The following is a 72089-nucleotide window of genomic DNA, read 5'->3' as shown; positions in this document are numbered from 1 at the left end:
AGACCAGTGTTCGCAGCAGCACTATTCACAATAGCTCCAGTGAGGAAACAATCCAAGTGCTTATCTACAGATAAAAGGATAAGGGAAATGGTATATACATTAAATGGCATATTATTCGGCCATATAAAGAATGAAAATTTGATACATGCTACAACATGGTTGGACCTTGAAAACGTTTTGTTAAGTGAAATAAGTCAGACACAAAAGGCCAACTAGTGTATGATTCTACTTGTATGAGGTACCTAGAAGAGGCAAATTCACAGATATGGAAAATAGGATAGAGGTTACCACAGGTTGGGGAGAGATGAATGGGAGTTATTGTTTGATAGGTACAGGTTTCAATGTCCTCTGCTGACCAAAGCACATAAGCCATGTCTAGCTCCACAAGGGACTGTGAGGGGTCCTAAGAAGGAGAAAACAAGACATGAGATGACCCACAAACAGGAGAACACAGATCAATGGTCTGGCCTGCATAGCCCTATTCTTCCATTCATCCAAGCTGTGGGAGGAGCTGTGAAGGACCCAGATATGCTGAGTCTGGATATTACTCTGAGGATGTCCCTTCAGCTGTCATCAGCTCTAGGAACCCATCACGTGCAGAGTTTCCTTGCCCAAGGTCCCTCCCTTCCTCAGGTAGCCACCTGTGGTGACTGATGGCCTAATCATTTGGCCCAACTTGGGACCACCTTGAGGGTGCCTTTCAGCTCCAAAGCTCCTCCCAGGTCAGCAGAGCCTGTCAGGCCTGCCCTAAAGTGCCACTCAGTCCTCCTTCTGTCAGTCCCCTCGCACAGGTGTTGATGCCAAGGCCCTTCCTACTGAACATCCTGCCTCGCTCTGTTCCCGGCACTCTGCTTCTCTCCTCTTTGGCCAGCCCCTCTCCTTCCACGCTGCCCCACGTGTGGGTGCTCCTCTGGGTTCTGTCTCCTCCTTCTCCTCTCGGGCACACCCACCCTGGGCTCCTACTTGCCTTTCTCCAGCTGCCTGGGACCTCCTTGGACCCTTCTCTTTTTTACTCCAGCTGCTGCTTCCAGTCTTTCCTTTTCCTACCCATCCTCCCCAAGGCAGCCAAGGGGTCCTTCTGAAAATGCAGATCTGATCCATTTCTCCCCTGATAAAATGTGAAGAACACACCTCCTACGTGGGCCCAGGGCCACATCTTGGCCTGTGCCCCTCCTTTCTCCTTCTCCCCCATGCCCAACTTCTACACACCTGGATCTTCTGGGATCACCTGAGGGCCTCATTCCTCAGGCCTTTGCACAGGCCACTCCCTTAGCCTGCAGCTCCCTGGCCTTCATAGGCCACTGGCCAGTACTGTGGGCACATGGGAGGGTCTGTCATTTTCATCCAATTCAGCATAATGAAGGAACCAATGAATAAGGAATCTAATGAAGCAGCTGGGAGTGAACCACTCAAGACCTTCCTGCAGGTGAGACACTGCTTTTGCTTCTAACCACCCGGAGGGATTCTCAGGGACCCACCCAGTCTTGGAGTCTTTGGAATGGCTTTGGAATCAGATACTCGAGGGTTTTAATTCCAGCTCCATGTTTTCCTATCTGAGGATTTTGGTGGTTATTCCCAGGCCCTGAGCAGCTTCCCTTCCTCATCTGTAAAATAGTGGTAATAACATTTACACATAGTTGTTAAGAAGACGCAGTGATGAGGCTGATTTCCTACTCTACCCTTACCCTGAGTCTAGGGACACTCCTGGTCTCCGTCCATCCATTCTGTCTGGAATCCTGTGACCTCTACCTTCAAAAGCGCTCCATCATCGCCACCCATACCTACTGGTCCACACCACCATCAGCTCCTCCCTGGCTCCCTGCACGAGGCCCCTCATTGGTCTCCTGCCAGGATCTGCCCTTGTGCCCTTTAACGGTAACCCTTTTAGAAACAGTGCAATCACACACCTCCTCTGCTCAAACGACACCTACCCTCTCCCACCTCCTCACCTTCCAGTCTGTCAGCATAGCCTTTCCTGAACACATCTTTAGAACAGCCCCTCCCTCAGCACTTCCCATCCTCCTGTCCTGATTTTCCCCCTGGTGTTTATCCCCATCTAACACAATATTTCCTCTTGGATTTATTTATTTCTTGTCTCCTAATATGAAAGCTCTAAGGGCATGAGGACTTTTTCAAGTTTTGTTTGCTGCCTTATCCCCACTGCCCAAAACAGTGACGGCAGTATAGCAGTTTTCCAGTAATTATTTCAGGGAATGGATGAACAAGGAATGAGAGAATGAATAAGACTGCTCACCAATGAATGAAAGATCCAGAGAGCCTTGGGAGCGCCACCAGCAGAGGTGTCTGACGCACAACCCACCTCCCCACAAAGGGCACACGCAGAGAGAGTGAGCCACGGAGTCAGGGCTGGATCAGGGGCCCCTGCAGTGCCGGGGAGTTCCCAGGGTGTGTGACTCTGCCTTCCCTGGAAGTTTATTTTATGCTTATCCTCCACAGCTGCATCTGATACATGCTGGGCAAACCATATAAACTCCCCTTCATCCCCATCCCAACCTGGTCAGGTGGGTATGAAGGCCCCATTGTACAGATGGGGACACTGAGGCAGAGAGGTGAGGCGACTTGCCCTAGGCCGCATGACGGATGATGAGTGGAGTCTGCCTGACTGCAGAGCTGGGGCTGCCTCCTCAGTGGTCATTATTCCCCTCTCCAGCAAGAGTAGCAGGGGACATCAGGAGGAAGGCTGTCCTCACATTCTGGGAAAATCTTGTCAAGCCGGTTTTCTTCAACTAGACTAAAAGAGCATAGTTCCCAGGGAGTGCTGTTTCTTCCCTGGGGCTGAGGAGTGTACTGTGCTTTCAGACAAGCCTGGCCTGGCCCACTGTGGCCGAGCTGTAGGCCTACTCCTCCCTGATGGCCTGGGGCTGAGAAATGGGTGTGCAGGGCCTTCTTTGGGACATCCCCAGCTCCCCTTCTCATTTGCAGAATCCAGCAGGATTCAGACCTGGCCAGACTGCAAGGCAAGTGTCTTACTGACAGTAAGGGGCGGGGACTGTGGAGCAGCTTCAGTCCTGGAGCCTGACTGGACTGAGCTTGAGTTGCTCCCCTTTCTCTCCTGCCCTCCCAGCCTTCATGGGAAGACCCACACACTTCACGCTGAACTACAGCTACACCAGCTATGGTCAGAGGGATCAGTGCTGCCTCCCAGCACTTATGAAGACAAAGGAGGCAGGAGGTGGGGGAGGGGGGTGGGGGAGAGGGGTGGGAAGTGGGGACAACCTGGCTCAGGAAGCCATTTCTCTGGTGCCTTTCTAGTCCCCCCACCTCACACCCTTCTTGGAGGAGAGGAAAGGGGAGCATCCTTCCACTATTTAATGTTTTGCAGCAAACTAACTTTGATGGACATTGAGCAAATCATTTAGTACTCCCAGCCTCAGTTTCGTCACCTTAAAGTAGGGGTATAGAACCTACTTCCTCAAGTTCTTGCTTGTTCTTAGTGTTCGGCACATCCCTGAAACATAGGAAGTGACCCACCTGTGCCCAGAGCCCTTCCCCCATCCCTCCTGGGGCTGTGCTGTGCCCACACTGGGCTTGACTGCAGACAGCAGGGGTGTGGGCAGTGGCACTGTAACAGGATGGCAGCTGACAGGACCCTTTGGACTCACTGCCACTCTCTGGAAAGACTGACCCAAAGAGGCTGTCATCTCCCTACAATGCCCATCCATCCCCATCCCCAATGCCCAAGAGGGGAATCACTACCACCCTGGGCAACCAGACAAGATGTGCCCAGGGCATCTCAGAATTCCTGCCACTGGACCGTGAGGAGGGAATTTCTCTTCTAGCAAGCAGGGTGCTCCCACCTCTGCTGCCTCTGCTTAGAAGCTAGTGGGCTGGGGCACACATCCCCCCCACCCCCCAATCATCAGTCTCCACAGAGAATAAGAGGACTCAGAGGTAGTACAAACTGGGATGCTGGAATTAGGGAAACACAGGAAGCCTGGGTTCTGTCACCCCCACCAGCCTCTGGGCTACTTCACCCAAACTCGGGGAGCCTGCTCCCCTTTCCAGGAGATTGCATATGCAAATATTTTCCCTGCTGTATAGCCCAGTATTGTTTTGAGGATGGCAGATGCCCAGTAAAGGGCTTTGGGGACCATAAAGTGCTTCAGTGATATTGGGAGTCAAACCACTGTTATTACTGAATGAGTAAAATTTATCCTCAGTCCCACAGAGGAGTTGAAAATGGAACCAAGGCAATGTCTCCAGTCCGAAGACCAGCCCATCCCTTTCCTTCCTTGAGGGCCAGAAGGTACCTTATGCACAGCCCAGGTTTCCCAAGGCCACATGCAGAAAGACCAAAGTGTTCAGAAAGTGCACACAAACTGTAATGTGGATCTCTAAGCAGTCAAAGAAAGAAGCAAAACATTTAGAACCAGCAAAGCAAAGGACTTTCTAAGCAGTGACACTAGGAGAATGCCTAACAGATGACACGGCAATCTCTCTGGGGCCCAGGAAAACTAGAGGTCATTTGGTTAAAAACAAAACAAAACAAAAAACACAACCCCAAACGCAAAGTGAGCTTCTCCCAAGTGCTGAGAAGATAGCGCCTAGCAATCACCTGCCCCTGCAGCTGTTTAAGGGGCGTGCAGGCCACGGGTCCTCGTCAAGCTGAGAGCCATCCAGAAACCTATGGTGGCCTTTTTTCCTTTCCAAAAGAAAAAGGCCCAGGAAACGAATGCCCGGGTCACTCCCTCTGCCTCAGGACAAGGAGGGAGGCCACAGAGGTCTGACCAAGACGACTCCACCCTCTCCCCTCACGGAAGCTGGCACCTGTTTAAGCCAAGTCTTGCCCACACTGACATCAGAGACAGCACTACGGCTCCCAATGGCGCCATCAGGGGCAGGAGGGCCACTCACATGTCCAGGATGAAGTAGAGGTCAAAAGAGCTCTGGCAGGAATTCTCATCTTTTGCCCGGCTCTCCCGGGTCCAGGTGCTGGGGCTGCGGAGGTGCTGGGAGGTTCCCGTGTCCCGGATGAGGTGGCGGTAGAGGTTCCCCGAGTCCAGACTGAGGTCGTGGGGGTCCTTCCAGCCTGGGCCGTCGTGCTGGAAGCTCCGCGCGCTCAGCAGCGTGGGCAGCAGCACCAGCAGCAGGAAGAGCGTGGGCCCTGGCAGGCCAGGCCCGCCGCTGCCCATTGTTTTTGGCTGCCCCTGCGGCCCCACTGGACGCCGGCCTCCGCTGTGTCTGCGTGTTCCAAGGGTCCTCGACCCCTCTAGCCCTTTCCCCAAAGCTGTGAGCCTCCCCCGGTACCTGCACTGAGGGCGGAAGATGCAAAGATCGCTGGCCTTGGGCGATGGCCCACTACCTGCTCGGCCTGCCCCCAGCCCCAAGGAGGCGGAATTCCATTATGATGTCCCTTATGATGGACAGAAAGGTTGGCATGGTGACTTTGTGACCTGCAGCTCTGCTCAGTGTCCTGCCTGTTGACAATCCCAGGGGGAGTCAGGGGCTCTTTGGAGGGGCAGTAAGATGAGGCCTCCGTTTGTTCCTCATCCCAAACCCTCTCAGGTGGCCATTAAGATCCTGGAGAAATCCTGCCTTCTTGTCAGCTGAAAGAGGGCAGCTGAGGTGGCTTAGATGAGGCATCACTGTCGGGGAGGAGGTCCCGGAACTGGGAGTGGAGCGTGTTGCCGTGGTCATTCGTGTGACCCAGTGGATGGAAGGATCTAGAAGGGGAAGAAGGTCCTGCAAGGATGTCAAAGTCCCTTGTGACTGAAGGGCCTGCCAGTTATCTACTTTTTGTAAAAGCCATCACAAGCTGAGTGACAAAACAAAAACTATTTCGTTATGCTCACAGGGTCTGTGGACCAGAAATTCAGAGAGGGCCGAGTGACGATGGCTTGTCTCTGCTCCATGGAAAAACATGAAACAACTAAATGGGGTGGGGGGGTCGGGGACGGGGCGTGGCTCGCAGCTGTTAACTTGCGACCATTAGCTCGAGACCCTTAGGACGTGAACTTTAGTCATCCTCCCAGCGGCCCTCGGGCAGAGAGTGCGGTGAGGGGTGGATTGCGGCCTTCTCCCCGGGGCCCTCCAGGCCCTCCGGCCTCAGGCTGCCAGGTGAGCTGGGGGTTGGGGGACAGGCTGAGGGCTGTGAAGCCCTGGCCATGGCCGCCCATGGACTGGGCCCAGGCCTTGAAGCAGTGGCCGAACCTCTCCCCAAAACCCGCCTCCGGGACCTAATGGCGGCGGCGGCGGCCTCCATGGGTCACAGTCCGTGGGACCCGGCCCCCATTTAGGCCTCTTGAGGAGCCTGAGGGCTGGTCCTGGGCGCCTGGCTCCCTCAGGCTGGGCAGGGTCTGGAGACCTGGCCCTGAGGGCACCGCCAGCTGAGACCTGCCTCTTCAGCTGGACCTGGGCACTGGCGGGAGGACCCAGACTGGGTGCTGGACGAACGCTCCCGGGCAGGGTGACGGGCCTGCGCAGGGACCCCCTCGCTTAGCCGGCGCCTGGACCTCGGAGGACGAAAGTCCAGCCTTGGGACCTTGAACAAGTAAAATGAGGGGTAATGATGTCGCTTTGCTTATGGGATTGGTTAAGTGTTGAAAGTCGAAAGGAGGCGTGGAGACGATTAAATGCCTCCCCTTCCCTTTCTTGTCAGAACAGAGAATAACATTTGTTATTAACAAATGTGAAGAACATCGTGACCTGACTGTGACCTGACCTCATGAACGAAGGATCTGACACCAAGATGTCTGCAACAACTAACCACGCCCCTCCCTCACCTTTCCTATAAAAGGGTTTTGCTGAAAGCTTTCGGGGAGTTTGGGGTTTTTAAGGCATGAGCCATTGTCTCCTTGCGTGGCCCTGAAATAAACCTTTCTCTGCTCCAAACTCAGACGTTCCGGTATTTGGCCTCACAGTGCGTCGGGCACACGGACTTGCGTTTGGGTAAAAAATCCATTCGCTCTTTCATGTCAATTTTAGAAGTAGCACACTGTTTTCACTCCTCTCCCCCGCCAAACCTTCTAATATTCGACTACAATAACTGTAAGTATTTGGAAGGATTTGAATCTGTGATCTGGACTCCTCCTATCAGTGAGCACGGCCATGTCTTCATTTATTTGAGTTGTTTTCAGTGCCTTGCCTATAAATTTCCCTATGAATATCGTGACTTCTTTTGTCAAGTGCCTTCCCTAGATACTCTGTAGTTTGGATGCTATTGGAAAGGCATTTTTAATAGAGTTTTTAAATGATTGCTATCCTGAAGAAATGTATGTATTTGATACACTCACCCAACTTGCTAAACTCTGTTATTATAAAAATTTATCTGTAGAATTGTTTGCGTTTCTATAAAAAATGAACAAACCCCAAAAACATTATGCTGACTAGTTCTCCAATGAAATGTTGACTCGAAGTTGTGATGGAGGCATTCTTGATTGCGAAGAGAATAATTCTAACACATCACGTTTAAGAATGGTATTTATTGAAGGCTTCTGTTGGATATCTTTTATCCGATTAGGCAGTTTCCTTGTTATTCTCGGTTTGATACAAATCATGAAGGAGTGTTGAATTTTATCTAAATTCCCTTTCTGTATATTCTTTTGATGAATATGTGCATCTCACCAATAATCTGTTAGTGTGATTAATTACATTGGTGCATGGAAAGCTAATTTTAGTATTTTATTACTAAACCCAAATTGATCATGATATTTTTTTAAAACACTGCTGGATTGCGTTTACCATTAGTTTAGAAGTTTTTAACCTATGATCATGAGAGAGGCTGCCCTTTAATTCCTGTTTTTGTGCTATTCTTACCTGGTTTTGATATTAGGTATACTAGCCTCATAAAATGTGCTTGGGAATGTTTTCACCTTCTTTTGGAAAGACTTTGAACATGATCACAATATTCTCCTCCTTGAATATTTGATATGATATAATCTATGCCTGGTGTTTTCCTTGTGGGAACTTTTTAAACTACTGATAAAATTTACTCAGTATTTACTGAATGTTATGGACTGAATTGTTCACCCACCAATTTAGATTTTAAACCCTGACCTTTAATGTGACTGTATTTGGAGATTAGGGCCCTTAGGGAGGTGACTGAGGTTAAATGAGGTTATAAAGAGGAGTCCTAATCCCAGAAGACAGATATCCTCATAAGAAGAGAAAGAGACACCAGAACTCTCTTCCTACACAGGCACAGAGGAAAGGCCATGTGAGGACACAGTGAGAAGGTAGTCATTTGATATCCAGGAAGAGAAACCACATCAGAAACCAACCCTGTTGGCACTTTGATCTTGGACTTCCTGCCTCCAGATGGTGAGAAAATAAATTTCTGTTTTTAAGCCACCCAGCCTGTGGTACTTTGTTAAGGCAGCCTGAGCAGGCTACCACATTGGATTGTTTAGTGCTTCCATTCTTTTATCAGTCATTTCAGATATATTTTTCTAGGAATTTGAACATCTTTTTCCCTATATTTGGTATAAAGTTCAGAATATGTTTGATTTTTATATTTCTGCTCTATCTTGTTTTTAATTCCTATTATTACTTGTGTCTTTTCTTATTTTATGGATTCACAACAAGGAGGGTATTGCCTCCAAGAGGTTGAAAATTAGTTAAGAATCTTTTTAAGTAGGAAGCACAGTCATAAAGAGATATATAGTTTCTCTGTGATGTTACATTAAACAATTTTTTTTGTATCATAAATTTCCTGTAAGCTAGTGGTTAGAGCTAGAAACTTGGTGAGAGTCAAGGTTAATTGTGTTTGTTGTTGTTGTTGATCTTATTCTTCAGGGGATACATGATACTTGGTAGTTGTATTTTTACTGATGATAAGATTGGTAAATGGGATCAAGTTTGTCAGTCTGTTCCCACCATTAAATTTCTCCAGCAATGTTTTGACTCATGGTTAAATCCCCCAGCAACATTCCAACTAATGGCTTAAGCATCTATTAATGATAAATGTCTATATTATTTCATTAAGGGTCGCAAAATGGTGACTTTAAAAAAAATTTTTTTTTTTTTTTTTTTTTTTGCGGTACGCGGGCCTCTCACTGTTGCGGCCCCTCCCGCTGCGGAGCACAGGCTCCGGACGCCCAGGCTCAGCGACCATGGCTCACGGGACCAGTCGCTCCGCGGCATGTGGGATCTTCCCGGACCGGGGCACGAACCCGCGTCCCCTGCTTCGGCAGGCGGGTTCCCAAACACTGTGCCACCAGGGAAGCCCTAAAAAAAAAAAAATTGTTTTTATTGGAGTATAGTTGATTCACAATGTTGTGTTAGTTTCAGGTGTACAGCAAAGTGAATGAGCTATACATATACATATATCCACTCTTTTTTTTTTTTTTTTATTCTTTTCCCATATAGGCCATTACAGAGTCTTGAGTAGAGTTCCCTGTGCTATACAGCAGGTAAAATGGTGACTTCTAATTTTGTTATTTCTTCTGTATTTATTAGCTGAGTTCCTTTTTTCCCCATTTGATTGAGATATAATTAACATAGCATTGTATGTTTAATGTATGCAGCATAATAATTTGACTTACATATACTGTGAAATGGTCACCACAGTCAAGTTAGTTAACTTATATCATCTCATCTAGATACAAAAAAAGAAAAAGAAAAAAATGTTTTTTCCTATGAAGAGAATTCTTAAGATCTATTGTCTTAACAAATTTCAAATATACCATATAGCAGTGTTAACTGTAGTTATCATGTTGTAAATTACATCCCAAGTACTATTTTATCTTATAACTGAAAGTTTGCACCTTTTGAACAGCTTCATTCAATTCCTCCTCCCCCAACTCCCCACCTCTGGTAACCACAAATATGATCTCTTTTTCTATGAGGTTTTATTTTTTTTTAAGGTTCCACATATAAGTGAGATCACACAGTATTTATCTTTCTCTGACTTATTTCACTTAGCAAAATGCTATCAAGTTCTATCCATGTTGTCACAATGGCAGGATTTCCTTCCTTTTTATGGCCAAATAAAATTCCATTGTGTATATATATATATATAGAGAGAGAGAGAGAGATTGATAGATAGATAGATATACCACAACTTTTAATTCAAAAAAATTTTAGTGAGATATACTTTATTTACAGTATTATATTAGTTTTAGGTGTACAAAATGTTTAGAGATTATACTCCATTTATTGTTATTATGAAATGTTATATTGCCTGTGCTGCAGAATATTTCCTTGTAGCTTATTTATTTCATACATAGTAGTTTGTACCTCTTAATTCCCTACCCTTATCTTGCCCCTCCCCACTTCCATCTCCTCGCTGGTAACCACTAGTTTGTTCTCTATATCTGTGAATCTGTTTCTTTTTTGTTATATTAACTAGTTTGTTTCATTTTCTAGATTCCACATATAAGTGATAACATACAGTATTTGTCTTTCTCTGACTTATTTTACTGAGCATGGTACTCTCTAGGTCCATCCATGTTGTGGCAAATTACACAATTTCATTTTTTTAGGGCTGAGTAGTATTCCATTGTGTGTGTGTGTGTGTGTGTGTGTGTGTGTGTGTGTGTGTGTGTGTTTGCTGACAATGCGAGCAACAGCTATCGAGGGGGAGGCACTCCTGGCTGGGTCAAAGGCAGATCTTTGGTCTTCAGAGCATTTGTGCATAGTGGGGATACATTAAGGCAAAGTTGACACACCTCCCCTGTAAGGAAGAGAAGAGAGAGGTCACTGAGAAGCCACCAGAATTGGGAGCAGAAGGCTGTGGTTTCCTTGGTTCAAGGGGAGCAGGCTCAGGACCTGTTAGGATCCCCAGGGTGAGCCCTTGTTGATGCCCTTCCTCTCCCTGGGTGCTGGCCTCCAGTCTGTGCTCCTATTTCTAGACTCAGTTCAGGCATTGGACATCTGCCCTCCCTTCTCCAGGGAAGCCTGTTGTTCTGACTCTGGCCTGCCTTTGCTCTGGTGTTGAACTTGCCTGCTTCCTTCTGGACTGGGAGCCTATGGAGCAAAGACAAGGGCTGATTGCCACTGTAGCCCCAGCATTGCCCAGGCTCTCTTGATGAGTGTGTGCCAAAGGGCTGAGTCCCCACTACAATCCTCAGGCTGGGCTCTGGGCCCACAGGGCAAGGGCAGGTGGGGGCACCGTCAGATGGGTGATGGGCTATGGAGGCACATGGGCCCTTAGGTTTGGGTAAAGATTGATGCAGATCCTTTGGGACAGTGTAATCCGTCTGTAGCAAAAACTGCCCCTGGCTTTTCTGTCATTTCCTCCTTGTCCCCAGCTCCTGCTCAGCTTAGGACTCCCAGCTGAAGAGCCCAGATTGCCAGACAGGGTGGCCTAAGCACTCTGGAAGCTGGCAACAACTCTGAGCACTCAGCTCCAAGAGATGCAGACAGTGAGTAAGAAAGGGTCTCCATGCTCTGAGGCAGCATAAGGGAGAAGAGCGAGAACACCTTGGTCTTTCCCAGACTCCCAGCTCACTTCCAGTGGGCAGGTCCTCAAGGACCACGGGCTCTCTCTTTACCCCCCCAAATCTCATTGGCAACCAAGGCAGTCAGAACGTAGGAGCACAGTTTGAGCCATGGCCCCTGAGTGTGGACCCTTCTTAGCCTGATCTGTGCATCCCCACACCATGTACACTCACACCTTTGTGCCTTTGTGTCCCTCTGTTCTTTACATGAAGCATAGTATGCAAGGTGCCCTATAGAACAGTCCCTGCTCTCAAGGAAGCTTCTAGTTCAGTGGTTTGCTATGGTCGCTTGAATAAAGGCCCCGAATATATCCCAGTCCTAATCCTTGTCACCTGTGGATGTTGTAGGTCATATTGCAAAAGGGCCTTTGCAGGTGTGATTAAGGATCTTGAGATGGGGAGACTATTCTAGGTTACGTGGGGGGGCTCCTACACTTGATCAAAGGGTCCTGTGAAAGGGAAGCAGAGGGAGATTTGCCCAAAAAACAAGGCAATGTGACTGTGCAAGCAGAGCAGATTGAGGTGCTGCCCTGCTGCCTTGTAGATGGAGAAGGGCCAGGAGCCAAGGAACACACGGAATGTAGCTCTAGAAGCTGAAAAGACAGGAAAAGCATTCTCTCCTGGAACCTCAGGAAGGAGTGCGTTCTGGAAGGGCCAATATTAGAAAAATTCCTCTGGGGATTAGAAGGTGGTGGAGCAGAGAGAGACACTGTCATTTCACAGAAGGTAACGATAAAGAAGACCGACTGCCATAGTGTGTCGACTGTGATAAGGACACTCCTGGGTACTGTGTCCCCATAGCCTGTCTGGGTATCTCCTGCTGCACATTCAGGGCTGGGGTTGGTGGCCGACTCTGGTCTGCAGAGACTGTAGGTCCCAGCTGACACCCCGTCACTTAGACCAAGATTGACTTTAAGCCTGGGACCAGAGCACTGAGGGCTTCAAGAAAGGAATGAGGACTCACTCCTGCACCTACTGGAATACTGGAGTATCCACAGAAATCCTGCAACACTAGGTCTCCAGGACGAAGGTTGGGAGGGACAAGGTCAAATGGGATGGGGGCAGAGGAGGGGGAGGGGTCACGTCCACCAGGCAAGTTACTGGCTCCCAGCCCCTCTCAGGATGAGCAGGGCTGATTTCAGGCAGCTCTGGCTGCTGCCACTTACTCTCTGGGTGGTCCTGGCAAGTCCCCTGATGTGTCAGGCCTCAGTTTTGCCTCCAGCGAGCACACAGGTCACTGTGAGCCACAGACTGCTGGGCGGACTCGAGAGCTGGCATTGCAGGGGCCTGGCAGGGCCCTGGGCAGCTATAAGGCCCCCTAATCCGTCACTCTGCCACTTCCCCAACCTGAGCTTCGAAGAGTGGCCCTGGCAATGGGACCATTTCAGAGAGGCGCTCAGCGCCCCTGCCCTTACCTCGCTGGGCAGGAAGGCCATAGCTGGCACCTTCCCTTGGTCCACCCTCTTGTCTCTCGCCTCCCTCTGCTTCAGCCCTCTGTCTTGCTCTGTCCCTCCTGATCCTGAGTGAGCATCTCTGGGTGGCTGTCTCCACTGTTGAGGGCATAAGGCTGGGGTGGGGCTCTTATGACTAGAAAGGGGCTGGTTCTGGGAGAGGCTCCAGGAGAATCAGGTGGCAAATGGGGCTTCTGTGCAATCACGGCTGGGACTCAGAGCTCGATTCAGACCCAGAACTGGGAGCTCAGCGGCCAAAGGAGCCCTGACACCACTGTCACCAGGCAGTGTCTCTGCTGGGTGTGAGCATGCCTCAGGTATGTCACCAGCAGTGTCCAGAGGCTTCCAGGCCTGTCTACAGTTTCCAAATGCCCACCTGCCCAGCCACCAAGAGCCAGTGTTTTCCTGATTCAGTGAATGTGGTCAGTGCAGCCCTCAGTACAAACCCTGAGACCACAACTTCCTCTAAGTCTCTGACCCAGTCTGTACAAAATATCTGAGCATGGGGACACCCAGGAATATGATGCCCAAGCAGATGACTATAAGGGAAATCAGGAGCACCATTCTCTATGGGCTTGGGGCCTGAGTAGGGCCAGCTCTGGTGGCTTCGGGGTAACCATCATGAGACCATGAATGCTGAACCGAATGGGGGACAGAGCGGTGAGAAGGGTGGAGCCAGGCTCAGAACTGAAGTCTAGCTCCGCCCCTCCTGGCCTTTGTGACCTGGGGCAAGTCACTCAGTATTTCTGTGGGTCAGACCCCCCTTGGTAAAGATGGGATAATAAGAGCACCTAAAAATACAGTTACTGGGAGGATTAAAACAGTGAAAACATGTAAAGTTCTTAGTCTAGCAACTGACCCAGAGAAAGGACACAATAAAATTATCTATCATTTTTATTATTAAATAACAAGGATGACAAGTGGAGAAATTGGGCTTCTCCACATTGTCACAGGCACTGACACAAGGGTGGCATCTTTACTACCTGGTAAAACCAGTCAGTGTTGACCAGACAATATTGGGGAGGGGTGTCAACATGTCCTCCGCCACTCCTGCAGCTGAGTGAGCAGCCCAGGAGGGTCTCATGGATGGGGTGCAGCCAGCAGTCCCACAGGGTCGGGTAAGCAGTGGGGAGGGATGATGGATGGGAGTCCAATAGGCCTCTCCAGCCCTTTTCGCTTAAGATTGCAATTGCTGGGCATTGCTCCGGAGAAGAAAGGTCCTGACATCCTTGAGACGAGGATGCAGGGGAAATGCACGGGCACCATGTTGAGAATCGTCTGGAGGCTCATGAGCTCTAGGTCTCCACGCCTTGGGCGTTCCTCTTGGCCGATGCCCGGAGAGGGCTCTCTGACCCAAAGTCCCAGGGGCAACTGTCAAGGGCAAAAGCAAGACACCAGCCCACGGGGGGCATCCCTGTGCCCTGCTTACCATGTCCCTGGGTGGATACCACATCAGTGGCAGCTGGCTGCAGTGCTGGGCAACGTCACAAAAAGTATCCAGTTTTCCCTGAAAAGCAGATGTGGTTGTGAGGAAGCTACAGGCACAGACGCTGCCTCCAGATGGGTGGTGTCCCCTCTGTCTCCCATGGCTTCCCAGGGCTGTGTCCCCACAAAGTGGCTGAGACAGCACTGCAGCCGTCACCTGGGGCAGGGGGCTTAAAAGCCTTCTGTGATTGTTGGGAGCTCGTCACTGTGGGTCACAGAGAGTTTTGTTTTCTGGAACAAATCAGTACTTTTGGTGTAGGAGGAGACGTTGGGGCTACTTTTGAAAAAAGTGTCAAAGTTTGGTGAAGATATGCAGTAGCCAAGGAGAGGTCTTCGAGGAGAAAGGTGAGGGGGGCATGGGGACTGAGCAGCAGCTTGAAGAAGAGGGAAGAGGGACTGCTTTTGGGGGGCTCAGAGGGAGAAGGCAGGGAAGAGACCCAGTCCCTGCTCAGGGGGAAGGGTCCTGAAATGGGGGGGAAAGAGAGAAATGAGGAAACTAAAAAACCGGTGAAAACGTGGACGTGGTGTGGGCGGAAGGTGGGGCCGGGCCTGCGGCAGGAACGAGCCCATGGCAGGTGCTTCCTCCGTCTCTGGAAGGTGAGCTCTGGCTTCTCTGTGCCCTCACACTGACTCTCAGGGGAGATGCGGGGCCCGCCCTCCGGCTGCCATTTGAAGCTCCCAGGAGGACCAATGGATCCCACAGCGACAGAGGCAGGACCAGGGGGAGGAAGGCAAAGCTGAACCCAGAGATGGTGGGGTCTTTCTTCCTCACCTGCCACCTGGGGCCCTCTTCATCCCTTTCATCTCTTAGCCCCCTGCCAGCTGGGGTCTCAGTCACCTGGGGGAGGGAAGTGTCCTCAGGCCCCCTCCTCCATGTGGCCCTTGTCACCCCATCTCAGGGGCCTCAAGGACAATGCAGTGAGCTCTCTCCCTCCCTCACTGAGCAGACAGGAGCCATAGGCACTCCCGGGTAGTTTAATGCTGGTAAGATCTTGTCTCAGAAATATTTGTTACTGACCCGCATGAGGTTATTGGTAATTTGGTTTGTTCTCACTCATCCAGTCACTGGCCAGTGAAATCCAGGCCACTGCTGAAGCTGATGACAACCTCTGTGAGAACTAGGGACTGGCCGGCTGTGAGCCAGCCACCAACATCAAGAATCCTGGGCCCGTTCCAAGGGGGAGACCCTGGTGCTGGGACCCACATGGTCAAAGGCTAGCACCCATAAACTCATCTCCACCCAGCCAGGACTTTGAAGTCCAGGCCTCTGCTGCAGGAGGCCTGCAGGCTTCCTCCCACCCCCCCAGCTGGGAGGGCATTCTGTCTCCCTTCCTAAGGACACTTCTCACCTCCAGCAGCCTTATCCTGTCTTCTTGGCACCCACAGCAAGGGATAATCACTGCGGTATATATCGCTGCACAGGGCATGGCTTCTAGAGAGAAAATTATTGTCTGAGTCCTTGTCTGGAAGCTCCTGGGTGCAGACACATGACATCTGTTGCCTGGGCTCCTGTCAAGTACTGGCCAGTCAGCAAATGTTTGTTGGCGAATCAAGGACAAATGAGCAGCACCCAGCACAGTAAGAGAGTGGCCTCCATGTGAAAACCACACCAACTCCTTTTGGTTTACAAAGATGGCTCTTTTCCAAATATCAACAAACTCTATCCTGTCCCCTTGGTTCCAGGCAGCCACCCTTGTAGGAGAAGCTGGGCGTGAGGCTGTGCCATGTGACGGAGGCTGGCAGGGGTGCGGGCATTAGCAGGTGACAGGGCTGTATTCACCCGACTCTGGCAGATCCAGCCTCCCAAGGCCACACTGCAGCCGGTGTAGACGTCACCCTGGGCAGTGACCCTGTTTCCCACCAGATCTCAGGCCCAGGTCCCCCTGCCTCGGGACACGGCACCCCTTCTCTAACTACTTCTTATGGGCCCTGGCTTGGCCCCTACCCCGGGTCAGCCCCAGCCTTGTCACCTGACCCTTGGTCCCTGTGGTCAACTGCACTATGCCCCAACAGCTCAAATTCAGGTTAGGACTCCCTCCACCCTCCCCAGTCCCCAGTCCTTAAAGGCTAACCCTGCCACGACCCTCATCCTGACATGAGCCAGGGATGAAGACCAAGAAAATGGAGTCCAGCATACTTCAGAGCCCGGGGACGGGGACCAGGTCCCTGAAACCTGAGGATCCTTTTCCAAATGCTCACGCGAGTCCTGGGAAGGATCAGTCTACAAAGAGTCTTTTGGGAATTGAGCAAAGGCCCATTTATATCAGGAGGGACCATAGCTGTTTCTGAAATAGGCTACCCCACGTTGCTGATTCAGTGATAAAGGCCCTGGTGCAGGCTGTCTTCGGAGGTGGGGAACCGTGTTGTCTGGGTGACATTTTGTGAGTCTCAGGTCCTCTCTGGGGTCCCTCCCTGCCCTCTGTCACCCTCTCCTTTCTGCCACCTCTCTCTGCCCAGGTAGGTGGGAGCGGGAGGGGTGGGGGACGGCATCTCCCCATACACGTCCGAGGGCCTCTCTGTGCAGGTCAGTGTGGGCATCAAGTATGCTGACAATATCACTACGAAACACACCACTTACTTTTTCTGGTTTCTGGGCTGGTGGTGGCTCCTTGACGATCTAGGATGTTAAAGAGACATAAACACAGGCTGGAAGGGGCATGGAGGGCTCTGGCTCAGCTATGCAGACAGAAGGGGACCCCGCTCGGCAGCAGTAAGGGATCAAAACATGGGCTTTGGGGTGTCAACCTAGGTGCCCAGAGCCTGAGGGTCTGTGGCCAACAGGCTCCACCTCCCTGAGCCTCAGGCTCCTCAGTCATGAAAGGGGAATCGGTATCTCGGTGGAGGGTCAAGGGGGAGACAGGCAGACTAAGGCCCCTGGTCCCTGGTCGAGTTTTCAGCAGCAGCCCTGACATCCTATGAAGACAAGAGAACACTCGCCACACCCCTCCTCCTCCTCTCCCCTTCCCTCCCTCCCCCTGCAGCCCTCCCTGCCTCCCAGCCCTCAGGGATGACAGTCCACCTCCCTCTCCCCGACCCGGCTTTCTCTCCTCACTTCTCGCCCTTTGCAGAAATGTGACCTGCTGGCTTCTATGCTGCTTTGCTTGTCCTTTCTCAGCTCTGCTTGTTCCTCCTCTTCACCCACCTCTGGCCTGTGTCCTTGCAAACCCAGCCGGCCAGCGCCTCTGCCTTCCAACCCACCCGGGGCCAGTCCCTGTCCTTTATCATTATCAGGGCACCTGTCACACCCTCTGAAGTTGACATTTATCCTCAATGCCCCCCAGCTAACAATACCAGACCAGACACCAGATGGTGAGCTCCTGTGGGCAAGGGAGGCGGCTGCTTCATTTCTGCCCCTCTGTGCCCAGCACGGGGCCTTGCACATCCTGGTGACTTAGTGATGACTGATGAAGGAATGACGGAAGGCACCAGAGATGGGCAGGGATCCATGCTGTTTTCAAAGGCGCAGCTGCCCCCGGGGTTAGCATCCTCCCGGCCAGCATCCTTCTCCCTTTGTACCATGAGTGCCCTTGCAGACCCCTCTTTGTCCCCGAAGAGCCGAGAATCCCGGGGCCTTGGTCTACCTGAGTCCTTCAGAAGCCTGACTGCTGTGGGGCAGCCCTGGTCTCAGGAGGCCTGGGATCCTTTCTCCCCAGGGGCTGAGACAGTCCATAGGCCACCTCCCTGTGAAGGTGAAAGCATGAAGCAGGTGGCCCCCTAGAAGCCCAGGCTGTGTCTATGCCCGGGATGGGAGGACAGAGTCTGTGCCTTGTTTGCTTGTGTGTTGGCCCTGGGGCTGATGGAACCTGGCCACAGGCAGAATCATGGGGCAGGCATGGGGCTGGTCCCTCAGGGGCCGGTGAGGGCTGGATGCAGGCTGTGTGGGCAGGGGTCACTCAGCCTCTTGCAGCAGCAGATGCAGACAAGCAGCAGTGGTATCACGACCAGGGATGGGATGAGTGTCGGGTACAAGAGATGATTGTTGGGACCTGGGCTCTGGGTGACAATCATGGGCACTGTGGTCTCCTCCTCTGCGACAACGGTAGTCACTGTGGTTGTTGTCATGGTGACAGTGGTAGGCACCGTGGTCTTCGTTGTCATCGTTGGCGTCGTCCTTGTTGTCGTCCTCCTGGTCCTGACGGTGGTAGGCACTGTGGTCACTGTGGTTGTAGTTGGGACAGCTGGGCTCTCCACAGTCTCATGCTGTACAGGGCACACATGCCAAAGTCCTGGGGTTGGCCTGGGTGATCTCTTCCCGTGAACCCAATATCCACTTCCCACACCAGACCTCACAGTTCCCCTTCTCCTCAGGTTGCCTCATCCAGAGGGATCACAGAGGGGCGAGGAGATCATGGCTGGTACCCAGAGAGCCAGTGTGGAGCCCTGGGCCACAGACCCCACCACTGGCCCTGTTCCGAGACTCTCTTCAGGGCCCTGTCAAGGAAGCCCAGTCCTCTAAGGAGTGACAACACAGCCTTCACTGCCTCTCTTGGCTGAGAGCACAGGGGTTTTGTGAGGACCACAAAATGCTACGACACACAGATTGGTGAGGGAGGGGCTTCGGGGCCCCAGAGAGGTGTGGGTGCAAGAGCAGAGGCAGGACACCCTGCTCACCTCCCCATAGCCTCCCTCCCCTACTTCCCCACTCTGCATCCTCGGGCCGAGCTACTCCCTCTCTCGGAGCCTCCATGTGCACATCGGGAGTGAGGAAGAGAGCAGTTACTTGAGAGCATTAGAGAGCGGCCATAGAAAGCCCACGCACAGGCCAGGTCCACGTGGGGGATTAAGGAACGGGCTGTGTTCTCTTGTTTTGTGCATAACCAAGGGCACGTGTGCTGCATCTGTGGACCCGCGCTGCCCAGCCCTTCCCTACATCGAGCTTCTGCTTGTGAGAAGCAGGGGGTGAAGGGGGCAGAGAGAAGCTATGCCCAGGAAACAGGGAGGCCAAAAGGAGAGGCCGAGTGGGGCTGAGGGTGACCCTGTTCTGGGCCCGGAGCCATGGGTGGCTCTCGAGTTCTCAATGTGCCTGTGGACGGGGGCCATCCGGTGGCGGAACTCCTGCTGGGAAACGTGGAGGTGAATCTCAGGTCCGGAGGTGGATGTGCAGGGACCAGCGGAGACAGACACACAAGGGACCGTCACGCTGCGGGAACCCTCACCAGCTGGGACTGGACACAAGGGCAGTGGCATTAGGCACACGCGTCCCTCCTCCCAGGGGAACCTCACTCCAGGCTCACACGCTCTGTCCCCCATGGCGAGCTGCCCCAGGCTAAGGGGCCTGGAGGCTGTGGAGCTGGGAAAAGAGGGCCCCTGGGAGCAGCACTTTGTTCCCAGCTTCCTCTCCCTGAGCTGAGCCCTGCCCTTTCCACCGGCCCTGCCAGCTTCCCAGCAACAGAGGGGAGAGTCCCCGTGCAGAGGTCAGAGGCAGTTAGCAGACAGGGGTAACTGTGGAGCACGAGAAAGGAGGAGTGGCCTCAGTGAGGTTGATGACATCTGCAAAGTGACAGCCGGTGTTCCCCAAATGGGTGTGGGAGGCCAGGGCTGTGACGGTCATGAGAGGGTCCAGAACCCTGCCTGCTGCTACACCAGCGCAGTGCAAACACACCCTGATTATGCACGGCCACAGCTGCTTCCACCCTCCTGACCTCTGTGCCAGGGACCCCGACTTGGAAGGCCCAGGGTTCTTAGAGGCCCTGGACCCTGTCCCCTAGTACACAGTGCCCCAGCCTCTCCTGCTCACCCTGGCTGGAATCCAGGATGGAACCTTGAGCTCCCCACCACAAGGCTGGGGCCAGGGGAGGTGGCTAGGTGGGTCCAGGGTGGGCAGAGCCTCAGCACTGTTCCTGGACTCTGCTTAGGGCTCGAATTGGTCCCTTTCAAGTGCCTTCAGTGACACCTGGTTCACAGAGAGAGCAGAGATTCTGCAAGACCTGGACAGCTGCCTGCAACCTTGGTGCTCTTGTAGAAAAATTTGCAATGAATTTTACCAATGTGATGAAGGGCTAAGGGCACCTGTCTGTCTGTGAGGTGCTGCCCGAGATGCCTGTCTCATAAGCTACGTGCTCTGCCTTCCGCAGGGACTTTGCTCCCCTCGCCTCATCTCCCCAGGATGTCTCTGCCTCCATCCACTGAGGGAGGCTCAGGCTTACCCTGTCATTCACACAGTCTTTGCTGGCAATTTTCAGGTCTTCGCCTCGAAGGTGACACCATTGTCCAGGCTGTAATCAATGAAGACCTCCCTAAAGCACAGAAAGGCAGAGGGTAAACACCAGATCAAATAGACACAGTTCTTGCGCTTGGCTCAGTCCTTAGCACACAGCTCTCCTCATGGAAATGACTTTGAACATCAGCCATTCAGGGCTACCAGAGAGTAGACAGTAGGGGTAGGGGGCGTTCATCCCCAAGCACCATGAGATTGACCTCTGCAATGAGGGCTGACCAGGCAGTGAGGAACCCTGCATGGGGTCAGATGCCCTCAAGACCAGGAGCAAAGTGACCAGGGATGGCTTTTTGGTGGCACCATGCCAATTCCTCTGTATGTACACGGTATGTTGGCTTCACTCGGAAAAGCTGCCTGGAGCAAAGGTACCAGCCCTGGGGCACACCATCTCCCACATCCTGCCCTCCTCAGCAGAGCCTGGGCCACCGTGGATCCCTGAGCTCCTCGGGGGATTGTCAACCAGGGCAGGTGCGGAGGATGCCCTGAGCCCTCCCAGAGACAGACATGTGCTGCCCCAGCAGAGGTGGCTTCTGATGTTCTTGGCTCAGATGGCCCCCAAGCCTAATACTTACTGTCCAGCCTTGTCAAATATATGTCCTGGGCAAATTAACTTTTCTTGATTCATAAAAGTGGGTGTTTTATCTAGAAGAAAACCACATGAGAGGAATGTCAGTGGACTTGTCCACCCATCCACCCCTCCCCTTCTGCCTGGCTTGGAAGCAGACCTGCCACTTTGGCAGAAGCAGCTTCTCTTCTCTGCCTTCTTCTGACATGTACCATGTGTCAAGTGCTGTGCAGAGCTCTGATATTTTGGTTTTTTAAACTTTATTTATTTAAGTACAGTTGATATACAATATTCCCTAAATTACAAGTGTACAATACTGTGATTCACACTTTTTAAAAGTTGTACTCCATTTATAGTTGTTATAAAAGGCCCTGGTATTTAATGGGAACAAGGCACGCAGAGGCCCTGCTCTCAAGGACCTGACATTTGCAGGACTGGAGAAGGAGACAGACAATAAAGTAAGAAACAATGAACAAAATACGTGCCGGAGTGAAAAGTGCAGTGACATCAATAAGCAAGGGACAAGATAGAGAAGGGAGGGGAAGAGACAGCTGCTTAGGAGCAGGTGACCTGTCCTGTCCATTAGAGACTCAAGTTTTCTTTAAGAGAAAGTGAAATATTTATACAGGACATGATGGGATGTCTGGGATTTGCTTCACAATAATCAATGGTGAGAGTATCAGCACAACCAGATTGGCCAGGATTGGTAATTCCTGAAAGTAGGGGAAGGCTGCTTCAAGGGCATTATACGATTTTTGCTAGTTTTGTGTATTATTGAAAATTCCCACTAAAGATAAGGTCTCTCTGAGGCAGTGTTCCTGGAGCTGAAACCGGATGAGGGGAAAGGTAGGGAAAGGCAGGGAAAGGCAGGGAAAGGTCTGGGGAAGAGGGTCCAAGCTGTGGACACCTGTTCCGGGGCCTGAGGCATAACTCGCTGAGCTTGTTGTGGGAAAGAGGTGAGTGAGGAGAGGGGGCGGGGCCTCGTGGGCCCTGGGCAGGGATTTGGGCTTTATTCTGAGTTCAGTGAGCCTGTCGCGTGGCTCGCCAGGTTCGGGTAAGTTTGGACACAGAGGTAGCAGGGCCTGCAGGTGGAATGGATGTGGGATGAGAGCAAAGAGGAGTCAAGGACGACGTGCCCGTGAGTGAGCAGAGCGCCTGGGCGGGTGGTGGTGACATTTATGGACACAGGGAAGCCTGAGGGGAGCAGGGCTTCTGTGTTCGTGCTTGTTCTGTAATTTTATGGGATCTGGGAGGTGGCACTCCGGAGGCTAGGACAGTCTGTAACTAGTTGCTGTGGAACCTTCTCTCTCCTGAACCCTAAATCTTCTCACACCCTGACAGTGGCCACAGGTCAGGCCTGTTCCGCACAGATGGTCCTCTTCCAGGTGACCAGCTTTCGGCCATAACTGAGTTCTCAGATTAGCTAGGAACTTCTGAACTGTTTTCCCCTCATTGGTGCTGACATAGAAACTAATCACCAGTTAAGTTTAGGGGGAATGATTTGTGTCTGAGGGGTAGGGTGATTGGGATTAGTGTGAAAAAAAAATCACAAGGAAATGTGGTGTAATTTCCATAGTATTCACAGAGCAGAGAGATTGAGGTGATGTAGGCACCTCGTATACTGAGGGCCAAGGAAGGCATGGTTGGCTGCAGAGGAGCTTTCTTTTTTTTCTTTTAATTGAAGTATAGTTTTTTTTTATAATATTATACTAGTTTCAGGGGTATAGCATAGTGATTTAAAATTTTTAGTAGATTATACTGCATTTAAAGTTATTATAAAATATTGGCTCTATTCCTTGTGCTGTGCAATATAAACTGTAGCTTATTTATTTTATGCATAGCAGTTTTTAACCTCTTAATCCCCTACCCCTGGATCTTGCTCCTCCCTGCTTCCCTCTTCCTGCTGGCAAACACTGGTTTGTTCTCTACATCTATGAGTCTGTTTCTGTTTTGTGATATTCAATCACTTGTTTTATTTTTTAAATTCCATGTGTAAGTGATAACACAACAGTATTTTCTTTCTCTGTCTGACTTATTTCCCTTAGCATAAATACCCTGTAAGTCCATCCTTGTTGTTGCAAATTATGGAATTTCATTCTTTTTTATGGCTGAGTAATATTTCCTGAGCAATATATACCACATCTTTTGTACCTCTTCATCTGTGATGGACACTTATGTTGCTTCCATATCTTGTCTATTATAAATAATGCTGCTGTGAATGTTGGGGTTCATGTATCTTTTCAAATTAGTGGGTTTTTTTCTTCAGATATATATCCAGTAGTGGAATTGCTGGATCATATGGTAATTCTATTTTTACATTTTTGAGGAATCTCCATACTGTTTTCTCTAGTGGCTGCACCAATTTTTGGTGCAATACATTCCCACCAACAGTATACTGGGGTTCCCTTTTCTCCACATCCTGGCCAACATTTGATGAGAGCAATTTGACAAGTGTGAGATGATATCTTATTGTGGTTTTGACTTGCATGATTAGTGATGTTGAGCATTTTTTATATACCTGTTGGCTATCTGTATATCTTCTATGGAAAAATGTCTATTCAGGTCTTCTGCCCTTGTTTTAACCGTTTTTTTTGACACTGAAGTGTTTGAGCTATTTATATATTTTGGATATTGACTCATCAGTCATATCATTTGCAAATATTTTCTCCCATTCAGTAGGTTATCTTTTCATTTTGTCAATAGTTTCTTTTGGTGTTCAAAAGGTTATAAGGTTAATTTGGTCCCATTTGTTTATCTTTGATTTTGTTTCCTTTGTCTTAGGCAACAGGTCCAAAAAGGTATTGCTACAATTTGTGTCAAAGAATATTCTGCCTATGTTTTCTTCTAGGAGTTGTATGGTTTCAGGTCTTATATTTACATCTTCAATGCATTTCTTTAATTGGAGTATAGTTGCTTTACAGTGTTGTGTTAGTTTCTGCTGTATAGCAAGGTGAATCAGCTATCTGTATACATGCATCTGCCCTTTTCTATATTTCCTTCCCATTTAGGTCACCACAGAGCACTGAGTAAAGTTCCCGGTGCTATACAGTCAGTTCTCATGAGTTATCTATATTATACAGTGTAGTGTATATATGTCAATCCCAATCTCCCAATCCATCCCACCCTGCCCCTTCACCCCTTGGTACCCATACGTTTGTTCTCTACATCTGTGTCTCTATTTCTGCTTTGCAAATAAGTTCATCTATACCATTATTCTAGATTCCACATATATGTGTTAATATACAATATTTGGTTTTGTCTTTCTGACTTACCTCACTCTGTATGACAGTCTCTATGTCCATCCACGTCTCTGCAAATGGCACAATTCTGTTCCCTTTTATGGCTGAGTAATATTCCATTGTTTATATGTACCACATCTTCTTTATCCATTCCTCTGTTGATGGACATTTAGGTTGCTTCCTTCTCCTGTCTATTGTAAATAGTGCTGCAATGAACATTGGGGTGCATGTTGTTGTTTTTTTTTTTTTTTTGGCGGTACGCAGGCCTCTCACTGTTGTGGCCTCTCCCGTTGTGGAGCACAGGCTCTGGATGCGCAGGCCCAGCGGCCATGGCTCACGGGCCCAGCTGCTCCACGGCATGTGGGATCCTCCCAGACCGGGGCACGAACCCGTGTCCCCTGCATTGGCAGGTGGACTCTCAACCACTGCGCCACCAGGGAAGCCCATGCATGTATTTTCTGACTTATGGTTTTCTCCAGGTATATGCCCAGGAGTGGAATTGCTAGGTCATATGGTAGTTCTATTTTTAGTTTTTTAAGGAACCTCCATACTGTTCTCTATAGTGGCTGTATCAGTTTACATTCCCACCAACAGTGTAAGAGGGTTCTCTTTTCTCTACACCCTCTCCAGTATCTATTGTTTTAATGCAATTTTAGATTTTTTGGTATATGGTGTGAGGAAATGTTCTAATCTCATTCTTTTATGTGCAGGGTGTCCAATTTTCCCAGCACCACATATTGAAGAGACTGACTTTTCTCTATTGTATATTTTTGCCTTCTTTGTCATAGATTAATTGACCATATGTGCATGAGTTTATTTCTGGGATCTCTCTACTCTTCCATTGATGCTATATGTCAATTTTTGTGTCATTACTCTGCTGTTTTGATTACTGTAGCTTTGTGGTATTGTCTGAACACAAGGAACACAATACCTCTAGCTTTGTTCTTTTTTCTCAAGATTACATTGACTATTAGAGTTTTTTTGTAGTTACATACAAATTTTAGGATTACTTCTTCTATTTCTGTGAAAAATGTCAGGGATTTTTTTCCTAGGAATTGCATTAAATTTGTAGATTGCTTTCAGTAGTATGGACATTTTAACAATATCAATTCTTCCAATCCATGAACAAGACCTTTCTTTCCATTTATTTGTAGTTTCTTCACTTTGCTTCATCAATGTTTTATAGTTTTCAAGTATAGGTCTTTCACCTTCTAGGTTAAGTTTATTCTTAGGTATTTTATTCTTTCTGATGCAATTGTAAATGGGATTGTTTTATTAAATTCACTTTCTGATATTTTATTATTAGTGTACAGAAATGCAATTAAATCATTCAACTTATAAAGCAGGAAAGGGCATTGAGAGGAAATGCTGATAATTCTAAGCCATGGCTTTTCTAAATCATTTTAGAATGTCTTTTTTTTTTTTTTTTGCCATGCGCGAGCCTCTCACTCTTGTGGCCTCTCCCGTTGCGGAGCACAGGCTCCGGATGCGCTGGCCTAGCGGACCTATGGGCCCAGCCGCTCCGCGGCATGTGGGATCCTCCCGGCCCAGTGCACGAACCTGTGTCCCCTGAATCGGCAGGCGGACTCCCAACCACTGCGCCACCATGGAAGCCCTAGAATGTCTATTTGGAACTGTGTTTAGTTGAGAGCCTAATGACATGTTCAGACTACACATTTCATTCTCTTTGAAGCAGTCATCTTATTTATTTTATTTTTGTTACTGAAAAGGCAGTACCTAAAATGGACTGCTTTGTACTCTGAAGAACTATTACTGATTCTTTTATTTCCTTCAATATAAAAGTGTATATCCTCTATTTTATACACAAATGATAGCATGATAAATACACTTTTGCAACTTTCTTTTTTTAATATGGATATTCATCACAGTGGTCTTTATATGTCATTACATAAAGCTCATTCTTTTTGATTTTCTATTGTTTGTCTTTATCATAATTAGTCAATTATAAACAATGCTGTAGTGATTATACACATATATGAATATATGTATAGGTTAAATTCTTGAATCAAGGGTACATACATTTAAAATTTTGATAGAAATTATAAGTTGCTCTTTAATGTTAGACCTTCTAAACAACAATATCTTTGTGAACCTGATTACTCACACACACATTACCAAATTTTTGTATCCTTGCTAACCTGGTAGAAGAAAAATAGTATTTCATTCTAGTTTTAATTTGCATTTCATTTATCATGAATACTCTTGGACATCTTTTCATGTGTTTAAAAAAATCATTGAAAAACCCATTTTTTAGAGTGAATTATCTGTTTATGCCCATTAGCCATTTTTTTTGTGTTTTTATCTTTTTTTTTAATAAAAGCTCTTCATGTATATAAGAAATTAACAATTTTTTACCTCCCAATTTATTGTCCCCTTTTTGGCTTTGGTTATGAAATTTTTGCGATGCAGAAACTTAAAAGTTTTATATAGTTAAATATTTTAGTTTTTTATGGCTTCTGGGTTTTGTTGACTTGCTTAGAAAGGTCTTCTCTATTGTGAAATTACATATTTTAAATTCCTTCATGTTTTCTTCCAGTACTTTAAGTTTTCAAATTCTCTGGTCTCCGGATCTCCTTAGACTCTGAATAATTGAGAACCCTAGAGAGTTTTTGTTTATGTAGGGTATATCTGTTGATTATGGAATTAGAAATTAAAGTGAGAAATTTTAAAATATTTATTAATTCATTTAAAAGTAACAATAATAGATCTATTAGGTATAAACGTAAATGACATTTTAATTTAATTTTATTTGTTTTTTGGTTGCACCACACGGCTTGTAGGGTCTTAGTTCTCCGACCGGGGATCGAACCCAGACCCTGGGCAGTGGGAGCGCACAGCTCTAACCACTGGACTGCCAGGGAATTCCTGACATTTTTATAAAATAGCTGATTTTTCTAAAACAAACAAAGTTAGAGAATTGGAATTGTTTTACTTTTAACTTTATAAGTCTTTTCATTGTCTAGCTTAATAGACAGAAATTGAATTCTTAAATGTACTTCTGTGCTTAGCCTGTTTTGATATGTTTTGGTGGGAGTATATGAAGAAAACCCAGTCTCACACAGATACGTAGTTGGAAAAAGAAGGCATGTTTAGTGACTTTTTCAGATAATCGTGGGTATTCATCTTTGATACTATAACTTGACAAGTAGTGTAGTTTCTTATGGGTTAATTGGAATGTGGCATCTGAAACCGTATCAGTGAACATTTTGCACTCTATAATGTTAAAATCTTGGTCTGTCTTCAACGTTGATGGATCTTTTACCCATGTAAGATTTTGTACCATCATGTATTGGTTGTTTGGAAAATGTTGGTTTGCTGATTTATGCAGAGCTTCCAAATATTGATGTACTTTATTATCCAATATCCAATATCCAATGTATTACCACTGATCTCATCAGAAAAACCTTTAAGTATTGGGAGGTTGTCAGCCTCATAGTGGCAGATACAAGTTTTCAGAAATTTTAATTTTTTTCTTTAAAACTCAAATTTTATCAAGGGCAGCAAATGCTGTTGATTGGTGGTAACAGGCTCACTTTGCTCATTTTTAAGAAAATGTCTGCCAAATACCTAAGTCTGGAAACCATAATTTGTCAGTTGTTATTTTAAGTGAATGTGTTCCATGAAAAAGAGACTAGTTCAGCTTGCACTGATTCCTTGGGACAACCCTTATACTTTGGTTTATAGCAAAAGTGCTGTAAGTACATTTCCCATTTCGTCACACAAAATATAAAAAAGGTATGTTCTCAAGTGTCAAGATTTAATGAAAATAATGTTTTACTGCTGCTAGGACCTTCTTAAGTGAAACTATCTCTTTTGACTGTTGAGTGTGTGGCATGATATAGTTTGTTGCCAGCGCCACTGCCTTGATTTGTGCTCTGGTGCCAGTAGTCTTTGCCACCATTGCTTTTGCACCAGCCGTGCAAATGTCAACTCAGTGAACAAGGCACAGGATGTCTTTGTTATTCTAAATTGAGTGTCAACCGCTGATCCCTTGAAAAGGTCATGGGGACCGCCTTTGAGAATCGCTGCTTTAGGGTTTCATTTTTTACCTTCATGCTTCCTCCTAGTCACGATCTCTAACCCCTGCCCCCCAAGAGTAATCACTAGTATAGATGAGTTTCGCCTACTTAAATTTACCTATAAATCCTAATCCAGTTGGATTTATTTTAGTGTAAGAAATGAGATAGGAAATTAACGTTTATTTGTTTGTTTTTCTAAATGGCTAGTTATTTGACCTGGCATTCTTTATTGAATAATCCATCTTTTTTTCCCCTATTGATTTGAAGCACACTGTAGTAGATTTCTGGACATAGTATTCTGTTCTGTTAATTAGCCTGTCTATTTATGAATATACTTGTACTATGCTCTTCAAATTATTATAGCTTTATAGTGTTTTATTATCTTGCAGATCTACTTACCCTTCATTACTCTTTTTCTAAATTTTCCTGGCTTTTTGTCATATTTGCTTTCTCTCTCACTCTGTCTCTTACGCACACACACATATTTTTGGATGTGTCATTTTAAAGTAAGTTGTAGGCCATCATGACACTCCTTCTTTATATATCATCATATATCTCCGTAGAACAGGAACATTTTTCTGCATAACTGCAATACCATCATCATCCCTAAAAAAATTAACAGTGATTCCACTGTAGAATTTAGCAGCTGGTCCATATTATCACTGCCCCAGTTAGCTCAAGAATATCTTTTATACCTGCCTTTTTCCCCTTGAACAAGGAGCAACTTCATGTGTGGCATTTGGTGATTATGGCTCTTTAGTCTTTAGACTCTTTTAGTCTAGAGTAGTTTCCTTATTTTTCCTGCCAACTTTATTGTGATATAGTTGACATACAACACTGTATAGTTGCCTCACTTAAAAAAAGAAAAAATACTGACTTTGAAGTTGTTAGGTAAAATGTCCTTCATCCTAGATTTTTTGATATATATATATATATATTGTTTTTTTATTCCTTAATCCCCTATATTTCCTGTAGAATGGAAGTTAGCCAGAGGTGAGATTAGATTCAGGTTATTTTTTTTCTAGCAAGAATACCTTATAATGATGCTATGTACTTGCTGTTGAATCACGTCAGAGAGCACACACTGTCAGGTTGGTCCCACTGTTAGTGATGCTGAGTTTGTTCATTTGATGAAGGTAGAAATTCCATTGTAAAGGTACATTGTCCTCTTTGTATTTTGTAAATAATTCATGGGGTGCTGCTTTGACACTACAGAAATCCTGTTCTCCAAATTCCTTTCACATATTCCTTTCCATAATTTAAAATCTATTAATAATCCTTGCCTGGATCACTCATTATATGCGTAATATAAAATGAAAATGAAAAATGTTGATTTACTAATTCTTTTCTTCTGTATTTATTAGATAGTATTCTTCAGGAGCTTTCCTTTTTTCTCCTTTTTTTTTTTTCCCAAATATCACTGTGGATTTTTTCTTAGCTTATTTCTCTGCATGTATAATATACACACAGAAAACTGTACATATCAGAAGTGTACAATTTGATGAATTGTCACAAATAAACACCATCACGTAATCAATGTCCAGAACAAGAAACAAAATACTACCAGCACCCTGAAATATTCTGTCCTGCTTTCTCCTAACCACTGGCCCCAACCCCTATCCCCCAAGAGCAATTGTTAATATATATTAGCTTTGTCTGCTTCTTATATTTATATAAATGAAATCATATACTCTTGTCTTGCCTCTTTTGCTCAACTTTATGAAATTTATCCACATTGTTACATTCAGTTTCTTCATTTTCATTGTTATGTGGTATCCCATTATGTGAATATACCACAATTTGTTTATCCTATTGTCTTCTTATTAGCTATTAGTAATAGTACTGCTGTGAACGTTCTTGTATATTTGACTCTGTTTTTTATTTATTCAGTGTGTCACAATAAATTATAGTTGTTATTCTTTTTGATGCTCAACTTGTCCCAAATATGACCAAATTATGTCTTTTTGACACAGCCCCATTAGTCTTTGAGTACTTGCCTGAAATGTATCAATAGCGTAAAAAGATGCTTCAGGCCCCGTTTGTATTTTCCCTGTTGCAGACATGAAATCTGCTATTTTTTGAGGATCTCTAGTTCCTTTTAATGAAGATAGTGAGATCAGGTTACTAGATATGCTCATTGATGCTGGGTATCATTGTTATTAGGCTCTTTCACTATATAGAGCTAAAAATAAATTTAAAAAGAAAAGGTTTGTTCATAATATTATTTCCATTAGTTCAGTTCTTTTTTTAAACCCAAGATTTTATTTATTTATTTATTTATTTTAGTGATTTTTTTAAAATTAGTTTCTGCTTTATAACAAAGTGAATCAGTCATACATATACATCTGTTCCCATAGCCCTTCCCTCTTGCGTCTCCCTCCCTCCCACCCTCCCTATCCCACCCCTCCAGGCGGTCACAAAGCACCGAGCTGATCACCCTGTGCTATGCGGCTGCTTCCCACTATCTATCTACCTTACGTTTGGTACTGTATATATGTCCATGCCTCTCTCTCACTTTGTCACAGCTTACCCTTCCCCCTCCCCATATCCACAAGTCCATGCTCAAGTAGGTCTTTGTTCCTGTTTTACCCCTAGGTTCTTTTTTTTTTTTTTTTTTTTTTTGCTGTACGTGGGCCTCTCACTGTTGTGGCCTCTCCCGTTGCGGAGCACAGGCTCCGGACGCACAGGCTCAGCGGCCATGGCTCACGGGCCCAGCCGCTCCGCGGCATATGGGATCCTCCCAGACCGGGGCACGAACCCGTATCCCCTGCATCGGCAGGCGGACTCTCAACCACTGCGCCACCAGGGAGGCCCTACCCCTAGGTTCTTAATGACATTTTTTTCCTTAAATTCCATATATATGTGTTAGCATACGGTATTTGTCTTTCTGAACTAACTTCACTCTGTATGACAGACTCTAGGTCTATCCACCTCATTGCAAATAGCTCAATTTCGTTTCTTTTTATGGCTGAGTAATATTCCATTGTATATATGTGCCACATCTTCTTTATCCATTCATCCGATGATGGACACTTAGGTTGTTTCCATCTCCGGGCTATTGTGAATAGAGCTGCAATGAACATTTTGGTACATGTCTCTTTCTGAATTATGGTTTTCTCAGGGTATATGCCTATTAGTGGGATTGCTGGGTCATAGGGTAGTTCTAATTGTAGTTTTTTAAGGAACCTCCATACTGTTCTCCATAGAGGCTGTACCAATTCACATTCCCACCAGCAGTGCAAGAGTGTTCCCTTTTCTCCACACCCTCTCCAGCATTTATTGTTTCTAGATTTCTTGATGATGGCCATTCTGACTGGTGTGAGATGATATCTCATTGTAGTTTTGATTTGCATTTCTCTAATGATTAATGATGTTGAGCATTCTTTCATGTGTTTGTTGGCAGTCTGTATATCTTCTTTGGAGAAATGTCTATTTAGGTCTTCTGCCCATTTTTGGATTGGGTTGTTTGTTTTTTTGTTGTTGAGCTGCATGAGCTGCTTATAAATTTTGGAGGTTAATCCTTTGCCAGTTGATTCATTTGCAAATATTTTCTACCATTCTGAGGGTTCTCTTTTGGTCTTGTTTATGGTTTCCTTTGCTGTGCAAAAGCTTTGAAGTTTCATTAGGTCCCATTTGTTTATCTTTGCTTTTTTTTTCCATTTCCCTAGGAGGTGATCCAAAAGGATCTTGCTGTGATTTATGTCATAGAGTGTTCTGCCTATGTTTTCCTCTAAGAGTTTGATAGTTTCTGGCCTTACATTTAGGTCTTTAATCCATTTTGAGCTTATTTTTGTGTATGGTGTTAGGGAGTGATCTAATCTCATACTTTTACATGTCCCTGTCCAGTTTTCCCAGCACCACTTACTGAAGAGGCTATCCTTACTCCACTGTACATTCCTGCCTCCTTTATCAAAGATAAGTTGACCATATGTGCGTGGGTTTATCTCTGGGCTTTCTATCCTGTTCCATTGATCTATCTTTCTGTTTTTGTGCCAGTACCACACTGCCTTGATTACTGTAGCTTTGTAGTATACTCTGAAGTCAGGGAGCCTGATTCCTCCACCTCCGTTTTTCGTTCTCAAGACTGCTTTGGCTATTCGGGGTCTTTTGTTTTTCCAAACAAATTTTGAAATTTTTTGTTCTAGTTCTGGGAAAAATGCCAGTGGTAGTTTGATAGGGATTGCATTGAATCTGTAGATTGCTTTGGATAGTAGAGTCATTTTCACAATATTGATTCTTCAACTCCAGGAACATGGTATATCTCTCCATCTATTTGTATCATCTTTAATTTCTTTCATCAGTGTCTTATAATTTTCTGCATACAGGTCTTTTGTCTCCTTAGGTAGGTTTATTCCTAGATATTTTATTATTTTTGTTACAGTGGTAAATGGGAGTGTTTTTTTGATTTCACTTTCAGATTTTTCATCATTAGTGTACAGAAATGCCAGAGATTTCTGGGCATTAATTTTGTATCCTGCTACTTTACCAAATTCATTGATTAGCTCTAGTAGTTTCCTGGTAGCATCTTTAGGATTCTCTATGTATAGTATCGTGTCATCTGCAAACAGTGACAGCTTTACTTCTTCTTTTCCAATTTGGATTCCTTTTATTTCTTATTCTTCTCTGCTGTGGCTAAAACTTCCAAAACTATGTTGAATAAGAGTGGTGAGAGTGGGCAGCCTTGTCTTGTTCCTGATCTTAGTGGAAATGATTTCAGTTTTTCACCATTGAGGACGATGTTGGCTGTGGGTGTGTCATATATGGCCTTTATTATGTTGAGGAAAGTTCCCTCTATGCCTACTTTCTGCAGGGTTTTTATCATAAATGGGTGTTGAATTTTGTCAAAAGCTTTCTCTGCATCTATTGAGATGATCATATGGTTTTCCTCCTTCAATTTGTTAATATGGTGTATCACGTTGCTTGATTTGCATATATTGAAGAATCCTTGCATTCCTGGAATAAACCCCACTTGATCATGGTGTATGATCCTTTTAATGTGCTGTTGCATTCTGTTTGCTAGTATTTTGTTGAGGATTTTTGCATCTATGTTCATCAGTGATATTGGCCTGTAGTTTTCTTTCTTTGTGACATCCTTGCCTGGTTTTGGTATCAAGGTGATGGTGGCCTCGTAGAATGAGTTTGGGAGTGTTCCTCCCTCTGCTATATTTTGGAAGAGTTTGAGAAGGATAGGTGGTAACTCTACTCTAAATGTTTGATAGAATTCGCCTGTGAAGCCATCTGGTACTGGGCTTTTGTTTGTTGGAAGATTTTTAATCACAGTTTCAATTTCAGTACTTGTGATTGGTCTGTTCATATTTTCTATTTCTTCCTGATTCAGTCTTGTCAGGTTGTGCATTTCTATGAATTTGTCCATTTCTTCCAGATTGTCCATTTTATTGGCATAGAGTTGCTTGTAGTAATCTCTCATGATCTTTTGTATTTCTGCAGTGTCAGTTGTTACTTCTCCTTTTTCGTTTCTAATCCTATTGATTTGAGTCTTCTCCCTTTTTTTCTTGATGAGTCTGGCTAATGGTTTATCAATTTTGTTTATCTTATCAAAGAACCAGCTGTTAGTTTTATTGATCTTTGCTATCGTTTCCTTCATTTCTTTTCCATTTATTTCTGATCTGATCTTTATGATTTCTTTCCTTCTGCTAACTTTGGGGGATTTTTGTTCTTCTTTCTCTAATTGCTTTAGGTGCAAGGTTAGGTTGTTTATTTAAGATGTTTCCTGTTTCTTAAGGTGGGATTGTATTGCTATAAACTTCCCTATTAGAACTTCTTTTGCTGCATCCCATAGGTTTTGGGTCATCGTGTCTCCACTGTCATTTGTTTCTAGGTATTTTTTGATTTCCTCTTTGATTTCTTCAGTGATCACTTCGTTATTAAGTAGTGTATTGTTTAGCCTCCATGTGTTTGTATTTTTTACAGCTCTTTTCCTGTAATTGATGTCTAGTCTCATAGCATTGTGGTCGGAAAAGATAGTTGATACAATTTCAATTTTCTTAAATTTACCAAAGCTTGATTTGTGACCCAAGATATGATCTATCCTGGAGAATGTTCCATGAGCACTTGAGAACAATGTGTATTCTGTTGTTTTTGGATGGAATGTCCTATAAATATCAATTAAGTCCATCTTGTTTAATGTATTATTTAAAGCTTGTGTTTCCTTATTTATTATCATTTTGGATGATCTGTCCATTGGTGAAAGTGGGGTGTTGAAGTCCCCTACTACGAGTGTGTTACTGTCAATTTCCCCTTTTATGGCTGTATTTGCCTTATGTATTGAGGTGCTCCTATGTTGGGTGCATAAATATTTACAGTTGTTATATCTTCTTCTTGGATCGATCCCTTGATCATTATGTAGTGTCCTTCTTTGTCTCTTCTAATAGTCTTTATTTTAAAGTCTATTTTGTCTGATATAAGAATTGCTACTCCAGCTTTCTTTTGATTTCCATTTGCATGGAATATCTTTTTCCATCCCCTTACTTTCAATCTGTATGTGTCTCTAGGTCTGAAGTGGGTCTCTTGTAGACAGAATACATATGGGTCTTGTTTTTGTATCCATTCAGCCAATCTGTGTCTTTTGGTGGGAGCATTTAGTCCATTTACATTTAAGGTAATTATTGATATGTATGTTCCTATTCCCATTTTCTTAATTGTTTTGGGTTCACAATTGTAGGTCTTTTCCTTCTGTTGTGTTTCTTGCCTAGAGAAGTTCCTTTAGTATTTGTTGTAAAGCTGGTTTTGTGGTGCTGAACTCTCTCAGCTTTTGCTTGTCTGTAAAGGTTTTAATTTCTCCATCAAATCTGAATGAGATCCTTGCTGGGTAGAGTAATCTTGGTTGCAGGTTTCTGTCCTTCATCACTTTAAATATGCCCTGCCTCTCCCTTCTGGCTTGTAGAGTTTCTGCTGAGAGATCAGCTGTTAACCTGATGGGGATTCCCTTGTGTGTTATTTGTTGTTTTTCCCTTGCTGCTTTTAATATGTTTTCTTTGTGTTTTTGACAGTTTGATTAATATGTGTCTTGGCGTATTTCTCCTTGGATTTTTTCTGTATGGGACTCTCTGTGCCTCCTGGACTTGATTAACTATTTCCTTTCCCATATTAGGGAAGTTTTCAACTCTAATCTCTTCAAATATTTTGTCAGTCCCTTTCTTTTTCTCTTCTTCTTCTGGAACCCCTATAATTCGAATGTGGGTGCGTTTAATGTTGTCCCAGAGGTCTCTGAGACTGTCCTCTGTTCTTTTCATTCTTTTTTCTTTATTCTGCTCTGCAGCAGTTATTTCCACTATTTTATCTTCCATGTCACTTATCTGTTCTTCTGCCTCAGTTATTCCGCTATTGATCCCATCTAGAGTATTTTTAATTTCATTTATTGTGTTTTTAATCGTTGCTTGATTCATCTTTAGTTTTTCTAGGTCCTTGTTAACTGTTTCTTGCATTTTGTGTATTCTATTTCCAAGATTTTGGATCATCTTTACTATCATTATTCTGAATTCTTTTTCAGGTAGACTGCCTATTACCTATTCATTTGTTAGGTCTGGTGAGTTTTTATGTTGCTTCTTCACCTGCTGTGTGTTTTTTTGTCTTCTCATTTTGCTTATCTTACTGTGTTTGGGGTCTCCTTTTTGCAGGCTGCAGGTTCACAGTGCCCATTGTTTTTGGTGTCTGTTCAGTGGCTAATGTTGGTTCAGTGGGTTGTGTAGGCTTCCTGGTGGAGTGCCTGTGTTCTGGTGGATGAGGCTCGATCTTGTATTTCTGGTGGACAGGTCCACGTCTGGTGGTGTTTTTTGGGGTGTCTGTGGCCTTATTATGTTTTTAGGCAGCCTCTCTGCTAATGGGTGGGGTTGTGTTCCTGTCTTGCTAGTTGCTTGGCATAGGGTGGCCAGCACTGTAGCTTGCTGGTCGTTGAGTGAAGCTGGGTGCTGGTGTTGAGATGGAGATCTCTGGGAGATTTTTGGCATTAGATATTATGTGGAGCTGGGAGGTCTCTTGTGGACCAGTGTCCTGAAGTTGGCTCTCCCACCTCAGAGGCACATCACTGACTCCTGGCAGCAGCACCAAGAGCCTTTCATCCACCCGGCTCAGAATAAAGGGGAGAAAAAGTAGAAAGAAAGAATTAGTGAAAGAAAGAAAGAAAGAAAGAAAGAAAGAAAGAAAGAAAGAAAGAAAGAAAGAAAGAAAGAGAGAGAAAGGAGGGAGGGAGGAAAGAAAGAAAGAACGAAAGGAAGAAAGAAAGAAAGGAGGGAGGGGGAGGGAGGGACGAAGGAGGGAAGGTAGGAAAAAGAGAAGATAAAGTAAAATAGAATAAAGTATGATAAAATATAATAGCGTTATTAAAATTAAAAAGTAATTATTAAAAAAATTAAAAAAACAAAACAAATAAAAAGAAAAACGAAAAAAACAGACGGATAGAACCCTGGGACAAATGGTGGAAGCAAAGCTATATAGACAAACTCTCACACAGAAGCATACACATACACTTTCACAAAAAAGAGAACAAGGGGAAAAAAAATCGTAAATGTTGCTCTCAAAGTCCACTTCCTCAATTTGGGATAATTCGTTGTAGAAAGAGGAAAAGGGGAAAAAATCATAGATCTTGTTCTCAAAGTCCACCTCCTCAATTTGGGATGATTCGTTGTCTATTCATGTATTCCACAGATGCAGGGTACATCAAGTTGACTGTGGAGCTTTAATCCGCTGCTTCTGAGGCTGCTGGGAGAGATTTCCCTTTCTCTTCTTTATTCTCACAGCTCCCGGGTCTCAGCTTTGGATTTGGCCCCGCCTCTGCGTGTAGGTCGCCGGAGGGCGTCTGTTCTTTGCTCAGACTGGACGGGGTTAAAGGAGCAGCTGCTTCGGGGACTCTGGCTCACTCAGGCCGGGGGGAGGGAGGGGTACGGAGTGCGGGGTGAGCCTGCGGCGGTAGAGGCCGGGGTGACGTTGCACCAGCCCGAGGCGCGCCGTGCGTTCTCCCGGGGAAGCCGTCCCTGGACCCCGGGACCCCGGCAGTGGCGGGCTGCACAGGCTCCCTGGAAAGGGGGTGTGGACAGTGACCTCTACTCGCACACAGGCCTCTTGGCGGTGGCGGCAGCAGCCCCAGCGTCCCACGCCCGTCTCTGGGGTCTGCGCTTTTAGCCACGGCTCGCACCCGTCTCTGGAGCTCCTTAAAGCAGCGCTCTTAATCCCCTCTCCTCGCGCACCAGGAAACAAAGAGGGAAGAAAAAGTCTGTTGCCTCTTTGGCAGCTCCAGACTTTTTCCCGGACTCCCTCCCGGCTAGCCGTGGTGCACTGACCCCTTCAGGCTCTCTTCCCGCCGCCAACCCCAGTCATCTCCCCGAGCTCCGACTGAAACCCGAAACCCGAGCCTCAGCTCCCAGCCCCGCCCACCCCAGCGGCCGAGCAGACAAGCCTCTCGGGCTGGTGAGTGCCGGTCGACACCGATCCTCTGTGCGGGAATCTCTCCGCTTTGCCCTCCGCACCCGTGTTGCTGTGCTCTCCTCCGCGACTCCGAAGCTTTCCCCCTCCACCACCCGCAGTCTCCGCCCGTGAAGGGGCTTCTAGTGTGTGGAAACCTTTCCTCCTTCACGGCTCCCTCCCACTGGTGCAGGTCCCTTCCCTATTCTTCTGTCTCTGTTTTTTTCTTTTTTCTTTTGCCCTACCCAGGTACGTGGGGAGTTTCTTGCCTTTTGGGAGGTCTGAGGCCTTCTGTCAGCGTTCAGTAGGTGTTCTGTAGGAGTTGTTCCACGTGTAGACGAATTTCTGATGTATCTGTGGGGAGGAAGGTGATCTCCGCGTCTTACTCTTCCGCCACCTTCCCCCAGCTCCCTCTAGTTCAGTTTTTAATGTCATCAGTTGTCATGTATTTTTTCACCATTTAAAGGTCCTTGAAGGTATAAATGGAAACTATGAAAATCAAGTTTCCCATCTGAGAAATGTTTGTTCATCTTTTATAAATTTTTTTTATTAGAGGAAGAATGCATGTTCATTGTAGAAGTACAGATAAGCAAGAAGAAGAAAATAACAACTATAACTGGAATCACGTGTAACATTTTGGCCTATAGTTGGCTCTCCATATCCAGGGGTTCCTCATCCACAGATTCAACCAACTGTGGATTGAAAATATTTGGGGAAAAAAAATTCTAGGAAGTCCCAAAAGGAAAACTTGAATTTGCCATGTGCCAGCAATGATTTACATAGCATTTACATGGATAGATCATCTCTAGGTATTATACATAATATACAGATGATCTAAAGTATAGGGGAGGATGTATGAAGGTAATGCAAATACAACATCACTTTACATAAGTGACTTTTGCACCTGCAGATTTTGGTATTTATTGGGGGGGTGGTCTTGGAACCAATCCCCATTGGATACTGAGGGAATGATTGTATGTCATAGTCTTCACAAATGAATATACAGTTGATCCTCATTATTCACAGATTCCACATTAGTGACTTTGCCTACTTCCTAAAATTTGTCACCCCCAAATCAGTACTCCAAGTACGATGCTTTCACAGTCATTTGCAGACATGTGCAGAGCAGCAAAAAATTTGAGTCCCCCTGTTTATGTTTCTAGCTGGGATCGAACAAGGCAATGCTCTACCTTGTTTCAGCTCTCATACTATAAACAAGCGTCGTTTTTGTGGTCTATTTAATACCACATTCTCCACATTTTCATGCATTTTGTTGGTGGTTTTGCTGTCTAAAATGGCCCCTAGCATAGTGCTGAAGTACTATGTTGTGTACTTAAGTGTGAGAAGTCTGTGATGTGTCTTTTGGAGAAACTACGTGTGTTAATTTAGGTAAGCTTAATTCAGGCATGAGTCATAGTGTAAGCCATGAATTCAATGTTACTGAATCAACAACATGTATTGAATGTGGTGCCTTTAAACAGAAATACACAAAACAAGGTTACATATTGACCAGCTGACAAAAATATTGTGACCAGAGGCTCATGGAACCTAACCCCATATATCCCCTAGGAGCAGGAGTTGAGTATTCACTAATACACTGTTGGCAGCAAATTTATACAACATAGCTACCAGAAATAACGAGAATCAACCTGCATATTTTAGTAGGCAAAAATGGGGTCATAAAAAAGATTGCTTTTCATTGAAAAAACAGATTGTGAGAATATGTGATGCTCATTTGTTCCCCTTAGGACAGCAGCGTTCTCGGATGCTTGCTACTCTTTTTAAGGATGAAAGGTGCCAGCAACTTGCTGCTTATGGAATCCTCGAGAAAATGTACCTAGATAGGATCATCAGAGGAAATCAACTTCAAGAATTTGCTGCCATGCTGATGCCTCACCAGAAAGCAACTACAGCTGATGGTAATGGTTACTTCTTATAAGTATGTGGTAGTAAATATTGAGGTCACACTAGTAGAACATATGTTAAATTTGGAGCATCTTGATATCTTTCTGTAATATTTCTATGTAACACTTGGTAAAAGAAGGAGTATTGACTGAAGATGAATATTATACACAGATACGAGTCTGAAGTATAAGAGTAGCTCTATTGGAAAGCATTTCGTAGAATAAAGCATTTTTTGGAAACTGTAAGAGCAGAAGAATTATAGGCTAGGCTTATAGCGCGTGTTTTTTTTAAGACTCAAACCATTTGATAAGTACCTTAATCTTAAACATCAATTTGTAACAGAGCATAATTATCCAGTCCTATTTTAGACAGAGCAAAATTTGGCACAATAGCTTGCCCAAGGTTACTGAAGGGAAAGTGTTTCCAATAAGAATAGAACTTGGTGTCATGTTTCCTAGTATTTGCTTAAGTCAGACTGCCTTTGTTGGGAAAGACTTTTGTAATAGGTGCTTGTTCATAACATCAATTATTTTATGTATGTTTATCTACAGAGGTTTTAAAGTAGCTTATAACAGTAACACACATGATAATAAAAATATAGATGTAGGCCACCAGAAACATGGAAAAGGTCAAGACAAACATGCAGATCTGTCAGACTCATCGCCTTGGATTCACTGTCATCCCATATTGAAGAGAATCTAACTGTAAAGAATTATTTATGTAAGATTTGGCTGAAAGGTATATACCTCACCAGTCTTACTGACCTGAGTTAAACCAGATCATTGAAGCAACTATATTGACCTATAGAATTTCTTTTATTTAATTGTACTTTAAGAAACAAATCAATTGATTATTATCTTTCTGTCTAAAGGAGATATTTATTCTATAGGATATTCTTTATGCAGATCCTCAGAAAAATTCCTTTTCAGCCTTAGGATTAGTTGTGATTCTCCAGAGCAATTGATTTTTTATCTTATTTAAACACTGTGAGTTGATAAACTGGTTGGTTTTCTTAATTTTTTTAAAAAATTATTTATTTATTTTTATTTTGTGCTGCTTTCTGTCTTTGTTGCGGCACGCAGGCTTTCTCTAGTTGCAGTGAGCCAGTGCTACTCTTCGTTGCGGTGCGGGTGTGCGGGCTTCTCATTGTGGTGGCTTCTCTTGTTGCGGAGCATGGGCTCTAGGCACACGGGCTTCAGTAGTTGTGGCAAGTAGGCTCAGTAGTTGTGGCTTGTGGGCTCTAGAGCGCAGGCTCAGTAGTTGTGGCTCACAGGCTCTAGAGCACAGGCTCACTAGTTGTGGCCCATGGGCTTAGTTGCTCCGTGGCATGTGGGATCTTTCCGGACCAGGGCTCGAACCCGTGTCCCCTGCATTGGTGGGCGGATTCTTAACCACTGCGCCACCAGAGAAGTCCTGGCTTTCTTAATTTGATGGGCTGCTAGAAAGTTTAAAAAATTAAATTTGTAGCCCACCTGTAGTGTGTGTGTTTTGATTGTTTTTATTCTTTTTCTTTTTAACTTTTAAATTTTCTTGTCTTCTGTGTATTCTGAGCAGCTTTAAATAAATTCTTTTGCAAGAAGATGTCTGACAAACAAAAGCTAGATAAATATGAAAGAGTTTCCAGAATTGATGTAGTTGAGCTTCACATTTGACTTTGAGCTTTCTGGCCATGAAAAAAAAAAAAGATAATATCAGATAATTCTTTTCTCAAATGAGGGCTACTCACTAGGATCTCGGAGAATGCAAATGATTTTCAAATTTCTCATAGGAGACTATGTATCAGTATATAGAACAGGCATTTTGTCTTCTTCCTCTTTCGTTTTAGACTTTATTGCCTTCCTTATTTATCTTTCTTGGACATCTTTGTTTATTGTCATTACAACCCTAGGCTAGCAATCTTGAGACATAGCTTTGTTGTTTTTATTACAATTCAGTGGTTTCAGTATACTCTGAGTTTTACAATGTAACAACTAGTCTACTTTCTGCTCTATAGATTTGCCTGTTCTGGACATTTCATATAAATGGAATCATACAATATATGATCTTTTGTGACTGACTTCTTTCACTTAACATGATGTTTTCAAGGTTCATCCGTGTTGTAGTGTGCATCAGTACTTCATTCACTTTTATTGCCAAATAACATTCTGTTAACCACATTTTATTTCTTCATCAGTTAGTGGACATTTAGGTTATTTTCACTATTTGGCTATTAATAATACTGCTGTGAACATTCATGTAAAAGTTTTTGTGTGGACATAAGCTTTTAATTCTCTTGGATGTATATCTAGGAGTGGAAGTACCGGGTCATGTGGTAACTCTATATTTAGTCTTTCGAGGAGCTGCCAGACTGTTTTCCAAAGTGGCTGCACCATTTTACATTCCTGCCAGCTGTGTGTGAGGGTTCCATTTTCTCCATATTTTCTCCCACACTTGTTATATTATCTGTCTCTTTGATTTAGTCATCCTAGTGGGTATGAAGTGTGGTATCTTATTGTGGTTTTGATTTGTATTTCCTTGGGGGCTAATGGTGTTAAGCACCTTTTCATATGCTTATTGGCCACTTTTAAATTGGGTTATTTGTGCTTTTATTATTGAATTGTAAGAATTCTTTATATATTCTAGATCTTATTATCAGATAAATGATTGGCAAATATTTTCTCCCATTCTGTGTGTTGTTTCTTCACTTTGTTGATGGTATCTTTTGAAACACAAAAGTTATTAATTTTGATGAAGTCCAGTTTATGTTTTTTCTTTTGTGGCTTGTGCTTACAGTGTTGTATCTAAGAAACCATTGCCTAATCCAAGGTTATGAAAAGTTGTTCTATTTTCTTCTGTAAGTTTTATAATTGTAGCTCTTATATTTAGGTCTTTGATTCATTTTGAGTTAATCTTTGTATATGGTGTAAAGTAGGGGTCCAACTTAATTATTTTGCATGTGAATATTCAGTTGTCCCAGCACCATTTGTTGGAAAGACTCTTATTTCCCCACTGAATTGCCTTGCCATCTTTGTTGACAATCAGTTGACTGTAAATGTGAGTTTATTTCTGGACTCTAAATTCTATTCCATTATTCTGTATGCCTGTCCTCGTGCCAGTACCACACTGTCTTGGTTGCTCTATCTTTGTAGTAAGTTTTTTTTTTTTAAGTTTTAAGTTTTGGCTGTGTTGGGTCTTCGTTGCTGCACGCGGACTTTCTCTTGTTGCCGTGAGCGGGGGCTACTCTTCATTGTGGCATGCGGGCTTCTCATTGTGGTGGCTTCTCGTTGCAGAGCACGGGCTCTAGGTGCACAGGCTTCAGTAGTTGCAGCACGCGGGCTTCAGTAGTTGCGGCATGTGGGCTCAGTAGTTGTGGCTTGCAGGCTGTAGAGCGCAGGCTCAGTAGCTGTGGCACACGGACTTAGTTGCTCTGTGGCATGTGGGATCTTCCTGGCCCAGGGATCGAACCCACGTCCTCTGCATTGGCAGGCAGATTCTTAACCACTGTGCCACCAGAGAAGTCCCTTGTAGTAAGTTTTGAAATCAGAAAATTTGAGTCTTCCAGCTTTGTTCTTTTTCAAAGTTGTTTTGGCTTCTATGGGTCCTTTGAATTTCCATAAAGATTTTAAGATCAGCTTGTCAATTTCTGCAAAGAAGCAAGCTGGGATTGCACTGAATTTGTAGATCAATTTGGGGAGTACTGCCATCTTAGCAGTATTAAGTCTTACATATTTTCCTGTTTATTTAGGTCTTTATATTGGAAAGTTGCTAAAAAAGTAGATCTTAAAAGTTGTCACAAGAAAAAAAACTATAACTGTGTGAGGTGATGATGTTAATTAACTAAACTTCTAGTGGTAATCATTTCACAATATATACATATATCAACTCATTATGTTGTACACCTTAAATGAATACAATGTTATATGTCAATTATATCTCAATAAAACTGGAAAGGAAAAAAAAAGAAGTGGGTGAGCCACATCTTCAGGATGGGGCCTGAGGTCCATAACTTTGTCAGGCCCTGTATTATCTTACTTAAGGGAGGATCCTATGCCTGATATCTCATGAAGGGATCCTGCCTTCCAAACATTTCTCATGTTTGCCTCAGAGTGAAGTGCTTGTGAAGTGCCCGGGGGAATAGAGATCTTTCCATTGAGCAGTATTTTTTGACTTATCAAGCTTACAAACAGCAGGATTGTTTGCATGATTGTTTTGCTGCTGCTTGCTAATAAAAGTATGTGCTTATAGTAAGAAAAGTTAGTGAAGTTGATAGCTAGTCCAAGGAAGCAAAACCCCAAACCCAGAGGATTAAATCTGTCCAGCTAGTTAATAAATACTTGCCAATCATTTTCTAAATGTTAGTTATATTTAACTGCATGTTATTCAAAATGTATCAAGGGATTTTGGTTACTTTTAAAATTTTGATAGGAATAAAGGCAATGATTATGAGTTAGTACATGCTTAGAAAATTTTTAACAAGATGCATCTTTTAAGAGTGTAAAACTAGTTTCAAAATTATAACATTCTTATTTATATTTAAGGTTCTAGCATCTTGGACAGAGCTGTTATTGAACACAATTTATTGTCTGCAAGCAAATTATATAATAATATTACCTTTGAGGAACTTGGAGCCCTTTTAGAGATTCCTGCAGCTAAGGTATTTTCTTATTTCCAATACATAAAAGGAAGTTAAGAGACTAAATTATTGACATAAAGAGAAAATAAAATATATACAGTTGGACCTCCATATCTGCGGATACAAAACTTGTGGATATTTTGGAGGAATATTTTGGAGGGCCAACTGTATTCATTGTACTACTACATTTTATATAAGGGTCTTGAGCATCCGTGGATTTGGGTATTCATGGGGGCTACTGGAACCAATCCCCCATGGATACTGAGAGATGACTGTAACTGATAAATATTGGCAGTTGCAACAAAAATATACATTAAAAGCCTAAGGTAAATGGAAATAAATTATTTGAATGTCAAAATAGTACTGTAATGGAATTGTCTTTGATTTTTTTTTAAGTTGTATTTTATGGTAAAGTGACCTAGAATGGAAATCTTAAAGGGGTTCCAGGTTATGATACCCATTTTGTAAGAATATCTTTGTTTAGTATCTAAGTCCACTTCATAGTGGTTTCTGATTTTTAACTAACATTTGATCTATGCCTTAATTCTTTTTTCTGCCCTAGATTGACTCATAGTTTAAAAAGTTCATCTCTTTGAGAGAATGACTATGGTAATACTCTAGGCTATTCTATTGTAACTTCTGTGCTTGATTTAACTTAAGAAGTTGACTGAGTTATTAGGGAGTTAATTTTATTCTTAGTCATGATAGCATTTGGTTGGCTATGTATAGATTCCAAAAAAGTACTGGTCGTATTTAGAGAGTATTTCAGGTAACATCTATAAAACATTCTCTTAATTTTAAATAACAGTAAAAGCAAGCAATCAACCTTACTTTTACCTAACTTGTAGAACTTTTTTTTTAACATCTTTATTGGAGTATAATTGCTTTATATTGTTGTGTTAGATTTTGCTGTATAACAAAGTGAATCAGCTATATGTATACATATATCTCCATATCCCCTCCCTATTTTACCCTCTAAGTGGTCACGAAGCACCGAGCTGATCTACCTAAGCTGATCTCCCTGTGCTATGTGGCTGCTTCCCACTAGCTATCTATTTTACATTTGGTAGTGTGTATATGTCAATGCCACTCTCTCACTTCATCCCAGCTTACCCTTCCCCCTCCCTGTGTCCTCAAGTCCATTCTCCACATCTGCGTCATTATTCCTGTCCTGCCCCTAGGTTCTTCAGAACAATATTTTTTTAAGATTTCATATATATGTGTTAGCATATGGTATTTGTTTTTCTTTTTCTGAGTTACTTCACTCTGTATGACAGACTCTAGGTCCATCCATCTCACTACAAAACTTGTAGAGCTTAGAGTCATGTAGTTATGGTCACATCCCCTTTTATCTGTTAGTGAAATTGTAATTTAGTATTTTCTAATACAATTCCTTTATGTATACACATTCAACACACAGTAAAGGAAGTGGAACAATTTCGGAACCAAGGCTTCAGTTACCATTAAAAGATGCTTCCTTTTTAGGCTTTGAGGTATGATCCCTTGCTGAGACTTAGGGAAGTGAATATATTTTTAACAATAAATGCTAGTCACAGTCTGTTCAAGAGTGATTTAGGGTTGATTGTGAAGATGGTCAGAGTTACTAAAATGACTGTCACAACCCAGTTTGCTAAACAGACAGTAAACATGAAGTATTTCTTTAGGAATTAGGTAGAGAACCTTTTGCTCCCCTTTAATGGTCTTTTAAATCCTTTCGTTTCCCTTTTAAATTTGAACGTTATTCCTCCTTCCAATATTTTCTTCAAAAATATTACTGTCTTAGAGAGTTTTGGGGGTGATAAATACTGTGAAAACTGAAATGAAATAAAATAAGAAAAGCTAGGGATTTTTTTGAGATGTGGATCCCAGTGAGAGGAAAAATTGTTAGTTTGATTTTGAGCAGAGAGAAAATTTGGTTAGAAGGCTAGATTCTTGCTTAAAATCTTACAACAAGAAAAACAGATCCCAATTAACTTAAAATAATGGATTGTACCCAGAAAGAATTGGGGGGATATAACAGACAGATTTACAAGATTTACTCTTGTAATGAATGGCAGATGAACACATACGTAAGGCTTAGTGATGGGTAGCTAAACCAAGAGCTTTCAGTTCTCTTGGTGAGAATATGTGAATAATTAGAAATGATAATTAAAGTGTCTTAAGAATTTATTGTTTTTTTTCAAACAGGCAGAAAAGATAGCATCGCAAATGATAACAGAAGGACGTATGAATGGATTTATTGATCAGATTGATGGAATAGTTCATTTTGAAAGTAAGAAGTTTTGCTTGTTTATATCATAATGAAATGGCAGTGAAGTGTTGTACATTTGTGATTAAAACATGTTGAGCAATTTCCTTTGACCCAGAATCTTCCTATGGAATGAGCTTATTTCCCAAAGTAATAATTTAAAATAATTTTTATGAACTTATATTCATGAATCTGATTAATGCAGCATTTTCTATGCCATGGAAAAATTTGAAACTGGAATTGTTATATTAGTTCACTCATGAATTACTCACCAAACATTTATTGACCACATACCGTGTATTGGGCATGTAGAAAAGACAGTTGCATATCCTGTTCAGCAGCTCACTAAACTGATGAAGGCAGACAGGTAAGTAGATCTCTTGTCTTTCTCATTGTCTAATACCTCCTCAGCCCTCTTCCCACCTCATTTATGCCCTGGACCTTACCGAGAACCATTCCACTTGTACAGTTTTAATTTGAAGTATCCCACTCTGACCATGACCTTTTCCCAGCCTTTCTAGTGGTCTTTCTCAGGTACTTCAACCTCACCTCTTCCTTGACTGCATTGGAGCCTCTGGTCTATTGACTTTCACTTTCTTTCAGTCAGCTCAGCCCTTTTTTTTTTTTTTTTTTTTTTGTGGTACGCGGGCCTCTCACTGTTGTGGCCTCTCCCGCTGCGGAGCACAGGCTCCGGATGCGCAGGCTCAGCGGCCATGGCTCACGGGCCCAGCCGCTCCGCGGCGTGTGGGATCTTCCCAGACCGAGGCACGAACCCGTGTCCCCTGCATCGGCAGGCAGACTCTCAACCACTGCACCACCAGGGAAGCCCAGCTCAGCCCCTTTTAAACCTTTACTGTTCTTCCTATCCAGCTTAGATTTCATGATTCATCGTGAATCGTGAAATCAGGATTTCAATCATTTTCATGATTCAGTTACTTCTTTTACAGATGCCCCAGAACACTTGCCTGCGAACTTTCTGTTCCTGCTGTCCAGCAAAACTTCACCTTGAATGAACCCATTCTCCATCTTTCCCATGCCTGTACTTGAGTAACTAACTAACGTTGCTGGAGAAGAGTCAGAGCACCAGACAGATTGATAACACTGCAAAATTCAAGGTCCTGGATTCTCGATGCTGCCCGGGATTCTTGATACATTTCTCTAGTCCACTTTTTCCGTACTCTGCAATGACGATATCAAATTTCATTTTCCTAAACCTCTGACTTTTCTCCTCCTTCACTCTCTGTTCAATATAGATCTCATTCTGTCTTTTTCTTCTTTCGTGTTATATGGGAGATGGTTTCCATCTCTCTCTCCAGTTCTTCCTCTTGCACTTTGGATCCCTTCTCTGAACTCTGCCACTCCCTGCTCCAAAAAAGAAATCTTTTTTAGGAACCTGAGCTTAGCAATTATTTTGTCTATTTTCATCCTTTTTTTCTCTGTTGGCTTCTTTTTATTGATATTTAAACATGGTCAGGTCTCTTCCGTTTTAACAAAAATCCTTTTATCTTTCAGGCTTCATCCTGACTTCTCCGAATATTGAATAGGGTTGATCACTCACTCCGTTTTGAGTGCCCCCGCCCCTTCTTGACTTCTGTCATCTCCTTCACCCTATTCTCCTGTTTTCCCTCCTATTTCTCCAGGTATTCTTTCCAGTTGTCTTTGTAGATTCTATAGTGCTTTAACTTTAAATATTGGGGTTGCTTGGGACATACTCCTCGGCCTTTTTCTCCTCACTCTACTGTTACCCTAGGTAATCTCACCTATTCCCATTGATTCAGTTACCATCTCTATGCAGACAGCGCTTAGACTTCTAGTGTAAATCTCCCTTCTGAGTCCCAGGTTCAGTGGCTCTAATTGACTAATAGGTGTTTCCCACCTGATTGCTTCGTGGACTTCTCAGAATGAATATACCCAAAACTGAATTCACTGTCTCCTCCACTGCCTGCCTCCCAAAACAGCCAGCCAGCCAGCCAGAAACTACACTGTTCACTTTCTCCAGCATTCCTTATCCTTGACCCCTTCTCTTCTTCACTGCCCAGAATCCTTCGAATTTTACCTCATAGTGTATCTGGAATCCTTGTACTTTTCTTCATTTCTTACTGTCACCAGCCTGTTCTGAACCCCCAAAACCCCTTCTGGGCTTAAGAAATAGCCTTTTAGCTTTTCTTCTCACATCTACAATAGCTCCTTTCTAGTCCAGTTGCCCTAGTAGAGCCAGAGGGATTGTGATCTTTTAAAAATGCAAACAAACAGAAAAAAGAAATAAAAAACAAATTATTAAATGTTACTCTCTTCCTTGACATGCTGATGAATGGCTTCCCCACTGCTTGTAGAGTAAGATTCTACAAAGTCTCCAAAAGGTCCTACGTGATCCTTTATGGTTTTCCCTTGCCAATCCAGCTCACAGGACTTTTTGTTTTTTCCAGCCTTGTAAATTCTTTCCCACTTTAAACATTCCAAAATAGTCATCCCTCTCCACAAGCAGCCTCTCCAGCCATCTTCTATTTGTCCCCATGTCTTAGTTTGAACAATGTTAATCAATAATGATTTTCCTGACTTCCCAGGTTAGGTATGGCTTTAAGTTATACATTCTTGTTACCCTGAATTTCTGAATTTGTCTAAATGTCTGTTTCTGTTAACCAAGCTCAGCTTCCTAGTGATAGATATTAAGTGTCTCTTGTTCTCCATGGTATATCCAACATCTTTTCCAGTGCCCTGCACGTTGTAAGTGGGAAATAAATAATTATTGAATGAGCAAACACAATGTATGATGAAGAGTATAGCAGAGGCGTCACCAAGTAAACACAGTTTAAATTAACATATACCAACTTGATAGAATATGGGATATTTTACTTTCTAATTTTCTTAGATTTAAAAACTACAATGGTAAATCTGCTCATAATGAGAAGTAAAACATTACAAGGATGAATAAAGGAAGAGTCTGTAATGTCTTTCCACTTTCACCTGCATTCCTCTGATCCCAGCTGCCTGGCATAACTAATGTCAGTCTAAAGTCTCGTGTGCCTTTCTACATGTTTATATAGATAAGTAAAAACATGTAGGGATTTTTTAAAGTGGCATTATACTTTAATGTACATAGTGTTCTATGAAGTGTTTTTTTTTGTTTTTGTTTGTTTGTTTGTTTGGGGGTTTTTTTGGCCACACTGCTTGACACGTGGAACTTCCCCGACCAGTGATCTAGCCCATGCCCCCTGCAGTGGAAGCTCAGAGTCTTAGCCACTGGACCACCAGGGAAGTCCCAAAGTGGTTTTGTTTTTTTTTAAGTTAATGTACCGTGAATATATTTGTGAGTCACTAGATATAAATCTAATTTATTTGTTTTAATAGCTGCATAATATTTCATGGAGTTCAACTATTCACCTGTTGATGGACATTCAGGCGGTTTCCTTGTGCGTATCTTTATATACTGGGACACTTAGTTCTATAGAACAGAGTCTCAGAAGTTGGTTACTTTGCATCAGAGGATATACATGTTTTGATTCTTAATAGCTACTGCCAGTTTGTTTTCCAGAAAGGTGTAGCCATTTACACTTCCACCAATATGAGAGAATGAATCTTTAAGAGTTGGATATTCTTCTTCTTTTTATCTTTTGCCAATTGTTGGGGGGAAAATAGTATGTTATTGTTTTATTGTGCATTTCCTTGGCACTAGTGAAGTTTAATATCTTTCCATGTATTGGCCATTAGTATTTCCTTTTCTGTGAATTCATGTTAGTTTTTCTTGTCTATTTCCTTCCTTCCCCCTCCACACCTTTCCTATGTGTGTTACAGATATTTTTCTCTTTCTGTCCGTTGTGTTTCTGTAACAGAATGCATACCATAAACACATTTAAAAGCTCTTTTGCAGCCAAATATATCCATTTTTAATTTTATGGCTTTTGTGTTTTCTGTATTGATTAAGAAAGTCTCCCTCCCACCTAGAGGGGTGGGAGGGAGACACAAGAGGGAGGGGATATGGGGATATATGTATATGTTTAGCTGATTCATTTTGTTATAAAGCAGAAACTAACACACCATTGTAAAGTAATTATACTCCAATAAAGATGTTACAAAAAAAGAAAGTCTCCCTCATTTTGGGATAAAATTAATATTTTCCTAAAATGTCTTCTAATATTTTATTTATTGTTTTATATTTAGAAATTCAATCTGTCTGCAGTTCATTTTTGTGTATAATTTTAAGGCATGGTCTAGTTGTTTTTTTTTTAAAGATGGATTGCCAATTATGCAAATATCATTTATTCAATAAAACATCCTTTCTGATCTTTGGCATATATTAGGTTCCACATATATGTTCGGATCTATTTCTGTACTCTATTTGGTTCCATTGATCTGTAACAATATTAGGTAATAAATTTATAGTAAATTTTACTGTTAGTAAAGCAATACCTATTCCTCCACTACTATTTTTTAATTGAGTTGAAATTCACATAACATGAAATTAATCATTTAAAAGCGAAAAATTCAGTAACATTTAGTATGTTTACAGTGTTATGCAACCACCATCTCTACCTAGTTCCAGAACATTTTCATCTTCCCAAAAGGGAATCCCATGCCCCTTAAGCAATTACTCTTCATACCTCTCTCCCCAACCCCTGGCAACCAATTTCTATTCTGTCTCTATGGATTTACCTGTTCTGGATATTTGATATGAATGAAACCATACAATATGTGACCTTTTAGCTTCTTTCACTGAATGTAGTGTTTTCAAGTTTCACTTTCTCCAGTGGGTGGCAGTGTCTTACGAAGCAGTAGACATTGGTGAGGGAACAGGTGGCCTCAGTGAAGTTGTCTGTCTGACTGCTGCAGTTGAGGTGGTTTGGTTTTATTTTGTGTTTTTTTGTTTTGTTTATACTTTGTGCCAGTGATTGGGGTACTTTTCTTAACTATTTCTTAATTAGCTTAATTTCATTAACTAAGATTTTTGGAGTAAACTTTTAAAAATCAATGTTACTGTATTTATCTTCTAACTCAACATTCACTGTGGTTGCAAAGGAGTAATTTCAACTTTGTACATTATACCTTTTTTCTTTAGCACGAGAAGCCCTGCCAACATGGGACAAACAGATCCAATCGCTTTGTTTCCAAGTGAATAACCTTTTGGAGAAAATCAGTCAGACAGCACCAGAATGGACAGCACAAGCCATGGAAGCCCAGATGGCTCAGTGAATCCTTGCAGACCTTCTGTGCACATTACATCTTTCTCCATGTTGTACAGATTAATTTCACTATCTCTCAAAAGCGTTTGCATCATGACCTTACATATTTCCATCCCTTTTATGCTGGATTCAATTTAAAGAAGACATTATTAGAACAGGAAGTACAAGCATTTAAAAATACGTAGTTCCCATTTATTCAGGGTCTCTGTATCAGGCTAACTCAGATGTTTTGAAAGCTTTTTCTTTAAACAGAGTAGGTGAAGTATCTGTGGCTAAAAAGTTTGGGATTTGTGATAACTTTGTAGTTATGTAAAACTTAAGTGCTTGGTGCCTCTCCACATGTGGTTATCTAATAAATGGAGAAGTGAGCCAAATAAAAGTAGTACTTTGTTTTTAATTAGTGACCAGTGTTTTGTTCCTTTTTCCTTTCAATTCAGCAGACAATTATTTATACCATATGCAAGAAATGCACAGATAAGCCAAAAAGCCTGTTCTCCAGGCATTCACAGAGTCACAGAGCTAAGAGTCAATATATGAAATACTTGTAGTTGTACCAAGTACTAGAGTACACAGGCAGGAGCTTTTCATTTAGCAGAGAGAGATCAGGGAAGACTCCTCAGGATTATTTCAGCCTTGCTTTATAGTGAAAACGGGGAAGAACTTTTAAAAAAGAGTTTGGGGGCTTCCTTGGTGGCGCAGTGGTTGAGAGTCTGTCTGCCGATGCAGGGGATGCGGGTTCATGCCCCAGTTTGGGAGGATCCCACATGCCACGGAGCCGCTGGGCCCGTGAGCCATGGCCGCTGAGCCTGTGCGTCCGGAGCCTGTGCTCCACATGGGAGAGGCCACAACAGTGAGAGGTCCGTGTACCACAAAAAAATAAATAAGTAAAAATAAAAAAGTGTTTGTAGGCAATTACCAGTTTCAACTCCAGCATATAAGGCGCTGAAGTCATCACTCCATCCTCACAGCAAGACACATGCCACAACATGCAAGGACAGATGGACAATGTAAGCAGACAGATTGACATTTCAGAACTATAAAATTTAAAAAAATATAGTTGATATGCTAAGAGAGGATGGAGAAAATGGAATCATAAGAAAAAGGCTGAACATGCGGAAAAATCAATGCCTTTTCTTAGATCCGAAGGAGAATTGAGGTCATAGGGCAAACCACCACTCCCAAACTGGAGAAACAGCCAGATAGAATCACATTAGAGATCAGCTCACCAGGAGCAGAGCTGCTTGGGCCAGTAACTGATATGAACAGTGAAATGGTAACTTTGACAAGTTACTGGATGCTAACTGGCTTGACAGTTAAAAACCCCACTCTTGGGCTTCCCTGGTGGCGCAGTGGTTGAGAGTCCTCCTGCTGATGCAGAGGACACGGGTTCGTGCCCCGGTCTGGGAGGATCCCATATGCTGCGGAGCAGCTAGGCCCGTGAGCCATGGCCACTGAGCCTGCACGTCCGGAGCCTGTGCTCCACAACAGGAGAGGCCGCAACAGTGAGAGGCCCGCGTACCGCAAAACAAAACAAAACAAAAAACCCCACTCTTAGGAGAACCTCCACACTTTATAGGATTTATCCCCAGGAACCCCACCAAGTTCTCATGATTAAGATCAGGGATCCCCTTGTGTTTCAGGGGAGGAGAAGGTAACTATTTTGAAATACACCCATATCATTTTCCATGACAAAGGCCTGCCCTCTGAAGGAAATTACTCTACCAGAGCCTTATCTCACCTGGGGAAAAGCAAGTTAGACAATTTCAGCCCCCTTTAGCTTTCTTATATCATGGGAGAGGAGAAAAAAATGTCTAAGAAATACTTCTGAAGGTCACAGCCCAGGGACCCAGGCCAAATAAAAGACAGAGATATAAGATTATTGAATGCTTCCCAAATACCCTTCCACCTTGATAACAGAGTTCCAGTGTAGTATCTGTGGAGTATGACTTAGAGCTCCAAGACAGACTCTTCAACAAAGAATTCTTAGGGAAAAAACACAACAGGGAAGAAGACAAAACAACAAGGAAAATAGAGGAAACAAGCCTCTGCCACTTAGAGCTACAGAAAACGTTAAGTACTGCCTAGCTCCTATCTAGATTCACATAAAACCTTATACTAAAAGCCTAATTGCCTCAGTTCCTATTTCCTGATACGTCATGTCTGGCCTCCAACCAAAAAATTACAAAGGATGATAAATGGCAAGAAAAAGCACAATTTGAAGAGACAAATCAAGCATGAGAACCAGACTCAGATATGGCAGGGATGTTGAAATTCTCCGAACAGAACAGAAATTTAAAACAGCTATGTTTAATTTGCTAAGGGCTCTCATGGAAAAAGTAGACAACGTGCAAGGACAGATGGGTAATGTAAGCAGACAGATTGAAGTTTCGGAACTGTAAAATTTTAAAAAATATAGTTGATAGCTAAGAGGATGGAGAAAACGTAATCATAAACTGCTCAGTTAAAATCAGAGCGTCAACAATAGAGTGTCAAAATACATGTGGCAAAAACTGATAGAACTGCAAGGAGAAGTAGACGAGTCCACTACTATATTTGGAGACTTCAATACCCTCTATCAGCAATGGACAGATTCTGCAGACAGAAAAGTTGTAAGGACATAGTTGAACTCAACAGCACCATCAATCAATTGGATCTAATTGTTATTTCTAAACCACTTCATCCAACAACAGCAGAGTACACTCAAGCTCACATAGAACATTCACCAAGGTAGACCACATCCTGGGCCATAAAACACACCTTAACAAGTTAAAAAGAATAGATATCCTAAAATGCATGCTTTCAGACCACAATGAAATGAAACTGAAAATCAATAACAGAAAGATACCTGGAAATTCCCTCAAAACTTGGACATTAAACAACATACTTCGGGACTTCCCTGGTGGTCCAGTGGTAAAGAATCTGCCTTCCAATGCAGGGGACGTGGGTTTGATCCCTGGTCAGGGAACTAAGATCCCACATGCTGTGGGGCAGCTAAGCCCATGTGCCTCAACTAGAGAGTCCGCATGCCACAAACTACAGAGCCCACAAACCCTGGAGCCTGTGCGCCACAACTTGAGAGATGCCTGTGAGCCACAGTGAAGAGCCCTCGTGCCGCAACGAAAGATCCTCCATACTGCAACGAAGATCCCACATGCTGCAACTAAGACCTGACGCAGCCAATAAATAAATAAATAAATAAATAATAAACAACATACTTCTAAATAACACATGGATTAAAGAAGAAATCTCGGGCTTCCATGGTGGCGCAGTGGTTGAGAGTCCGCCTGCCGATGCAGGGGACCTGGGTTCGTGCCCCGGTCCGGGAAGATCCCACGTGCCGCGGAGCAGCTGGGCCCGTGAGCCATGGCTGCTGAGCCTGTGTGTCTGGGGCCTGTTCTCCGCAACGGGAGAGGCCACAACAGTGAGAGGCCCGCATACCACAAAAAAAAAAAAAAAAAAGAAATCTCAGGAGAAATTTTAAAATATTTTGAACTAAATGAAAATGAAAATACAACTTATCAAAATTTGTGGGTTGCAATGAAAGCAGTGCATATCTTAGGAAAGCATAAAGATCTAAGATCAATAATTTAAGCTTCCACATTAGGAAACTAGAAAAAAAGCAAATTAAATCCAAAGTAAGCAGAAGGGAAGAAATAATAAAAATTATAGTAGAGTGTAAATCAGTGAAACTTGAAAACAGGAAGTTGATAAAGAATATCAATGAAACCAAAGTCTGGTTCTTTGACAAGATCAATAGAATTGGTAACTCTAGCCAGAGTAAGATAAAAAGAGAAGGCAAATTACTAATATCAGGAATGAAGGGGGCCATCACTACAAATCCTATGAAGAATAGAAGGATAATTAAGGAATAATATGAACAACTCTGTGCTGACAGATTTGATAACCTAGATGAAATGGACCAATTTCTTTGAGAGACATAATTACCAAAAGCCTCACAAGAAGAAATAATCTAAATAGGCCTATATCTATTAAAAAAATTTAATCAATAATTAATAACCTTCCATGACAGAAAGCACCAGGCCCAGATGGGTTTACTGGTGAATTCTATGAAACATATAAGGAAGAAATCACACCAACTCTCTATAATCTCTTTCAGAAAATAGAAGCAGAGAACACTTCTTAATCCATTCTATGAGGCAAGCATCACCCTTCCAGCAAAAGCAGATAAAGACATTACAAGAAAGGAAAACTGCAGTCCAATATCTATCATGAAAATAGATGCAAAAATTCTTAACAAAATATTAGCGAATCAAATCCAGCAGTACAGAAAAAGAATTATACACCATGACCAAGTGGGATTTATTCCAGGTGTGTAAATTGGCTCAACATTCAAAAATCAGTTAATGTAATCCATCACATCTACAAGCTAAAGAAGAAAAATCATTTGATCACATCAATAGGTACAGAAAAAGCATTTTATAAAATCCAACACCTACTCATGATAAAAGCTTTCAGCAAACTAGGAATACAGGGGAAACTTCCTCAATTTAATAAGGAACATGTATAAAAAACCTATAGCTAACATCATAATGGTGAGAAACTAGATTGCTAGATTCTTTCCCCCTAAGATCAGGAACAAAGTGAAGTTGTTTGCTCTCACCACACTTTTTTTTTTTGGCCGTACCTCATGGATTTTCGGATCTTAATTCCCCGACCCACACCCTTGGCAGTGAAAGTGCGGAGTCCTAACCACTGGGAATTCCCTCACCACTCCTATTAAACTTTGTACTGGAAGTCCTAGGTAATGCAATAACTCCAGAAAAGGCAATTAAACTTAAATACAGACTGGGAAGGAAGAAATAAAACTATATTCAAAGTTGACATGATTATGTAGAAAATCCCAAGGAATCAAAAAAAAAATTTCCAGCAACTAATAAGGACTTATAGCAAAGTTGCTGGATACAAGGTTAATATACAAAAGTCAGTTTCTTTCCTATATATATAACAATGAAGAGCTGGAATTTGAAATTTGAAAAAAGTATGTGTGTTGAAAGTAGGGAAAATAGGGCATTTGTAGAGTGAAAAAATAGTGGGAGAATAGGCTAACAAGGTAGATTGAGGTTATATTGTGAAGCACCAGGCAAATTTTTTTAGGATGTTTACAGTTTACTCATGGCAAGCTGTGTATAGGATGGATTGGAGAGAAGGCAATGGGAGCTGGAGTTACTAGAGGCAGAGAAACTAGTTCAGGAGCTATGAATGTGAGTCTCCAAAGACATAGTTAGGGCCTACATCCATGGCAGTGCAGACAAAGAAGAGAGGACAGATTAATTCGTTCAATAAATGACTTCAGTATGTATCTACTAGGTGTCAGGCATTCTTCTACGCACCACAGATACAGCAACAAACAAAACAGATCATCCACTGGGGGTATTAAGTGGCGTTTAAGTGACAGAAGTTGGTGTCGGATTAGATGTGAGGAGAAGGGAGAATGGTATGCTGAGACAGTTCAGGTTTCACTGATATCTAGATTTCTCACCTTAAACAACTGAGTGGTAATATCTTTTGACCTGTTGTGTAGAGTAGGGGTAGGGCACATCCAGATGGACTTGTTTAGTACGCAGCTGAAGAGACATTCTGAAGATCAGCAGTAAGGGAGAAACTCGGAATACAGTCCTCCTTGGTGTATAGGAAGCGTTTGAAGACACGGGAGTAGAGGACTCTAAGAAGAACGTGAGTTGTAACAGGAGTGGACCCAGGAGGGAACCTAGCAAAGCACCTACATCTATACGGCAAGTAAAGAAGGGCAAAACACTCCAGTTTGTGGAATGCCTCTTAAGTTCCAGGTGCTTTTACATTTTATCTCACTGACATTTCACAATATACTTATAGTGAAATATCTCCTTATAGTAGATAGTTTGGCCTCCCTCAACCCCCCACCCCAACAAATGAAATGGACTCAGAAGTGTAGGAGGAGAACGAAACGAAATTAGGCAGTGAGATTTTCATCTGGGAACAATGTTGCAGGGATCAAACAGTTTGAGAAATGTGAAAAAAATAGTTTCTTCACACATGTATCCATCAATATTTAACCAAAATTGAATCATATTGAATTGATAATTGAATTTTTATTACTTGCTCTGATACTTCATATCCAAAAGAGAAAGAAAATCAATAACACAACAATGAAACCATCAGGTATGCAGTTGGGAAGCAGAGCATAGTGCATTGTTGCTCTGTCAGCATTGATAATGCTTATAGATAACGTGAAAAGGAGCAAAAGTGTTGGCTAAAGGCACCATAAGTGTCTTGGCATAGTTGTCTGTAGCCGTTTTCTCTATCTCTTAAACTTCTTAGAGGAAAGAGAGCTGAGTAGCTGTGGACCCAAATCTCCTGTTAGGAAACTACCAGAACCAAATTATGAGATTGACCACCCCCCCGAAATTGACTAATGATGTAAGGACAATTTATTGAGAGCAAAGAAGCATAAAGATTCATGTTAGTAAAATCTTTTATTTGGTTTATATTTTAAATGTAATACAAAATTTATAAGCCAGAAAATTTAAAAACAAGGAGAAACTAAGCTGGACCATTTAGCAAAACTAAGGGACAACATTCCTTTAAAATAAATCAAAGTTCAATTTTTTTTACCCCATTGATTGTGATTAAACATACCAATCATATTTCAGTTGCAAAAAGTGGAGAAGTACTCAAGCTGAAGAGGTGTGAAGCTGGTTTTAGTTGCTTCAGTAAGAGCTCTTCACGAGGTCAGGAGAGAGACCACAGAAGAAAGGAAAGAAAAAAAAGAGCCCTTCACCTATAAGGGACAACCAAAAAATAGGGTTAAATTTGCTCAATCTACTTTTTTAATTTTAATAAAGGCCTAATTTTAGAATCATTTTAGATTTACAGAAAAGTTGCAAAGATAGTACAGAGAGTTCCCAGATACCTTGCACCAGTTCCCTTATTGGTTAACATCTTACTGTGGTAGGTTTGTGACCACGAACCAACGTTGATAGATTATTAATCAAAGCCTATCCTTTGGGCTTCCCTGGTGGTGCAGTGGTTGAGAGTCCGCCTGCCGATGCAGGGGACACGGGTTCTGTGCCCCGGTCTGGGAAGATCCCACATGTCGCGGAGCGGTTGGGCCCGTGAGCCATGGCCGCTGAGCCTGCGCGTCCGGAGCCTGTGCTCCGCAACGGGAGAGGCCATGACAGTGAGAGGCTTGCGTACTGCACAAAGCCTATACTTTATTTAGATTCCTCAGTTTTTACCTAATGTTCCTTTGCTGTTCCAGGAACCCATCTAGATGGTGTATTACCTTTAGTCGTCATGTTTCCTTAGGCTCCTCTAAACTGCAATAGTTTCTCAAACATTCCTTGTTTTTGATCATCTTGACAGTTTTGAGGAGAATCTGCCTCAATTTTTGTATTTTGTACAATGGGTCTCAAGTTTTGTTTGTCTAATGTTTTTCTCATGGTTGGACTGGAGTTGTGGGGTTTTGAGAGGAAAACCCTAGAGGTAAGGTGCCAATCTCATCACATCATTTTAGGGGTACATGCTATCAACAGGACACCACTGATGATGTTAACGTTGATATTAACTGGCTGAGGTAGTTTTGTCAGGTTTTTCCACTGTGAGTTAGTTTTTTCCCTCCTTTTCATACTATACATTTTGAAAGAAAGTTGCTATGCAAACCCACAATTAAGGGGTGGGGAATTATGCTCTATCTTCTTGGGGGAGGTGTACCTACATACATTATTTAAAATTCTGTATTTCTGGGAGATTTGTCTATTCTCCCTTCCTTGTTTGTTTTTAACATTTTTATTGGAGTATAATTGCTTTACAATGTTGTGTTAGTTTCTGCTGTATAACCAAGTAAATCACACCATGTACACACAACCCACAGTCACAACACCCACACACCACCCAAATGTGTCACATACACACACAAAGAGCCACACACTTCTGTATAGATATGTGACTCTGGCTCCTACCTCCTACACAGGCAAAGTAAGTGTTCCCAGCCGTCAGTTCCATACAGGAATTTTCCACCAGCTGGAACAGACAGTGGGGTGGCAGGGTCAGGGAGACTGATGACAGAGGCATAGGGAGAAGACACCCCATCTCCCCTCTCACGGTTAGCCCACACTCACCGAGGTAACAAGCTTTTCCAGGGACTTGAATTTGTCTATCCCATACATTTGGTCTTTTCTTTCTACAGTATCATGCAGCTACAAGGGAATTGGAGATGGTGGGCACACAGCCAGGGCTTGAGGACACAGCAGATCCTGTCTCAGGAGACAGGCTCTTGCTTTCTGCTGCGTTAGACTCCAAGGGCCACTTCCTGGTGTCTGCCAGCAGCCCACCCTTAGCGAGTGGAAAGCTCCTCCATCCACACCTCTGGTGTGTAGGTTTCCACAGCACTTGCTATTCATTGGCTGTGGCTATCTGTTCTCCAGACAGTCGGGGTGGGTAGAGGGCCATCCTCTGGGGGTCTCTGGGACAGCTGGCTGCCTTTGAAAGCTTTCCCCATCTGGGCTCAAGAGTGGCACCTGGTTAGTTGAACACCTGGTTAGCTGTTCTGAATTACCTGGTATTTCTTATAGTCTTTCACACCCAGACAGTAAACTTTGGCCCCCATATCCCAGGCTTTTTCAGCCTAAGAGGGAAAAAAAGGTTGGAATAAAAATACCCCAATACATGGAGCACAAAGCTGGTAATGATGGACAGGACTCACTTCACTCGTAGTTTCCTGTAATGTCGTTGGCAGCAGTGGTCCAGTGGTCAGAGTGATAATTCAGGCTGGAAGCACTGCTATCTGCAGAAGAAGCAGGGAGTGGCCTGGTCAGCAAGGCACCTGGAGTGACCTGCCTCAGGCTGCCAGGCCCACAGCACTGCTCCCACACCTCCTCCTCCTGCGGAGAGGCCACCCTGACCTGAGTACCCACCACCCAGAGCACCTGGAGGGAGAAGGGGCCTCAGCCCAGGACCCACTTGACAGACGAGGAGCCTGAGACCGGATCAGAGCCCTTTCTAGTGGACCTTCACTATGGGCAGGTGACACAGCCTTTGCCCTGAAAGGCAACTGCAGCTACTTCACTGGACGAGGACAAGCCTCTCAGGTGAGCACAGGGAGAAGCAGCTGACCGACTGCACAAGACATCCCCCTGTGTCTGGGGGGCAGTGGGCTATGTCCTGGGCAGCGCTGGCAGGCACTCCTGCTGGCTCTGTGGGTCCTGCTATTCAGAACTCGAGGTCAAGGTGCTTGGACAGCAGCCCCCGCCCAGCTACCTGCCTTTCGCCAGCAGCCCATGCATCCTTCCCGACAAGGGCTGCAACCCTACAGTCTCGATGCAGCTGGTCTGGGCCAAGTACAGCCATTTCCACTGGCAGAGGCACAGTCACAGGATGAGAGTCAACCGGAGGGAAGAGGCTTAAGGGAAAGGAGGAAGAGCCAGAGCTGTGGTGGACAAAGTGTGGGCAGCCAGGGGGACACCAACGTCTCTGTTCCCTAAACTGAACCCCGTCTGCTCGCCATCCTTGGAAGTTCTCTTTTCTTTTTCATGCAGCCCAACCATAGGTCAAGCACTTGATATTTAGTAAGAACCAGGAATGGAATGCATGATCCCATGTGGTTCTCGGAAGCATCCCTGGGGGTGGTTTTCCCCCTCACTGTGCAGAGGAGGAACCTGCAGCCCAGAGAGGACAAGGGACTGGCTCCAAGGTCAGCGCTAGGAATTGTCCGAGGGGGGTCTGCACCTGCCCTCGCTGAGGCCCGCGCCCGGCTCTGTCCCACCTGAGCACAGTGACGTCAGCAGGCAGCTTACCTCCTGAGTTAGCTTGTTGAATCTGCTCATTTGCCTGCAACAAAATGAAGGAAATTGGTGGAGGGCAGTGAGATGACCCAAAAATACTCTAAGAACTTGATAAAGCAGAAGAAAGTCTCAGAGCTGTAGGATCCGTACCTTTTTAAATCCTTCCTGCATGTGTTTGGTTCCTGTAGGTACTATATTCTGAAGTCTGCTGAGACCATCACGAATTTCATTTCCGAAAAAAAGCAGTAAAAGGGGTTGAGGAGGAATGTGGGTTGACTGTTACAAAACAGACCACTTGACCTGGTGCCATTCTGCCCTGTGGAGACCTGCCTGGACCAGAGAGGACACAAGTGGCCCTGTGGTGACCTCTCTGCCTGTGTCTTTGACACTGACAGGCCTTGGTCAACGCTTCTCTGTCCCCCATTCAGCGGGTGTGGGGGATGCTGCTTTGCTGGTCCCATGGGTAGGGCCTGGCTTTCAATGTGCTCATCCCTGTCTCAGGCATGCAGACCTCAGGGGACTCAGCAAGGGCCCAGCCTTGACCGTCCGTGGTGAGGGGGGAGCGCCCATGGATACGCACCTGTGAATTCAGCACCCCCAGTGTGACTGGCGGTACTGCTGGCACCTAAAGGGTCCCTGGAGAGAGCACATCACCTTCCAACAGGCAAGGCTGAGTGTGGAAAGGTCACTGTGCTGATACCCCTGCCCTGTCCCCTCCTCCCCTACCACAGACCCCTGAGGTGGACTTGGACCCTCCAAGCCACTTCCCCCTCTGGATACGTACTAAAGCAAGTAGTCAAGCTGCTGCATTAGAGTGCAGGGCTCCTGGGCTTCATGTGCTCCTGAAGAAAGAGATCATAAGCTGGAAAAGAGGCCTGAGGCCTGTCCACGCAGGCGGAAGAGCAGTGACCCCAGGCTGCCATGGGGATGGGCCGTCGGCATCTGTTAAAGCAGATAGCAGGGGATGGGACTGGGACCCATCAGGGGTGGGGCTTAGGTTCAGGCTAAGGCAGTGTGATGGGCTGAGCTGTCACAGCAAGTCTAAGGAGAACGTGGTTCTGAAGGCTGGCTCTTGCCTTGCGCAGAACGGATTCTGCCGTGAGGTGTGATCTGAGAGCCCCAGGCCCTGCCCTGCCTGACCCAGCCAAGGAGCTGAGGAAGTTGTGACCCAGGTCCAGTGGAGGCCACACCAGGCCCTGCCCACTGCAGCACAAACACCCTCCCCTCTTCCTGACACTTTTGGGAAGATTTCTGTTTTGTTGACAGCACCCCCAAATATGCTGGAGCTCTCATCTCTCCCCAGCCTTTGACCTGGGACTGAGCTTGGCCAGGCTTCACTCCTGCCTGAGCTGGCCTTTTCCTTGGGCAGCCCACCCACCCCATCCTTATTCCCAGCTCTGTGCACTCGGCTGCTTATGCCCTCATCAGGCCCTTCGCTTCTTAAGATTCCAGCCCGTTTTTCACTCCCCTGAGCCCACTCCCACTTCTGACACCTTCCCTTGAGGAAGACTTCGTCACCTCCACTTCCAGAGAGGATCCCGGAGACCCTCAAGAGCCTCCCCATAGCTCCCTTGGTTCAGGCTCTGAACCCCTGCCTTGGAGGAGGCAGTGGTCCTCCTGTCCCCCACGGGCAGCTCCTCCCCCAGAGGCCCCCGCCCAGCCCCCGCCTCTCTTTCTGCTACCTGCCTGACAGCCCCCCACTGACTTGCTGTCTTCCACCTCAACCCCACTCAGGTCTCTCTGAAATGCAGAAGACAGGGACACACAGAACTACACCTTCCCCTAGCTCACCTAACAGGAAGCACAGACCCTGCTTCTCCTGGGAGCCAGGCATGGGGAATGCTGCGTCCACACACTGGCACCAACACACTCCCTGGGTTCCGATCATCTGCATCATGAGCATCGGAACCTCCCGGCTACTCAGGAGCTCCATATCTTCCCACCTCCAGGGCTTTGGGCACATCGCTGGGCCCTCCTAATGGCCCACCTAGGATGCTGGTGTGTCATGCTTCCCTCCCGCACCCCAGCCCACACTCATGGGCTCCCTTGTCTCAGACCCACCAAGGGACCAAGCTCCCCTCCACTGAAGCTCCAGCACTTCCGCACTGCCCACCCCTCCCTCCTGGCTCTGACTGTGCCTCCCCTCTTCCCCCACTGGCCCAGAGCAGAGAGTGACACACAGAGCAGGTGCCCAACACAGGCCAGTGTTCACAAAGGGCCCACACGTCTGCTCCACAAGGTCCCGGGCGTCCTTGCAGTGAGCCAGTTCTCAGAAAAGGGAAGAGCGCTGAGAGGACACAGGACAGGCGGAGGGCGGGGCTTAGAGGGGGCGGAGATGGTCTAGCAGCACGGGGTCTGCCAGGGCCAGCGCAGCCAGTGGTCAGTGGGAGCCATGGAGACGGGGCTGGGGGTCACAGTGGACCCTGAGGGGAGCCCAGGATGGCCCAGCCTGCTCCCAGTGGGTCCACATGAGGTCTCAGGGAACCCCTCAGTTCCCTGTTTTTCCCTGTGAGCACTCCCACCAGGCCTGCTTTGGGGGATTCAAGCAGTACTTACCTGTTTGAGGTGAGCTTCATGAGGGTGTGACCCAGTGTGGAGTATGTGATGAAGGACACCCGCAGGTTAGGGCTGGAGAAGTATGAAGACAAAGTCAACAAGCAACCAGCAAAGGGTTGCATGTGAATTTCCTTGCTCCCATTCCAAGTGTTTTGCTCCGGGGACTCATTTCCTGAACACTGGAAGTTCCTATAACTTAGTAAAGGATTCTGAGGCCTGTGGAGGTATGGGGCCTTCCTGCTCCCTCCTTATACTCCCAACCCCCCAAAATCTCTCTGTCTCTGTCTCTGTCTCTCTCTCTCTCTCACACACACACACACACAGAGGCATGCACAGGAAGATAGATACTCATGTACTACTGCATGAGCCTCCCAACTGGCCTCTTTTCTACTGTAAAATTCTCTGAGACTCACCCCTTTTCTCTCCTTGCCCACCTCCCCATGTCCTGCCCATCTCAAAGAAGTCATTCTACCTCTTTTCAGCCTTTCACACTTCCCTCCCTTTTCTCTCCCTCCACTGTCTTCTGCCCCACTGACCCTCATTATTTTTTCTCTCAGTGGCTACCATAGGTCCCTAGCTGTGCTCTCTACTGCTCTTGGCTCTTGTTGCAAATCATTTTAAGCACTCTTATCAGACTTTACTACCTGGAGGACCTCATGTATCATATCAGACACTTGCTCAAGAATCATCTAGAGCTCCCAATTACAGCGGAATTCTAAGCCCCTTGGCCTGGCATTATGAGCCTCAGTGGTTTTGAGCCAGTGCTCAGAGCCACAGTGCTCTGTCTAGACTCATCTCTCAGCCTTCCCTGAGTTAACGCTACTCTCCAGTCAAATAGACCACTCGCTCCACAAGAAATCTCCTTGATCATTCTTCTACCCTCTTTTCCCCATTCTTTAGGATCTCGTTCAAAATTCCACATCCCCTAGAAAGTCATACTTGACTTTCAAAAGATAAGAATACTTGCTTTTTCCTTGAAGTTACTAGAAATTCCTTTTCACTTTTCTTTTAGCCCTTGGCACAATTTAACTGGGTGTTTGGTTACTGGTTTGACTGTTTATTAATCTGTGCGGTCCTCAAGGGCAGACTGTGTCCCCTACAATGTGGCCTGACCCCAGGCAGGAGCCAAGAAAGCTGCTGAGACCTGATGGAACCAGTGTGATCTGTCCTTTCTGCTTCAGAACATCCCCCTGGACTCTGTGCTCCCGACCAAAGGGACCTCTGTGACCACCGAGTCTAAAGAGCTATGTACCCTGCCCGGCAGAAGAAAACACTAGCCGTACTGTGTGTACTTCTCCAATATTTCATCCACTACTATGTAAATGTCCTTCCAAATATCATTCGCCTTCTGTGACCTGAAAACAAAGAAGACCTGAGTCAGAGGGGTGAGGCGCATCCATCCAGTGGGCAGTGTTTCTGCCTCTCGAGCTCCCAGCAGACACTTTGGCAAATACTCCCCATACCAGGTACTGAAAGGCTGCCACACTCCCTCAGTGACCTCAGTGGGTCACCCTGGTGGTGACTTTCATCACTGTGAGTGCCTGGGAGGGTAAACAACCAGACCCATGTGCAGGGGGATGAGGGTCTTTGGGTGGCAAACCAGGATGGTTGATCATTTTACTTGGGGCTTTAAGACAAGGAAAGAGGGAGAATTCATTGGTTCGAAACGCCTCCAGTGCTTCTGACACGTTGGCTCTCGTTGTCCCTCACGTATGGACACCCAACAGGTACCCTGGCCTCAGGCCAGGGAGCATGTGTTACTCAGACTGTTTTATTACCGTTTTTTTTCTCATCAGCCTGCAAACTAGGCCTGGGACACTGCTGTCCTGACATCATGATACCCACCAGCAGGGAAAACTGCAGGCCCTTCCTGGTCTCCTTCAAGTTTTTTGCTCCCATTGTCTTTAACTTTAGTGCCAGGATGGAGACTGAGGAGCCTGAAGGGGGTGAGGGTGAGGAGTGTGCTGTGCTTTCAGATAAGCCTGGCCTATCCCACTGTAGCCATGCTCTAGGCTTACTCCTCACTGATGGCCTGGGGATGGGAAATGGGTGCCTAGGCCCCATCCTTGGAAACCGTCAGCTCCTCTTCCCCTTTGCAGAATCCAGCAAGACTCAGTCCTGTCACACCCACTAGCTTCTGGGCTACTTCATCCAATGTCTAGGAGCTTTCCCCCTTTCCAGTTGATTGCATAAGCAAATACCTTCCCTACTCTACCTCCCAGAATGTTTTGAGGATGACAGATGTGCAGTAAAGGGGCTCTGGGGACCGTAAAGTGCTTCAGTGATATTGGGAGCCATACCACTGTTACTACTGAATGAGTAAAATATATTCTCAGCCCCACAGAGGAGTTGAAAATGGAACCTAGGCAATCTGTCCAGTCTGAGGACACGCCCCTCCCTTTCCTTCCTTGAGGGCCAGAAGTTACAAAATGTACAACCCAAGTTTCCCAAGGCCACAAGCAGACAGACCCAACTGTTCCTCATGTGCACACAAACTGCATCGTGGGTCTCCAAGTTGTCAAAGAAAGAAGCAAAACATTTAGAACCAGCAAAGCAAAGGACTTTCTAAGCAGTGACACTAGGAGAATGCCTAACAGATGACATAGCAATCTCCCTGGGGCCCAGGAAAAAGAGAAGTCATTCAGGTAAATAACAAAACAAAACAAACACCAAACAAACCCAGAAATCCCAGTGAGCTTCTTCCAAGTGCTGACAAGACAGCTTCTAGCAATCACCTGCCCCTCGAGCTGTTTAAGGGACGTGCAGGTCACAGATCCAGGTCAAGCTGATGGAGAGACTGACAACCATCCAGAAACTCTATGGTGCTTTGTTTACTTTCCAAATATAAATGTTCCCGGGAACAAAGGGCTGGGGCACTACTTCTAACTCAGGAACAAGGAGGCCACAGAGGTGTGTTCCTTGGGTCTAATCAAGACTGTTCTTGTCTCCCCTCTGTCAGAGGCTGGGTTCCCTTGGACTACTTCCTGTCATCAGTGGTCCTGTGGACAGAGGTGCCCTGAGGAGCACCCGGGCCAGGCAGGAGAGCCACTCACGCGTCCACTCTGAAGTACCGGTCAAAGGCACCCTCGCAGGATTTCAGCTTGTCCCAGTTGTTTCTGTGATGGCTGGTGCCCAGGTGGAAGCTTCTGTTGTTTGGGAGGTGGTGCAGGGATCTCCCGGGGCACAGCTGTAGAGGCTGTAGCGCCAGCATCAGGAAGAGCATGGAGCCCAGCATCCTGGGCCCAACATTCCCCATTTTCTTGGCCAGCCCCCATGGTCCCACTGGACCCTGGCCACTTCAGGCCATCTCAGGCTGGGGCATGTGCTACCTCCGCTGGTTCCCAGGAACCACTCCTCCTCCAGCCCTTTCACTAAGGTGCACTGTGCTGTAAGCCTCCCCTGGTATCTGCCCTCAGGGCAGAAGAGGCAAGAGGCTGGCCTCGGGGGATGTCCTCACTACCTGCATAATCCTCCTCTGTGATGTCCCTTATGCTGGACAGGAAGGTTGGCATGGGGGCTTTGTGAGCCGCAGGTCAGCTCAGTGTCCTGCGATTGACAATCCCAGTGGGGAGGCATGGGTGGGAGTAAGATGAAGCGTCCATTTGTTCTTTATCCCAGTCCCTCTCAGGTGGCCATTAAATTCCTTGGGAAACCCTGCCTTTCTGTCAACTGAAAGAAGGCAGCTGAGGTGGCTTAGATAAGGGCATCACTGTTGGGTCAAGGAATTGGGAGCCTAGAGTGCTGCAGTGGTCACTCGTGTGACCCAGTGGATGGAAGGGTCTACAAGTGGAGGAAGGCCCGTAAGGATGTCAAAGTCCTTTGTGAATGAGAGACATTGCAGTTATCTTCTTCTGTGTAGCAAATCACCCCAAACTCAGTCGCATCAAACAAGAACTATTTTATTATTCTCCTGGGTTCTGTGACCAGAAATCAGAGAAGGCTGAGTGGCAATGGTTTGTCTCTGTTCTATGTGGGCATACACAACGCTAAGTCAAAAGTGATTAAAAAGCCAAGACTGTGAACGTAAAACTTCTTAGAATACCTTAAACAATTGATTTTGTTACCTTCATTTTTATATGCATAAAAGAAGAATGATATATGCTAAAATCCTTCTCTAGTAAGCTTAGCTATTTCAATTCGTAAACCATAAATTGGAAGTGATCTAAAGCATTTTGGGAGTGGTATTTAAAATAATGGGATATTTTAAATAAATGGTGTTTTGGAATTGAGACAATTAATTAGTGTACTTCTCCCAATAGCCTATTAGGTTTTCCTTGCTTCATATTCTTCATGACACTTGGTATTGTCTTGTTTTTATATATTTTCCTATCGATTCAGCATCTCTTTTTGGTCTTAATTTGCATTCTTCTCATTACTAATGGGATTGGTCTTCTGTTCTAGTGACTTAGGGCCCTTTCTGAAGGAGGTAACAGGTGTCAGTGCCTGTTCCAATTAATTCTTGAGGTTTATGTGCTTGGTGAGCTTGGAATGTGAACCTACATGTGGTTAGCAGGCTTTTACAGAGAATGTTCGTGTATAGGAACCGCATGTCTTGGTACCCAGAGTTGAAAGTCCCAGTCATGACTTTTCTTACACCCCTGTCCTCATCACACACTTCTTGATGATTCTGAGAGTCGGCTTCTATCAGAAAAGCAACTGCACAGGATCCTCCCCACACTGATACAGGGACCTTCTCGGGGGGAGAGAGGGCATCCTTGTCAAGTGCCAGATCTCAGGGAGAAGCTGTCCCCGTTGAACCACTGTGGGTAAGGTTAGCTGAGAGAATGTGTGCGGATGCCTTTTGTCAGGCTGTTCCTGTTATGATGCTGGACTTGAACTTATGACAACTTTTTTCTTCATTCATTGAGATAATCATGTTTTCCTTCTCCATTTTGCCGATGTGGTCAATTCTATTGATATTTCAAACCTGAATCAGACTTGCATTTCCGGGGTGATCCCTAATTGGTCTTGATGTATTGCCCTTTTTATACATGGCTGTATTTCATTTCTTAGTATTATGATCAGGGTTTAAAAAATATCTTTTATTATTTCTTAATTCTATTTTTGGTTTTGAGTTTTAAAAAAGTAATTACTCCAGCTTCATCCCAGCTGGAGTCATACGTTGGTAGATTTGGAAAGGACTGTGGAGATAAGTTAGCCCAACCCCAGTTTATTGATGGGAAACTGAGGCTGAGAGAGATGCAATAGTCAGTTCAGGGTAACTCAATGGATTGATATGGCCACTTCTGTCTCTTCTAAGAACATTGGCTGTCATTAATCTCTGATGTCAATGGCATCTCCTTTGAGGAATCAGTCTGGAAAGGATGTTAGGAGAGGCTCAGATGTCCCTGGTGGCACAGTTTGGACATCCTTTGAGGATAAAATGGAAAGTGAAACTCAGGGTCACACAGGAGTGGGATGAAGGGTAACACTGGCATGTGCTTCCTGAGGAGCTGTTGAAAGCTCTGAGGTTAGACATAGAATCTGACTTTTTTTCTTTTTCTTTTTTCTTTTGTGGTATGCGGGCCTCTCGCTGTTGTGGCCTCTCCCGTTGCGGAGCACAGGCTCCGGACGCGCAGGCCCAGCGGCCATGGCTCACGGGCCCAGCCGCTCCGCGGCATGTGGGATCTTCGCGGACCGGGGCACGAACCCTTGTCCCCTGCATCGGCAGGTGGACTCTCAACCACTGTGCCGCCAGGGAAGCCCTAGAATGTGACTTTTTGATGGGGTAAAAGTTTGGGAGAAGTTGGAAAGAAGGCAGGAAAAGGAGACCTAAACCCTCAACATGCCCTCATTTGGTGTTTGGGTCACATGGTTGACTTGTTGTTTACCTCTGGGGGCTCTGGGAGGGCGACATGGCCAGTGCAACCAATGCAGGCTTGGGGACACACACTTGGGTTTCAATCCCAGCTGCGCCTCATCCTTGCAGGCGACATGGGACAAGATGCTTAGTATTGCAGGACTTGGGTCCTCTTCATCTGTGAAAGAGGGTGATGACCCTCCAGGTGTGTTGAAGATGGAAGGAGGTGACATATGCAAAACATGTGTCACAGACTCCTGTTGCCAAGATAGTGAGAAGGAGGGCAGGCCCCTGTACTTCCTTTTACAGGTGGGGCAGGAGGCGGGGCGAGTTGGACTCAAGTGATGTTCCTGTGAGGAGGGAGCGGAGCTGTCCCCTCCTCACGGTCCTCCCGGGCTCAGGAGACGTATTTGTTAATGATGAAAACTCAGGACACTCAGCTGAGTGTGGTCCAGCAAACCTCTCACAAGCTGAGGGGGCGCTTGAAGATGGGTTTGCAAGCCTCAAGAACTTGCTGGTGGAGCAGATCAGGGAAGGGCAGGGATGAATGTCTTCCCAGAAGGGCTGATGGCTCCCTTTCCTCCTGGGTGCCACCCTCACTTATGGCCATTGTGTGTCTCCCCTGAAGCCGTGAGCACCTCAAGGGCAAAGCAGAAGCTGATTCACCTGTTAGTGCCCAACAGGTTGTCCCAAGAGGGCATTTGACAGTTGACAGGTGAACAGAGCAGAAGCAAGTGTATGAACATGTGAAGAACAGTTGTGGTCACTTCAGGAGAGTGGAGAGGGAGACCCACACTTGGTGCAGGGGCAGGGCCTGGTGGATAGATGGCTGCCCCCAGGTGTGGGAGCAGGCAACAGGAACAGCTCCAGACCCAACCCACCATGTCTGGGTGTTACCGTCCAGCTTTTCCCCTCTGGTCACCTGTGCTGCAGCAGATCCTGTGTCCAGGGGTTTAAAGTGTCCAAGCACATCTGATGATTTGTGAGGAAAGGTGGCATGCAGAGCAGCAAGGAAAATCATCTGCTGTGAATCAGGGTGCAAGCATGTTAGAGGTGTCAACCAAGTCCCAACTGACTGGTGGAAGCCTTGTGTAAGTACAGCAGCTGCTGCCTGGATGCTGACAGATGTGGGGCAGTGCTGAGCCTGGCCTCTGGGTGGCAGAGTTGTGCGGTGTGGTCCCTCCTCTGTGATGGAATCCTGAAGGTGAGAGCAGGTGGCATTGCGCTCTGAGTCAGTGTGAGTTGCTGCATCTATAGCAGTCTGGGTTCTTTAGATACCAACAACAAAGACCGACTCTGGCCACCTTAGTCAAGAAGATGAGTTAGAAGGTTTTGGTGAGGGTGAGAAGCGATGGGAGAGGAGAGAATAGATCCCAGCATCAAAGGGAGGACTGGAGAACTAATCTTGGAAAAATACAGGGCTTGAGCTTCTTCAGAGAGTCTGGTAATCCCTTCAAACTGAAATTAGGTGTTCTTAGGAAGGATGATGGCAGCATAAATTCAAATCAAACCATCGGATGTCTGCTTTTCTCTCATAGTTAGCATGTAATCCTGCCTTCCCATTTGCTGGTTTGTGAACCTGGGTACAAAAGAGTGCCCTTAAGTCCACTGCAGCCAACACTTCCTGAGAGTGTGCTACTTGCCACCTCATGAAGCCCTGTGGGGTACACAGATAAACAGACACGCAGTCTTTCTCCAGGAGGAGAGGATCAGGCTGGGTAATAGCAAGGACAGTGTTGGGACCCCAGCAGGCTCCACACACCCTGAGCTTTGGCTCTGCAACTCTGACAGCAAACCTGGCAGTCCTCACACAGGATCAATTTGCTAGCTGTGGGAGGGCATAGCGCTGGATTCTAATTTCTACTGGGGATAAAAGTAGTCCTCTCTCAGCCTTCAGTTTAGGTACTGGCCCCTGGAGTGTGGGCAGAACTTTTGTGAGTCTCTGCACTGGGGATCAGGACCCCTGACTTGCGCCCCTGCTCTACCTGCTCTATCTGGCAGGCGATTATGAGTACCTTCAGCCCGCCATCTGCACTGTGACCCGGGCAGGGCATCAGATGGGGGCTGGATGCCTGCTCCCACCTCCCAGGGGAGCCTGAGGACATGAGGGTTAATGAAGGTAAGCTGTTCTGAGGTCTGTAGAGAAAGCTGTGCAAGTGGATGGCTCTTACTGTGACCCTCTTCCTTTTCCCTCCCCTG

General features: G+C 44.9%; 1 long non-coding RNA gene across 1 annotated transcript; it reads left to right on the top strand.

Annotated features, from left to right (window-relative positions):
• The first annotated feature begins 39544 nt into the window (after window positions 1–39544).
• On the top strand, window positions 39545–52152 carry LOC309795232. Its single transcript, XR_014292227.1, has 4 exons — window positions 39545–39732; window positions 44236–44351; window positions 46518–46602; window positions 51632–52152. It is a non-coding gene; the product is annotated as an uncharacterized lncRNA (long non-coding RNA).
• Window positions 52153–72089: the final 19937 nt, after the last annotated feature.

The sequence above is a fragment of the Mesoplodon mirus genome (assembly GCF_964341445.2).
Source record: "Mesoplodon mirus genome assembly, chromosome: 2".
Taxonomy (NCBI): Eukaryota; Metazoa; Chordata; class Mammalia; order Artiodactyla; family Ziphiidae; genus Mesoplodon; species Mesoplodon mirus.
Note: the sequence above shows the minus strand (reverse complement) of the source record. Positions and strands in the feature narration are given on the sequence as shown.